The sequence below is a fragment of the Eschrichtius robustus genome, chromosome 6, assembly GCF_028021215.1.
Source record: "Eschrichtius robustus isolate mEscRob2 chromosome 6, mEscRob2.pri, whole genome shotgun sequence".
Taxonomy (NCBI): domain Eukaryota; kingdom Metazoa; phylum Chordata; class Mammalia; order Artiodactyla; family Eschrichtiidae; genus Eschrichtius; species Eschrichtius robustus.
Window position 1 is genome coordinate 23310429 of NC_090829.1, and position 72089 is coordinate 23382517.

Genomic DNA, 72089 nt, shown 5'->3' on the forward strand with positions numbered 1-72089 from the left:
TAAACCTGAGCCAGTGGTTAGAACTCAACCTGCTTTTCCTAGGTTGGCTGCAAGCAAGCTTTCCTCTGAGTGACTATAGCTGCCATATAGCATAGTAGTGAGATGGCAATTCTGGAGCCACTCAGCCTGGCTTGGAATCTCAGCTCCATCTGTGTGATATTGCACAAAGTCCTTAACTTCTCTGTGCCTATTTCCTCAACTAAAATGGAATAATAATATTATCTACCTTATAGAGCTGCCATGAAGATTAAATGAATTCGTGCATGTTAACTGCCTAGAACAATGCCTGAAACAGAGTTAGGCACTCAGTAAATGGTAGCCATCATTATAGATCACTACTGCCACTGCCAATCTCTGGCTTAATTAGAGAATGGCCTTTCGGAAAGGTATATTGCTTGCAATGATGCTTCTTGTAAGAATCCTGATGTTTGTGTGCACCTACAACCTGTAAAGAACTGTCAAGATGGGTTTTTAGGAGAATGGTTTTCAACCTTTCTTTTTTTTTTTTTTTGATCCACCTCAACACATCCGAAAAGGACATTTCCATCAGTAACAATGGGCTCTCCCACAAAGATTCCCAAAAAAGTGTGTGTGTAGCAAACGGGCAGGGAGGAGAGTTAGAAACAACCGCCCAGATGAAAATCTCAGGTAAAAAATGTGGAACTATTTTAGCACAAACAAAATGTTCTATGCCAGTTGCATTTTATCCTAGCCTCTAAGGAGAAGCCTACTAACTATCTAAATTTATTGGAACTTATATAGAATATGTAACTAAATTCTCTCTACCAAAATTTTAGTGTAATAGAATAATCAGAATTCTTGCCAGACCACCAGGGCTGTGACTTTATAAATCCAAATACTACATAGCGTAGAACAAGCTTTGCATGGTTGGTATACAATCATCTAAGAATTGTAGCGATTCTTAGACCCTCCTTGTAAATTAACCCCTGCAGTGCTAACCCCTGCTCTGCTTCTTCTACTTTTATAAACATTATATATGTATGAGATTACATATTGATAATAAAATGTGATTATTTATTGCTTGCCATAACAATAGAAGGAATTTAAATGCAAAGAAGTTTGCTATCTTCAGATAGACAGGGCCTGTTAGGGCATGTTCAATTTACAGTGGAATTGTGGAGTGGAATGTAGTGAGCCTTCGAAGAGACATGCAGTGCTCTGGGAAGTAGAAGGGACAAAACATATTCTCTTGCAACATTTACAGTACAGTCAGCCCTCTGTATCTGCGGCTTCTACATCGAGGATTCAACCATCCAGGTCAAAAGTATTCTCAAAAAAAAAAAAAAAAGGTTACAGAAAGTTCCAAAAAAGCAAAACAAATTTGTCATGCACTGGCAATTATTTATAAAGCATTCACATTGTGTTAGGTAGCATAAGTAATCTAGAGTTGATTTTAAGTATGAGGAGAATGTGTGTAGATTCTATGCAAATACCACACCAGCATCCTCAGATTTTGGTATCAGGCGGGGGTCCTGGAACCAATCCCCAACAGATACTGAGGGATGACTGCGTATGACTATGAGGTTCATTTCTTGTGTGGATCATGAAAACCCATTTCTCTTTTATTTAGCAGTATGTGATATGTATGAGCTCCCTAGCATTTCTGGGGTGAGAACAGGCGGCCCCTTAAAGTAGTTGCTCGTATTGCCTACCAACCTTGCCGTCAGTTCTATCAACACCCCGCACACCCTCATGTTTGCCTGGTGGTACCCTTCTATGTAGGGCAATGGGAGAAAGGGGCCTGCCCACTGACAAAAAGACTCCCTTAAGGAAGAAAATAACATGTAAAATCATTTCTTTCTTGAAGGGTATAGATCTGTGTTATTGAAGAGTGTAGCCACTAGCCAATAAATTTAAATTAATTAAAATAAAATTTAAAATTCAGTCCTTTAGTTATACTAGCCACATTTCAAGTGCCCAGGAGTCACATGTGGATGGTGGCTTCCATATTGGATATCACACACAGAACATTTCCCTCATGGGAGAAAGTTCTGTTGGACAGTGCAGGTGTAGATCATCCATTTGTAAGGTATTTCTATCAGAATTAAGGAATAATGGGAGCCTCAGGCATATCAAACTCTGTTTTAAGTGACCTTCCACCTTCCCTTTAAAAGATTATCTCTGGAAACTAGAATGTTGAACAGGAGCCTTGTTTTACTAACTAAATCTTATCCTTGACAAAGAAAGAATTAAACATTGTTTTTAATTTATTTTATTGAAGTATAGTTGATTTACTGTGTTATGTTAATTTCTACTGTACAGCAAACTGATTCAGTCATATATATAGAAAATATGAAATATTTATATATATACACATTCTTTTTCATATTCTTTTCCATTATAGTTTATCACAGGATATTCAGTATCGTTCCCTGTGCTATACAGTAGGACCTTGTTGTTTATCCATTCTGTATATAATAACTTGCATAACTTGCTAACCCCAAACTTCCACTCCATCCCTCACCCATCCTACCTCCCCCTTGGCAACCACAAGACTGTTCTCTATGTCTGTGAGTCTGTTTCTGTTTCATAGAAAAGTTCGTTTGTGTCATATTTTAGATTCCACACATAAGTGATATCATATGGTATTTATCTTTCTCTTTCTGACTTTGTTCACTTATATGATAATATCTAGGTCCATCCATGTTGCTGTAAATGGCACTATTTCATTATTTTTTGTGGCTGAGTAGTATTCCATTGTATATATGTACCACATCTTTAACCATTCATCTGGTTTTTTTTGTTTTTTTAATAAATTTATTTATTTCATTTATTTTATTTTTGGCTGAGTTGGGTCTTCATTGCCGCATGCAGGCTTTCTCTAGTTGTGGCGAGCGGGGGCTGCTCTTTGTTGCGATGCACGGGTTTCTCATTGTAGTGGCTTCTCTTGTTGCAGAGCATGGACTCTAGGTGCATGGGCTTCAGTAGTTGTGGCTCGCAGGCTCTAGAGCACAGGCTCAGTAGCTGTGGCACATGGGCTTAGCTGCTCCACGGCATGTGGGATCTTCCCGAACCAGGGCTCAAACCCGTGTCCCCTGCATTGGCAGGCGGATTCTTAACCACTGCACCACCAGGGAAGCCCCTAACCATTAATCTGTTGAGGGACATTTAGGTTGTTTCCATGTGTTGACTATTGTGAATAGTGCTGCAGTGAACACTGGGGTGCATGTATCTTTTCAAATTATAGATTTCCCCAGATATATGCCCAGGAGTGAGATTGCAGGATCATATGGCAACTCTATTTTTAGTTTTTTTGAGGAACCTCCATACTGTTCTTCATAGTGGCTGCACCAACTTACATTCCCACCAACAGTGCAGGAGGGTTCCCTTTTCTCCACACCCTCTCCAGCATTTGTTTTTTGTAGACTTTTTTGATGATGGCCAAGAATTAAACATTTTTAAACCTTTAGCTGGTCAATTTATTGTACCTAGGTGGGGAAAAACCCAAATACAGAAATTCAAAATTATTTGAAACACCCCAGTATTAAGTATAAAAAAGATTGTTGACATAGTTTCCGGTTCTTTAAGTTTTGTAAGAATTTCTTATACTTTCAAAATTACAATATTTTAAACTATAAATTCATGTAGCTGCTTTTGTGTCCTTGATAGATTTATAGCAGTGCTTCTCAACCAGGGATGATTTTGCACTGTAAGGGACATTTGGCAATGTCTGGAGACATTTGTGGTTGTCACAACTAGAGACAGGGGTGCTACTGGAATCTAGTGGGTGGAAGCCAGGGATGGTGCTAAACATCCTACGGTGCACAGGACAGTCTCCCACAGCAAAGGATTATGGGGCCCCAAATGTCAATAGCACTGAAGTTGAGAAATCCTGGTTAATGCTAATTTATATACATTTTTATAATATTTTTGAGAAGTTGGAATTCCCTATTAGAAACTTGCTGAAATATGGTCAATAACAATGATAAAACTTGCATAACACTATGCACCACATTCTCTTCTAAGAGCTTTACATGTATTAACTCATTTAATCCTCACAAAAACCCTTTTCCATTATCATTAACTCTTTTTTTTTTTTTTTTAATTTATTTTTGGCTGCATTGGGTCTTCATTGCTGCACGCAAGCTTCCTCTAGTTGCGGTGAGCATGGGCTACTCTTCATTGCAGTGCGTGGGTTTCTCACTGCAGTGGCTTCTCTTTGTTGTGGAGCACGGGCTCTAGAGACTTCAGTAGTTGTGGCACGCGGGCTTCAGTAGTTGTGGATCGAGGGCTCCAGAGCTCAGGCTCAGTAGTTACGGCGCACAGGCTTAGTTGCTCCGCAGCATGTGGGATCTTCCCGGACCAGGGCTTGAACCCGTGTCCCCTGCATTGGCAGGCGGATTCATAACCACTGTACCACCAGGGAAGCCCTATCACTAACTCTTTTTACAGCTAAGGGAACATAAACACAAGAGGCTAAGTAACCTGCTGCTATGGACTAAATGGTGTCCCCCCCCAAAATTAATTTATATGTCCTAGTCATATGGGATTGATGGTCTTATAAGAAAAGAAAGAGATCTCTCTTTCTCTCTCTCTCTCTGTGTCTCCTTCCACCCTGGCACCCCATATGCACAGAGAAAAGACCACGTGCACACACAGCAATGTAGCCATCTGTGAACAAGCAAGAGCCCTCACCAGACAATGACCCTGATGTCACCTTGATCTTAGACTTTCCAGCCTCCAGAACTGTGAGAAAATAAATTTCTGTTGTTTAAGCCACCCAGTCTATGGTATTTGGTTAAGGCAGCTCAAGCTAAAACACCTGCCTAACTTTACAACACTAGTAAATGAAAAGCAGGATGTGAATCCAGGCAGACTAGTTCTAGAATCTGTGTTTCACCACTAGCTTATATTGCCTCAAAAGAATACTTTATTTAAATATATTTTTCTCCAAAATTGCTTTTGTAAATTTTGTTCACATATTTCCGTTTTCAGTTCTGTGAAGACACACGCATATATCTTTATTCATAGCTGTAGTTTAGAGCTGTATATTCTGTGTTTTCAACTACTGGCCAAGCCATTTCATTGTGTTCTGTACCATTTCATCATGTTCTATACCATTTTACTGTGCTCTAGTATACTTCTGTAATATCTGATCTAAATTCAAACATTCAAAAGAGGTACAAACTATTATGTATAAAATAAGCTGCAAAGATATATTGTACAACACAGGGAATATAGCTAATATTTTATAATAACTATAATTGGAGTATAACCTTTAAAAATTGTGAATCACGGACTTCCCTCGTGGTGCAGTGGTTAAGAATCCGCCTGCCAATGAAGGGGACACGGGTTCGAGCCCTGGTCTGGGAAGATCCCACATGCCGTGGAGCAACTAAGCCCGTGTGCCACAACTACTGAGCCTGCGCACTAGAGCTTATGAGCAACAACTACTGAGCCCATGTGCCACAACTACTGAAGCCCACGCTCCTAGAGCCCATGCTCCTCGACAAGAGAAGCCACCGCAATGAGAAGCTCGTGTGCCGCAACTAGAGAAAGCCCGTGCACAGCAACAAAGACCCAATGCAGCCAAAAATAAATAAATGAATAAATAAATAAATAAATAAAAGAGTAGGCACGTATGACAAGATCATTGGTTAAAAACAAATAATGTATTAAAGTGTTTGGTACATTTTTCATGAATGCTCAAACAATACTGAAGCAGGTTATTACTAGATTTATCAATGTTTTAAAATTTGGTTCCCATAGTAAATAACATGGTGAAAAATGTTAAGACCTTCTGTTCATGTAGAAGTATAATTATGTCTCAATACTTGGAGTTCCTTGAAAAATGTATGTCCTTAATAAAGCCAGGTTTGATAAACAGATAATGGTGCAAAATATAAAGAGTTAATTTCATGTTTGGTCTGGTATCTCCTTTTAAACACTAGTGAATCAGCTGGCAATACTTTTGGCAGCAAATAACAGAAAAACTGACCACACCGGCTTAAAAAGATAGAGGACAATTGTCTCACACAATAAGAAGCCTAGGGTAGGAAGTCCAGGGCTAGTACAATGGTCGCAGTGCCATCAGGAACCAGACTCTCTCCTTTCTGCTCTCGACATCTTCATCTTAAAATCTCATTCCCATGCCCTCTCCCTCACAGTCCCAGGATGGCTGCTGTTTTGCATGCCTCGTATTCACATTTTTGGAGAAATGTGAGGGGGAAAAGGATTTTTTTTTTCTTTTTTTTTTTTTTAAAGGATATTTATTTTACTTTTTTTTTTTAAAGGAATTCCTTTATTTTTATTATTTATTTATTTATTTATTTATTTTTGGCTGTGTTGGGTCTTCGTTTCTGTGCGAGGGCTTTCTCTAGTTGCGGCATGCGGGGGCCACTCTTCATCGCGGTGCGTGGGCCTCTCATTATCACGGCCTCTCTTGTTGCGGAGCACAGGCTCCAGACACGCAAGCTCAGTAGTTGTGGCTCACGGGCCTAGTTACTCCACAGCATGTGGGATCTTCCCAGACCAGGGCTCGAACCCGTGTCCCCTGCATTGGCAGGCAGATTCTCAACCGCTGCGCCACCAGGGAAGCCCAGGATATTTTTTCTTTAGCAAGACTTTGACTTCTATTCGGGAAGGGCTGTCCTTCCCAATGTCTTTAGTCTATTACTCATTGGCCAGAATTATGTCACACAGCCCCTTCTAGATGCAAAGGGAAAGAGAGATGAAGTTTGGCTTTCCAGCTGTTACAGTAGAGGAATAAAAGAGGAAAAGTAATTGGGAATAGGTGTTGAATGAATCAACCTATATTATCTGCCACGATTCATGTTAACAAATAACTTAACAATTGTTTATAGATGGGGAGTTGCTGCTACATGTGAAACCATGCCCCATAGGGTTCACGGAAGCTGGTGACTACCAGAAATTCTTGAGCTTGTCTTACAGAACAGCAAATAAGGGGACAGCTTGTTACAAACCCCTCTGCTTGTAACCTGCCTTTACTGGGTAAGCTCGCTTTAGTTTTTTTTTTCCTTAATTGCCTACCCTCCAAGCTTCACACATCCTAGGTAATCTATCACAAGACTCATTAACCACCCCTATAGATAACACCTCTGACCTATGGGTTGCTAGTAACGGGGGCTTAAGTTGTTTTTTAGGAAATTGGAGTCAGGTCTTGTCCAGTTTGAGCCAGATAAGACTGGTTGGGATCACCAATCTCAAAACTGGGCCTGCACAGGTGTCCCATGAATGACCTTTTGGTGTTAGAGGGCCAAAAACTCCACCCTCAGACCATGCTAAGCACCTCCATTTTTGATCATGCATCCCACGAAGAAGCATGTAACCCAGATACACCTGCACAGAACACTGATTACCTCACTGTTTCTCTACCTCCAGTCACCTTTCTCCATGCCTAAGACCACTCTGCTCATTTATCCCATAAATATCTCAAGTCCCTCGCCTTCAGGGAGGCAGATCTGAGACTTGTTCTCATAGACTCTTAGAACTGGAAAGGATCTTAGAGATCATTTTCTCTCTGAAATGACATCTTTGTGTTTATTTTTTGTTGCTGTCGTTGTCTCGTTTATAAATTTATTTATTTTTGGCTGTGTTGGGTCTTCGTTGCTGCGCACAGGCTTTTCTCTAGTTGTGGCGAGTGGGGCCTGCTCTTCATTGCGGTGCACGGGCTTCTCATTGCGGTGGCTTCTCTTGTGGCGGAGCACGGGCTCTAGGCACGCAGGCTTCAGTAGTTGTGGTTTGTGGGCTCAGTAGTTGTGGCTCGCAGGCTCTAGAGTGCAGGCTCAGTAGTTGTGGTGCACGGGCTTAATTGCTCTGCAGCATGTGGGGTCTTCCTGGACCAGGGCTCGAACCCGTGTCCCCTGAATTGGCAGGTGGATTCTTAACCACTGCGCCACCAGGGAAGCCTGTGTGTTTATGTTTTTTACTATGCTGACTTGTAAAGCAAAAGAACTTAATGAGACTTTAGTACATGTCCATTATGACACAAATTTGAATAGTCCTTGAATAAAATTGTATGTCTCAAAAATATAACTCTATAAAAAAATCATGTTATACAGGCTGTAACACCACTTTTATATATTTTCCCTAACTCTAATTGTATGCAAAGATTATAGAGTAATTGGTCTTTGTATTTTGAAACTTCGAACTGAAATAGCACATGGAATCTTTTACAAATAAAAATGGTTACTTCTACAGTCGTCCTGAGAAATTTAAAGCGTTTGGAAAGATATAAATCTAATGCTCTTACCTAGCTATCTTATTTCTGCCTTCACTGCCTTCCTGCAAAACATTCAGCTTCTCTTCTAGAGAACATGATCAGTCAACAGAATACTGCCTGATAAGGCCATATTATCAACAAAAGCTTAATTAAGGAGCTGGATATTGGGCAAAATAATTGAAAAGATACTTCGAAAAAGAAGATATACAAATAGGCAGTCAGCACATGAAAATACGCCTAACATTCCTCATCAGAAATGCAAGTTAAAATTGCTATGAAATACCTCTACGCACCCTGTAGGACAGCTCAAGTTTAAAAGACTGATAACACCACGTCTTGGTGAAGATGTGAAGGCTCTGAAATTCTCCAACATTGCTGGTGGGAATGGAAAATGGAACAGCCATTTTGGAAAACAGAAAGCAGTATCATAAAAAGTTAAGTATGCATCTACCCTATGACTCAGCAATTCTATTCCTAGGTATTTGCCCCAGAAAAATGAAAACATTTGTCCACAAAAAGACATAGATGAATTAAAGGAGCTTTTTTTATACTTATACTAGCCCCAAACTGGAAACAACCCAAATGTCCATCTACAGAAGAATAATGTTCTATTCATAGAATGGAATGAATTGAATAGCAGAAGAAAAAAAAAAAGGAAAAACTGATACATGCTACAATATGTATGAATCTCAAAACATTGTGTTGAGCAAAAGAATCCAGTCATAAAAGGGTACTTAACTACATGATTCTGTTTCTACGAAGTTCAAGAAGAGGCAAAACTAAGCTGCAGTGATAGAAATCAGAAGAATGGTAGCTTCTCAGCAGGGCTATTGACTGGAAAAGGCATAAGAAAATTTTCAGTGGTGATAGAAATGTTCTATAAGTTGACTTGGGTGATGGTTACATGAGTTTATACATTTGTCAAAACTCTTCAAACTGTACACTTAAGATCTATACATTTTGCTCTATGTAAAATAAACCCACATGTAAAAAGAGAAATGGGGACTTCCCTGGTGGCACGGTGGTTAGGAATCCACCTGCCAATACAGGGGACACGGGTTCCAGCCCTGGTCCAGGAAGATCCCACATGCCACGGAGCAACTAAGCCCGTGCACCACAACTACTGAGCCTGCGCTCTAGAGCCCGCGAGCCACAACTACTGAGCCCACGTGCCGCAACTACTGAAGCCTGTGCACCTAGAGCCCATGCTCTGCAAAAAGAGAAGCCACCACAATGAGAAGCCTGAGCACCACAACGAAGAGTAGTCCCTGCTCGCCACAACTAGAGAAAGCCTGCGCGCAGCAACAAAGACCAAAACACAGCCAATAAATAAATAAATAAATAAATAAATAAATAAATAAATAAATAAATAAATAAATAAATTTAGAAAACAGAAAGAGATATTATTATTTAAGATCACAGCCAACACCCTTTTACACTTGCTACTAAGTGGAAAATACAAGAAAATGCATTAATGGTTGTTCCATTTGTCTTATTGTTCAACTCTTCAAGAAAGCACTCAAATCAAAATAATTGTGTTTCTCATCTTGTTCTGGTCCCCTGTGGAGGTAATCTGAGAAAGCTCCTTGGAGTTCATTAGAAGGGCTACATTTTCAAGAAGTTTAGCAAAATGCAGAAGAAATAAGTAAAGCAAGAAGTGATTTTTTAAAAGAGCAAACGTTTTATTCTTTCCAACTCTCTTCTAGAATGTTTCTCAGGGTTTTAAATGTACAAAATCTTAGAGCTGCCCCCTATTATAAGATGGAAATTTGAGGGTAGCCTGAAATTCTTCACTGCACTCTAAACTGAACAACACTAACTCTGAACTTTTCTAACAGGCTTAGATCTTCTTAGGGATAAAGATATGGATGTGCGTCTTTCCCAGACCTTCTGGTTAAAATAGCCCTTGACAGCCCTGAGGCTGTAGTGTTGGGTTTCTGTTGGACAGATGGCCCAGAATTGAGGTTTTATGAGTGCATACAGAAACCTAATAAAGCTTAGGAATGCTGAAGTCCCCCCAACTCCTCCACAGCCCTGCTGTTAGGTCCTTTAGGCAGATGCAAAGTCAAAGGAGTTTACTCTTAAAGTGCTTATGAGGTCTCCACACGCAGCCCTCAAACCCATCGTCTAACCACGTGAATACTCCAGGTCCTCCCAGTTCAGGCCAGACCAACCCTCTGCCAGCTCCTCCTCCACGGGCCAGGTGGGAGGGGCCCAAGTTCTCCACATGAGACCTCTCTCAACTCTGGCCACAGTGGTCCAGTGGGAGCTCCAGCTTTAGCACCCTGCATGCACCCTTCCTTGCCTGGAAAACTGAGAGTCTGACCACCATCATCTGCTTTGAGACGGTCAATCTCACCCTGTTCTTCATCCCTAGACAGCGCAAGAAACCCAGGCTTTCCCAGTCACCTCGCATTCTCTGAAATCTAATCCGAAGTAGTTCTTTCAATTCCCTTTTATTCTTCGTCTCCCACTCCTCCCCAACTTCTGAAACTCTTCTTCTGTGCCCTCTGATATTCACACCAACAAACATCCTCCAACCTCATCCTTCTCCAAAAGTTGCTTTCACTTTCTTATTCTCGTTTAAACCTGCTTCTCCCCCGAGAACACCGCTCCTTCTGCAACCCTCCTGCTCCCTCCTGCCGCTGGACCTGGCAATGCGTGAGATGTCCTCATTTCTCTCTGTTGCTGCTTCCCTCCCTAAAACCACCCAGCTTGGACTCTCATGTCATTAGACGCCACTGCTCACTAATGGCCTCACACGTCACTCCCCTTTGTTGGATGAAGATGCTAGGTCCTGGCTCTCTGTCAGTATCTCCATCACGGCTGTTTGGACAATTCTTGGTGATCTCATCCTTCACATGAATGATGCTTCTAATACCCTGGTTTCTCAATCCCCTGACCTCCTCTCCTCCAGTGATCGTGTGCTCTCCACCCCTACCTTGGCTGCTCACTCCAGTGGTCACGCCAGAGCAAAACTCCTCAAAAGAGAAGCTTACGCTGCCTGCTTCCAATTTATCTCCTTCCATTCCCTATTGAACTGACTAATAAGGGTTTCATCACATCACTCCATTGAAACTGCTCTTGCCAAGCTCCCTAGTGACCTTTAAATGGCAACATTTTTTGTTTCAGTATTTTACTAAAATAGCATATTTAATTGCTATTAATCAGAACTATATTAACTTTGTCTCCCTCGCCACCACCCCCGGCCCCCTCCAGAAGATGTAGCACAGCACAGTAGTGATTTCAAATATCCTTCATCATGATAACTAACAGAAATATTTCAAAGTCAAATTTGCTAGTAAAAACTAGACCTTGGAAAAACTCTGAATTAAAGCTCTTGAACAGAATTCATTTATCTGCCCAAAGAATCAATGCTGGTGTGCCACCCACCTGACAATACTACTAGGTTAGTTGGTCGGTTGGTTGGTTGGTTTTCCTTTATACATAGCATAACTTCTCATTTTTTTTTAATTTTATTTATTTATTTATCTATTTATTTATGGCTGTGTTGGGTCTTCGTTTCTGTGCGAGGGCTTTCCCTAGTTGCGGCAAGTGGGGGCCACTCTTCATCGCGGTGCGTGGGCCTCTCACTATCGCGGCCTCTCTTGTTGCGGAGCACAGGCTCCAGAGGCGCAGGCTCAGTAGTTGTGGCTCACGGGCCCAGTTGCTCCGCGGCATGTGGGATCTTCCCAGACCAGGGCCCGAACCCATGTCCCCTGCATTGGCAGGCAGATTCTCAACCACTGCGCCACCAGGGAAGCCCATAACTTCTCATTTTTAAGTCCCCACTTTTATAAGTAAAATCAGTATCTTTCATCCCGTTTAATATTCCTTTTCAGCTTCACAAAGAAACCAGTAAATAAAACTGTCAACGACAGTCAGTTCTTCAATCCTTATCTTGCTTGGTCTACCAGCAGCATTTGTCACAGCTGATCACGCTCTTCCGGGACACCCTTTCTGCACGTGGTTCCTAGGTTAGTGTCCTGTGCCGGCTTTCCTTCTTCCCCACTGCCCTCTCCCCCTCCCCCCGACCTCTAGGGCTCAGTCTTTAGCCTTCCTCTCTGCTATCACCCCAGGGTGTTGCATCCAGTCCCACGGCTTTACATGCCATTTATATGCAGGGTGACGATGAATATCTGCAGCCCAGGTATCTCCCCTGTGCTCCAGACCCATAGATCCAGCAGATTAAGATCTCCATTCGGATGCCCCGTACGCAGTTCAGATTGAACAGGTACAAGACTGAGTTCCCCATCTTCCCTGACACCTGCCCCTCCAGAGAATTTTCAGCTGAGTTTAGGGGAAATTCATCCTTCCAATTACTCAGGCCCAAAACCCCGGAGTTCACCCTGTCCTCTGTCTTTCTGCCACACCCCACATTCAACTCAGGAACAAACCCTCTTACCACCTCAACTGACCTCTCATCAGAGCTACTGCCATAGACTCCAAATTGATTTTGTTTTTACCCTTGCCCACTTCAGCCTATGGTCCTGTTAAAACGTCCATCCACCATAGCATTCCTCTGCTGAAAACTTCCAGTGGCTTCCAGATCTCCCAGCTGAGCTCGGCCGTCTGCCAACCCGCCAGCTGAATGCAGCCACTGAGTGAGACCAGCAAAGAGCTGCCAGTCAAAGCACAGAATCCTGAGAAGTTATGTCATTATTTTAGGCTATGAAGTTTTTGGGTAGTTTGTCACACCACCATTTAATATATTATATATTTTACTTATTTTGTTTATTGACATTCTCATCCACTAAAATGTAATGTCCATAAAGACAGGGAGTTCTGTCTATTTTGTTTACTGCTGCATACCCAGTGCCTAGAACAATACTTGACATAATATGTCCTATCTATCTATCTATTTACCTATCCTCTCCCTCTCTCTCTCTCTCTCTCTACCTGTGGGATGAATGAATACACAGATATATAGTTGATGTATTATACAATATTATATAAGTTACAGGTGTACAATAGAGTGATTCACAATTTTTAAAGGTTACATTCCATTTATAGTCATTATAAAATCTTGGCTATATTTCCCGTGTTGTACAATATATCCTTTAAGCTAATTTTATACCTGATAGTTTGCACTTCCACAATAGTCTTTTATGTTCTACTAAAAATAACTTTGATTTTACTCCCTTGTTTCACTCTTTATAACCATAAGAACTTTTCCTTGCTGTTTCCCACATTTCCCCCACTTACCAAATATATATTTAGTGGACTTTATTTTGCTTTCTCTTTGTTAACATTATATTGTTTGGTCTTCTCTAATAATCTCTTAGTCTTCTTTAATAAAATCTCTTACTCTCTGGAGAGTTGTTTATAGATGTTTAAAATCTCATTGTGTGAACACATACAGTTCATTTTCTTTTGTACGTCTGCCATGATCCATTTCCAAATTGAACCTCTATCGGGAAGTATTTTCTGTTTCCTTCAAATATACCAATTACTTAATTTTCTCTCTCAGCTATTATGGCTCTTTGTTTAAGAATAATATCCTCTGTTATGGGTGTGTAGTCATTATTAGAACAATGAGATTCTTGTTTTGAGAGGAAGGTATTTATGTTATACCAGATTATGGATCCTAAGGTTCAATATTTATGAACTTAATTTATGATAAAAACAAGAGACCTGGGCTTCCCTGGTGGCACAGTGGTTGAGAATCTGCCTGCCAATGCAGGGGACACGGGTTCGGGCCCTGGTCTGGGAAGATCCCACATGCCGCGGAGCAACTGGGCCCGTGAGCCACAACTACTGAGCCTGCGCCTCTGGAGCCTGTGCTCCGCAACAAGAGAGGCCACGGTAGTGAGAGGCCCCCTGCTTGCCGCAACTAGAGAAAGCCCTAGCACAGAAACAAAGACCCAACATAGCAATCAATCAATAAATAAATCTTAAAAAAAAAAAAAAAACAAAAACAAGAGACCTTAAACAAGGTCTACAGACTCTTTGGGCCTTTGCAACTTCTTCTATCCTAAGTAGCCTCAAAAGCAAGATTTCTTGGTATGGCTTTTAAAGAAGATCAGGATTCCTGTTGATGAAAGGATTTTTTCCTTCAGATGCACAGTGATTGTTTCAATATCAATTGCAGTAGAGCTGAACTAAATGCTTGGTGTTATACCATGACACCATGTAAGCCTGAGAACTAGAAAAGCTGCCATTTTGGCAGGAAACAAAGCACAAGAATCATTTCTGTATAAAATCCTAGTTTCTTCCAGTCCAGAAGATCACTGGATCCCACTGGATCACTTCACACAAATGAAAAATCACGTGGTAAACTTTGCCTTCCTCACTAGACGATAAGTTCCATGGGGGCAGGGACCACATCTGCCTTGGCTCCCCACTGTGGCCACCGCCCCAGCACAATGCCAGGCACATGGGAGACCCCAATAAAGACATGCTGGAGGGAGGAAGAAGGCAGGTGGCAGGGACCTTATTCGTCATTGTACCCCTACAACCTGGCTGTGATTTCTGACACACAGTAGGTGCTTATTCAATGTTCTGAACAAATGAATACAGGCACAAATGTTTTAGAATAGCACTTGACTAGGAGCAAGTAGTAATACATACAAGCTGATAAACAATTTTAGGATAAGCTAAATTGGCCTGGGTAATAAAGAAACCCCCAAATCTCAACACTTAACACATAAAAGTTTATTTCTGGATATGAGATTGTATCAAGGAACTATTGGTAACTGTGTTGGGGGGATAATGGCATAATAGTTATGCTGAACATCGACATGTTTGTTCTCAGATATGTCCTCTGACTTTGCCCTTCTCTGATCTGCATCTCAGGGGGCTCACCTCCCAGCCTCCCTTGTTGTATCAACCTGCTAGGGCTGCTAACAAAATACCACAGAATGAGTGGCTTAAACAGCTGAAATTTATTCTCTCACCGTTCAGGAGACCAGAAGTCCAAAATCAAGGTGTCAGCAGAGTTGGTTCTTCCTGAAGCCTCTGTTCTGTGCTTCTCTCCTAACTTCTGGTGGTTGTCAGCAATGTTCCTTGGCTTGTAGATGCGTTACTCCAACCTCTGCCTCTGTCTTCACATGGCCTCTTCTCTATGTGTCTCCTCTGTGTCTCTGCATCCAAACCTCTTTCTCTCTCCCTTTTTTTTTTAAATAAAGATACCAGTCATCAGATTTAGGGCCCACCCTAATCTAGTATGACCTCATCTTGACTTGATTGCATTTGCAAGCTCCCTATCGCCTAATAAGGTCACATTCACAAGTATTGGGTTCAATCCACTATAGCCCCCCTCAAGGTTCCATGGCCCATTGGGTGTTTGTGGCCCTAGGCTCTGAGAACACACCTCCTCCAGCCCTAGGGGTGGGAGCAGCTTTCTGTTAGAGCTAATCTCTGAGCTGCTTCACCAAACCTTGTTTGTTTATATTATACAAAATACATAATATATATGTATGCATATGTACATATATATGTATATTATATATACCAAAGTATTTACAGATACAGTGACATGGGATTTTCTTTAAAATACTCCAGCAAAAAAAAGGGCTGGGGAGAATCCTAATGTAAGCTGTGGACTTTGGAGGATTATGATGTGTCAATGTAGGTTCATGAATCGTAAGAAGAGTACCACTCTGGCGGGGGATGTTGATAATGGGGGGAGGCTATGCATGTGTGGGGACATGTGGGAACTCTCTGTACCTTCTTCTCAATTTTGCTATGAATCTAAAACTGCTCTAAAAAATTTAAGTTATTTAAAACAAAACAAGGGGGTGTTAGAAGAAAGTGAAAGAATATTGGGAAAATGCTAATAATACTGACGACAAAGTTGAATGATGAGCGTATGGGAGTTTATTTTACTATTCTCACTACTTTTATGCACATTTGAGATTTTCCAAAACAAAAAGATCTCTAAAAATGGTGTGGTAAAATGGTGATTTATCCCTTATAGAATTTTTATACTTAGTTCTATGAAAATACCTTGTGTATCACTCCTTTCTTACTTCACTAAGAAAACCTCAATTGTCTGTTGAAGACAATTCAGCAGGCCTACCACTGGTCTTACTATTCAATATTTCAATCGAAAAGACAAGGTGCTTGAAAACTAAATTTCTGTGTGAAAATTCTGTGACTACATTGAAACAAAGTTTATCTAGCTCCACCTCTTCTCTGTTTAGTATCAGTGAATTTTTTTTTTTTGAAATTCACGTTCTTTTATTTATTTATTTATTTATTTATTTATTTAGGCTGTGTTGAGTCTTCGTTTCTGTGCAAGGGCTTTCTCTAGTTGCGGCAAGTGGGGACCACTCTTCATCGCGGTGCGCGGGCCTCTCACCATCGCGGCCTCTCTTGTTGCGGAGCACAGGCTCCAGACGCGCAGGCTCAGTAATTGTGGCTCACGGGCCCAGTTGCTCCGTGGCATGTGGGATCCTCCCAGACCAGGGCTCGAACCCGTGTCCCCTGCATTGGCAGGCAGATTCTCAACCACTGCACCACCAGGGAAGCCCCTAGTATCAGTGAATTTTAACAATCAAGGGATATCCTTGATTTCTTCAAATTATTAAAATGTGAAGTGTGGTCAGCTGTGGTTGGAAGGATAAGACCCTTTTGCTTTTTCTTCCAGTAGAGGGCTGCTACTGAACGAAAAAAACAAAAATCTTTACTATGGAAGGATTTAAATCAGAAGTTGAAGAACAATCTGGGTTCTTTGGGTGTCCTAATGCTAACATATTCGTCTGCTTCAGAACTTACACTGCTCAAAATACCTTCTGTTCTGAGACCACATAATACCAAGCTCTATTATTTCATAATTCTTGAACCTCAAATATGAGCTATTGGACCATGCAGATAATTGTGCATTGTAAAGGATGGTCATGTTCTTCCTAGAAACCTAGCTTTACATTTTCCTCATCCTAGGGTGTATTTTCAAAATTAAAAATCCTCAGAAAGAGAAGCAAACCAAGCATACCCTATTACTAACCATTAACCTACACTTTTTAAAAAATGTTCTTTGTGTTTCAGATGTTGTATGACATCAGAGCATTTTAAAATTTAAGAACATACATGTCATAAATAATGCTTTAAACCACATGATACAAAATGTAATGGAAGACCTGGGTAAAGAGCATTTTTTCCTTTACTTTAGGTTACAAAATTAGACATAAAAAGGTACTAAAGTATATTCATTGTTTTTCTTCCTAGCATCAAAGTGTTTTTTCTTTCAAACTGAAATATCTCCTCTTTTCACATGACAGAGTTTAGTCTTCCTTTTTATGGCAGAATATAGTAAATCGCTTAGTTGCAATAGTTTGTTGTTCTAAGTCTTGCATGTCACTTAATGAATCTGATCTCCCTGTCTTCCTGCTCCACGGGTCCCCACAGGTTTCCAAGCTCATGTGAGACCCTGAGTTGGCAGCTCTATGCTAGATGAGCATGGAACCCACCTTCTTCCACATTGCTTAGGTATCTCCTGTCTCCGATCTGCATATCAGAAAAGCATAATTCTGGATCAGGTTTTGATGATTGATAGTCATTATTTAAAAGTTAGGGACTTCCCTGGTGGCAAAATGGTTAAGAATCCACCTGCTAATTCAGGGGACACAGGTTCGATCCCTGGTCAGGAAAGATCCCACATGCCGCGGAGCAACTAAGCCCATGCGCCACAACTACTGAGCCTACGCTCTAGAGCCCACGAGCCACAACTACTGAAGCCCACGCGCCTAGAGCCCGTGCTCCACAACAAGAGAAGCCACTGCAATGAGAAGCCCTTGCACCACAACAAAGAGTAGCCCCCGCTCATTGCAACTAGAGAAAGCCCGCGTGCAGCAACGAAGACCTAATGCAGCCAAAAATAAATAAATAAGTAAATAAATTTATTTATTTTAAAAATAAATAAATAAATTTATTTTAAAATAAATAAATAAAATAAAAGTGATACTTTTGTACTTCGATAAAAAGTATTTCATCAAATATTTTTTGATCACTTCTTTGTGCCAGGCACTATTTGGCATTTAATTCTCTCAAGAACTTACTCAAAAATCAACACCGATATAAATGGAGTATAACTTTTAAAAATTGTGAATCACTATATTATACACCTGTAACGTGTAATATTGTACACAAACTATAATTTAAAAAAAAAAAGAATCAACATTAGCTCTGTTTTCACATAATGAGACTGAGACTCAGAGAAGTTAAGCAACTTGCAGAAGGTCACACAGCTAGGACTTGCTAGAGCCAGGACTCAGCTCTCCCAAGCAGTGCTGGAGTTAGTGCTTGTAACCATAGGGCCACATTTCCAATCCAAGATTTCTGATATTTTTCCCCTTTGGCGCAGGGTATCCTGAATGTGCCCAGCACTCGGCTGTGCTTCTAAGCTAAGGATTCAGTGCTGTTCTTTAATTGGACCTAAAATTACTGTTTCATCAAGCTGGGAAAAGCCCTGGACCCTAACTGTTAGTAATCACATAGAGTGTTCCATTTTAAATAGACTTTTTTTTTTTTCAGGTGGGTAAAACTTTGAAAATAATGGTACTCTGTTTAAAATGGCCAGTGGCCAATGTGTAATCATTTTATAACTTCTAAACTTTGTGTCAGATATTATTTAAATTCTGTTCTCATCAGTCAGATCATTTTCAATTACTAAGAGAGTTTTTTTTTTTAACCCAGATGGTCTATGGTATTCTGATTAGAAAAAAAAAAAAAAACCATAAGAAAAACTTTCTCTTATTTATGAATGACAAAGCTACATGCAAAAGGTTTGTCTGTGCCATCCAAAAAGGTAGACACTGGCCACATGTGGCTACTGAGCATTTGAAATGTGTGTGGCTTGAACTGGTAAGTGTAAAATACAAAGCATATTCTGAAAACTCAGGACACAAAAAAGATGTAAAATATTCCATTAGCAATTTATATATCAATTATATATTGAAATGATAATACTTTGCATATACTGGGCCAAGTAAAATATATTTTAAAGCTAACTTCATATGCTTCTTTTTACTTTTTTTAATGTGGTTGCTAGAAAATCTGAAATTCCGTATGTGGTTTTGCATTTATCTATTGGACAGTGCTGGGTTAAGTGATTACTCGGGGATAAGAGAAAGTATCAGTGCGAGTGGGATCAAGCAGCTCATAGCAGATACGGTCATCAGTGAAAAACGTTCTTTTTTCAACGATAAGGTGAAGTAGTCATGTGATGACAATTCTACCATTTTCTCAAAGTTCTGCCCTGTTGCCACTGTATTCATAAGAGCCCCAGGAAAAGGCATTTCCTCCTTAGGAGAGAGTCTCAGACTGATTTTTCACTACTCAGAAATGTGGGCCTGGAATGACATATCAAGAAGTCCCAACATTTCTAGCGTGGGTTGCAAAGCAGATGGCATGGTCCCGAGCGGTGGTCCCTCGTGCAGATCCCCCACCTCTGCCATTGGGCTGAGGGTTTACAGCGCAGCAGTGCAAAGCCAAAGGGCACCCACGAGTTCATTACATAATTCTCGGTAGCATGAGGCCAAGTGTGTATCTGCTCTGGGGGATGGTCGGCAGACTCTGTCAGGCAGACCACGGCCGTCATGATGATATTTTGACAGAGTGTGTGCTACAGGTTGTTCGTTTGGAAAAAGACTCACCAGGTATTTTTCCTCCCCTTTCTCCTTCCTCTCTCTCTCTCTCTTTTATTTTTTTTCCCCTTTTAAACACTCTGGCATAATACTGAATGACTTTGTTTTTAAGCTGCCTTAGCCTTGCTTTGTGAAGAAAAAGCCTGAGTGTTCTTTCCCTGTAGGACACAAGTGTTATTTTTGGAGCAGAGATTCTTAGCCTGATCTTTGTCTAAACCAATTTCTGTTCTTTGTGAGGTCGTGGTCTGGGGCGGCTCTGAGTGATCTCTGTGGAGGGAAGCTTCCTGGCTTCATGAGGGAGCCTGGGCCGAGGTGTCGAAGGGCCACGCCTGGAACGTCACGGCTCGGGGTCTCCACACACAGCTCCTTCGCCTTCAGATTCCCCTTGTTAGGCTTGTCCCCTTGGAATAGTCTGGACCACATGATGTGAAGTGGTGTGATTTTCCTGCTGATGTCATTTCCCGGGATGTTTTGGGTCAAGGTGACCTTGTGCTTTTTAACTGGGTACTGTAGGCCACAGACTACTCAGAACCAAGAAAGCCATGGCTGGAGGATCTCTGTAGGCTGTAGAGGGTGTCGCCGGCTATGGGAGAGCCACAGCCCACTCTGAAGGCCACGACCTGGGTTCCCAAGGGCCTCTGGGAACATGTCTCGTGACTCGCAGCTCAGAGCAGCCCCTTCTGTAACCTGCTCTGGATCAGGCTGCCAGACACGAGGAGGAAAACCTCTGCAGCTTCTCAAAGCTCCTCTTCCTGACCTGTCATTCCTAGGAGTTTACTTAGCTTGCACCTGCTGGGAAACACGTAAAATCAGACACAGTTGAAAACACTGCTGTCAGCAACAAATAACACACCACCTTAACGATGACTCCTTTCCTTTGGAAATTGGTAGCTGGGGATTCAGGGAGCAGGTGTGGATGAGAAAGGCCCCATGATGAACAGGTAGACCCTGCAGGTGTCCCAGACTGCTTTCCCCTCGGGGGGTGACCTGTGAGGCGCCCTTCCCTGGCCGGCTATGCATAGCCAGCAAAGCTTCTTACAAGAGAAACCTCTTTCCTCACCCTCCATCAGTCCCACCTGCAGACCCGAAGCTTCGCTGTAAATCCCGCAGAAGTCACTGCACCTTGGACCGGAGAGCAGCCAGCTGGCCCGGGCCTGACGGCGTCCCCGCCGCAGCCCCCCGTCCTTCCTTTTCTGTGCCGAGGGAGCACGCGATCGGTGCTCAGCCATGGTCGACATGGGGGGCCTGGACAACCTGATCGCCAACACGGCCTACCTGCAGGCGCGGAAGTCCTTGGATGTCGACAGCAAGGAGCTGCAGCGCCGACGCCGGACCCTGATGCTGCCCGGGCCGCAGAGCTGCGAGCAGCTCCTCCAGGCCCCGCCCAACGACTTCCACAGCCTGTGCGAGCAGCAGCCCATCGGCCGCCGCCTCTTCTGCGGCTTCCTAGCCACGGTGCCCGCGTACCAGGAGGCCGTGGGCTTCCTGGAGGAGGTGCAGAGCTGGGAGCTGGCCGAAGAGGGTCCCGCCAAGGGCAGCACGCTGCAGGGGCTGATGGCCACTTGTGCGGCCTCCCCGGGGCGCCCACACCCCTTGCTCAGCCCAGCTCTGGTCACCAAGTGCCAAGCAGCCACCACGGAGGAAGAGCGAGCGTCCCTGGTGGAGCTGGCCAAGGCTGAGGCCATGGCCTTCTTGCAGGACCAGCCCTTCCTAGAGTTCCTGGCCAGCCCCTTCTATGACAAGTTTCTGCAGTGGAAAGTCTTTGAGATGCAACCGGTGTCAGACAAGTACTTCGAAGAGTTCCGGGTGCTGCGGAAAGGTGGTTTTGGGGAGGTAAGTGTTTCAGAACAGCCAGGCTGGAAGACGAAATAGACAGCATAATAGAGTTTTATTTTGCCTCGTTTTTTTGTTTTTTTGTTTTTTTTCTTTTTTATCTCAAGGGAACTTAGAACTAATCTCAGTGCCACATGTGGAGAAAGAATTCCTAGCTTGCTCTCACGTCTTCTTTCCGGTCACCGCGTGAAATAAAATGAGAATGGCATAGAAAAAACTAACAAAATGTGGAACTGGCCAAGAATCTTTATCGTGGGGTCTACAACAGGCAGGCACACACTGAAATGCCCCTTTGGTGAATGATAGCAACAAACAATGGGAGATCCCCCTTTCCCCTTAATTGTGGTCATGGAGGTAATTTGAGAAAAACTTCAGAGAGCTAAGAAAACACTCATCTTGAATTAAAGCCTGGAATCCGTTTTGCACCAATGCTGTGCTCAGCTTTCTTTTTTTTAAGTTGAAAAGAATTCTTTAAGGTAAAAGTCACATTACCCATTAACCATTTTAGAGTGTACAATTTAATAGCATTTGGTACATTACAATGTTGTGTAACTATCATCTCTATCTAGTTCCAAGATACTTTCATCACCCCTGTGCCCATTAACAATTACTACCCATTTCCCCCACTCCCCCGACCCACCCAGCCCCTGGCCACCACTGGGCTGCTTTCTGTCTCTATGGATTTGCCGATTCTGGTGTGTCATATCAATGGAGTCATACAGTATTTGAGCTTTTGTGGCTGGCTTCTTTCACTGCGCGTAAGGTTCGGAGGTTCATTCACATTGTAGCATGTATCAGTACTTCATTCCTTTTTAGGGCTGAATAACATTCCGTTGTATGGGAATACTACATTCAATTCATGTATCCATTCATCTATTGGTGGACAGTTGGGTTGTTTCCACCTTTTGGCTAGCGTGAATAGTGCTGCTGTGAACATTTATGTACAAGAATTTGTCTGAATACCTGCTTTCGTTTCTCTTTCGTATATGTCTAGGGGTGGAATTGCTAGGTCTTAGGGCAATTCTGTGTTTAACGTTTTGAGAAATCACCAAACTCTTCCAAGTTTTAAGTTCCCACCAGCAACACGTGAGGGTTTCAATGTCTCCACATCCTTGCCAGGACTTGTTATTTTTCCTTTTTTTTTTTTTTTTTAATTATGGCTCACATAGTGGAGGTGAAGTGATACCTCACTGTGGTCCCAGCTCTATCTCAAAGAATCCTTCTCACTCACAGCTTCTCTTTTCTCAGAAGCCTGCCGTCTTTCCACCTTGGTGGTTTTCTGCTCCTCCACCCCCTGTATCCCCCCTCCCCTTGCTGTCTCCAGTGCTGTCTACTTCTTCCTCTCCCTTTCTTTCTCTCCTTAAGGTATGTGCTGTCCAGGTGAAAAACACCGGCAAGGTGTATGCCTGTAAGAAACTGGGCAAGAAGCGGCTGAAGAAGAAAAATGGTGAGAAAATGGCTCTCTTGGAAAAGGAAATCTTGGAGAGGGTCAGCAGCCCTTTCATTGTCTCTCTGGCCTATGCCTTTGAGAGCAGGTGCCATCTCTGCCTGGTTATGAGCCTGATGAATGGGGGAGACCTCAAGTTCCACATTTACAGCGTGGGCGAGCAGGGCCCGGACATGAGCAGGGTGGTCTTCTACTCGGCCCAGATGACCTGCGACATGTTGCACCTCCACTCCCTCAGCATCGTCTACCGGGACCTGAAGCCCAAGAATGTGCTTCTGGACGACGTTGGCAACTGCAGACTGTCCGACCTGGGGCTGGCTGTGGAGATCCAGGATGGCAAGCCCATCATCCAGAGGGTGAGTGGCTCTCCATGGGCCCAAAGGTGGGGCACAGAGTCGGAGAGGAGGGGAGAGGGCCGTTCTATTCCCAGGGCAAGCAGAACCTTGGACTTAATGCTTCTAATTTCCTTGTTCTTAAAGCCCTTATGTTGTCATCTTGCCTTAAGTGGAGTGCTATAAGAGAATTAGCTTAACTGGCTATTTGGGGGCTACTTTGCTTTCCTCTCACTAGAAGCAGAGGGGAGCCTTCTTTGTGAGTTGGAGATGATCTGTGCCTTCACCGTGAGATGGTAAGAGCTGAAGCCGTAGCCAGGATCTAGGTATGTCCCACCAATAACCACCTCCCTGGTGCCATGTTCCTGAGTCAATAGAGCCTTGGTTTTCTTTTCCGGAAAATTTTAGGGGCTGGACCTTAAAATTTCAGGATTCTACGAGGTAAAATTTAATAGGATAAGAAATAGAAGAAACCCCAGCACTTAGCACATTAAAGTAAATATCTCCTTTTCTGTTGAGTGTGCACTGGGGGAATGTTTTACATTGAACAAAGGTGAAATTTTAAATGAAAATATATATACAAGACAACAAAGGCAATTGATGTTTATTTTGGTCAATTTGGTTCAAGGTGATGGCAGAGAATTCTTTGATTAAAAAGGGAATTATAATTAAGCAATTATGTTAAGCGAACAATACAAAAATCTCTCGAATTCTGACAATTCTTTACCACTGAGTTTCTGTGCACAAAGGTGGGAGGATTCCCAGGAAGATAAGGACCCAAGTCAGATTCCTAAATATCCACCTAAAACTTGGTTTTTGCACAGTTTCCAGCTTACAACTCAGAGATGACAATCAGGCAAGGAAGTGAGAAAAATCATGGCAAGTTTGGGAAACCGCAGGTGAATTTATGTGGCTATAATGTAAGGAATGTTGACAAGATGTGTAGGGCTCAGATCATGCAAAGGCATTGGAATTCTTTCTTGTGAGGGACAAGAAGCCATTGAAGGGTTTTAAGAAAGGGAATGGTGTGATTAGACTTGCATGTTTTAAACACCAATTTGGATTGTAGATGAGAGGCAGAGGAGCTAGTTAGGAGGCGGATGCGGTGGCTCAGGAAGAGATGATGAGGCCTGTATAAGACAGTGGGATTGAAGAAGTGGGAATAAAGCGGAGCTGTTGGAAAGAGACCTGTTGGGACTTCAGGACCAGCTGGGTATGAGGGTAAGTGATGCAGAAGGTCTCTAGCTCCAGTGACTAGAAAGAGGAGCAGAATTATGGGAAAGCTGGTAAGTTTAATTGTCAGTGTGGTGTATATGAGGCTCCTATGTGACAGGCAGGTAGACATTTAGATAAAGATCTGGTGCTCTGCTGAAAGGTCAGAGCTAGACATTGGGATTTGGAGTCATCATGACTTGGGAAGCAGCAGACACCACTGGGTCATTTGGGAAACAGTGGAGGAAGAGGACCAGGGATGGTAGCTAAGGAACATCAACATGTAGGGGGTGTTGAAGAAAAGGGGCCTTGAAGAGGTTAAAGAAGTAGGACGAGAGTGACAGAGTCATGTGAGCCGTATCAGTTAAGGGTTGATTTCAGCAGCATATCATAGAAAACCCAAATAATAGTGGATTAAACAAGAGAGGGGGTTATTTTTCTTATGTAACAAGTAGTGTGGAGATAAGCGTGGTTGGTATTAGTTCTGCAGCTCCAGGATAATGGAATCGACATCTCTGTCATTTTGGCCTTTTCGACATGTGCAAGATGGCTGCCCTAGCCCCAGCCATCAGGTCCATGTTCCAGGCAGGAGAAAGGAGGAAAGGTCAGGAGTAAATAGGCATGCACGCAGCAACCAAATATGTCTCCGAATATGAACTTCCTTGGAAGGCCCATCTGACAGCTTCCATTTAAATCTCATTGGCTAGAACTATTATCTGGCCACCCCGCCTGTAGGGGAAGCTGATAAATGACTTTTTTTTTTTTTCGGAAGGAGAAACGCAGGATATGGAGCAGGTAACTGGCAGCCTCCTCCACAGGAGCCAAAGGAGAAGAGGATTTAAGGGAGGAGAGTGGTCAGCACTGTCGAGTGCTGCCAAGAGGTCAGGCAGGCTGTGGGATTTGACAGTCAGGAAACCACAGTGTCCTCAGTAAGAGTGATGCTCAAGGTCAGAACTCAGACTGTGGAGGTTGGATTGACCTGGGAGTAGAGAGTGAGACAAAGGAAGGAGGGAGGCTGGTCACTACAGGGGGACACAGGGAGGAGGATGGAGTTTTAAGGAGGGGAGATTTAGATGCTGAGACAAGAATCAGGAGAGAAAGTGCTGGTTCTGTAGGAAGGAGAGGCTGAATGAGGGTGGAGAAACCGAGGAAGAGGTGGGGATGGGATGGAGGACTTCCGTATCACTGTCTCCTAAGTTGGGGTGGAAGAAGCGGGAAGATGGCGGGGAAGCAGAGTGTTTGCCTCCGTGGGACTTTGCTATGAAAACAGGAACGCTGTGGGACTTCCCTGCTGGTGCAGTGGTTGAGAATTCGCCTGCCAGTGCAGGGGACACGGGTTCGAGCCCTGGTCCGGGAAGATCCCACATGCCGCGGAGCAACTAAGCCCGTGTGCCACAACTACTGAGCCTGAGCTCTAGAACCCGTGAGCCACAACTACTGAGCCCGCGAACCACAACTACCGAAGCCCACGCGCCTAGAGCCTGTGCTCCGCAACAAGAGAAGCCACCACAATGAGAAGCCCATGCACCACAACAAAGAGTAGCCCCCGCTCGCTGCAACTAGAGAAAGCCCGCGCGCAACAACGAAGACCCAACACAACCAAAAATAAATAAATAAAAATAAAATTTAAAAAAAAAAAACAAAAAACGGAAACGTCGTGAATCCATGTCTGTCTATGCATGAAAATACCAAAGTGTATTTCTTCAGGATTTTGAATTCACATTGTCACTTGTGCAGAGGAGAAGTGTTCCTTCTGAGTGTCTCATAGGCATGTATCATGCTAATGGGTGGTACATCTCCACCTCGCTGAAGGTCGAGGAGACACATAGCTCTGTCTCTTGTAAATCCTTTCTCAGTCTTCCTCCAGCTCTATTCATGGGCCAAGAGAATATTTAAAGACAGTTCCTTCAGTGGCTCCTGTGTCCAGCTGTCTGACTCTTTTGGAAACTGGAGGACGCTTTCCGTGCCTCCTCAGTATTGTCCTCTATAATGAATGCAGTTGGTGGAGAAGTTTACTCACTAGAGACCTCTCGCCCTTTTGCCTTTCCTGAGTCCCTCTTTGTCCCATGAGACCAAACTTCTGGGTTTAGACCACTTGCCCCAGTCCTCAGACCTGCCTCCAAAGCCCAGGGGACCCTCAGGAAGGGTGCAGGGTGGGGAGGGGAAGAGTCAGAGAGAAAGTATAGAAGCCATAAAAAGAAAGACAGAGACAAGGAAAGCATCCCTCTTTCACTGTTTACCCCTCCACATAGGTAAATAGAGCCCCTCGGTTTCCTGTTTACTGTAGCTCCCACACATGTAACTGGGCCCCCAAGTGGATTTTAAGGTCATTATACTCACAACATTTCACAGAAGAAATGAAAAGGAACATATTTACAGGGCTTCTGTAACCACTAACATTGTTGTGATGTCAAGATACTGTATAAAGAATTACTGTGAACGTTATGAAGAAGGTGTGAGGGAAAAGTCACCCTGATTATGAAGGTTGATACCTGCCTGGACTCTGTGCAATCCTTCCAGAAAAGTTAAGGCATCGTGGCTTTGGAGACATGGCTAGCTGCTTCTCATTCAGCTACTCATTCAGTCTTTTGTAAGCTAGCACTGCTTTCTGCTACGTATGAAAGAATACCAGATTCTCAACAATTTCAGTGCCAAGGTCTCTGTGAAAATCTCCTGGCCTTTTCCTCCTGTCACAAGATGGCTTTTGCAACTCCAAACATCAAGTCCACATTCCAGGATGGAAGAAAGGAGGAGAAAGGAGAATGTTAACAGACTCTGCTTACACCCCATTGGCCAGGACCATGCCACATGTTCACCTCTAGCTGTAAGGGAGCCTGGAAAATAGTTTTCCATTCTCCAGCCTCTATTGCAGGGGATGATAAGGGAGATGGGGAGTGAGATTAAATGTTGAATGAGCTGACAGCATCTGTCACCAGCCCCCAGGAAAAAAATATTGATAAAGATGAGGAAATCTGGTTCAGTTTTTAACTCACACAGGCATTAAAATTAGCAAATAATTGTTACAATGGTGTGGTAGGTAGAATTCTAAGATGACCTCCAATGACCCTTGCCCTTGTATAATTTTTTCCCATTGACTTGTGGGCAAGACCTGTGAATATGGTGAGATATCACTCCCGTGACTGTATTACATTATAAGGCAAAATGGATTTTGAAGATGCATTTATGGTTACTAATCAGTTGATTTTGAGTTACTCAAAAGAGAAATTAACCAAGTGGGGCTGACCTAATCACATGAGTCCTTTAAATATGGGTATAGAGGTCAGAGACAGCAGAACTCAGAAACTGAAAGCATGAGAGGGCTTCAACACACCATTGCTGGCTTTGAAGATGGAGTGAACCACATGGCAAGGAATGTAGGTGGTCTCCAGAGCTGAGAGCTGCCTCTGAATGACATCCAGAAACAGCAGGGACCTCAGTCTTACAAGCACAATGAACTGAAATCGACCATAACCACATGAACTTGGAAGAGGATCCTGAGCTCCAGATGAGAGTGCAGCCCAGCAGAATCTTGACTTTGGCTTTGTGAGATCCTGACCAAAGAACCCCTCCAATGCTGTGCTCAAACCTACAGAACTGTGAGGTAATAAATGGGTGTTGTTTTAAGCTACTAAGTTTGTGGTACTTTGTTACACAGCAATAGAAAACTCATACAAGTCATTAATAAAGGAAGATAGCCAATGGAAAGATGAAAAATAGCATCAACATTAATGGTGACGATAGCAAGGTACTGGACACTGTTAGAGGGACAATGTTTTCCTTTCCAGCAGGGATCAGTACACCTACCATCTACTACAGACGTACCACAGAGATATAGTGGGTTTGATTCCAGACATTTTTTGGTTTCCCAGTGTATATAAAAGTTATGTCTACAAAGTATGCAATAGAATTATGTCTAAAAAACTATATACATACCTTAATTTAAAAATAATGTTATTGACAAAATGGCACAACAGACTTGCAGGGTTGCCATAAACCTTCAATTTGTAAAAAATTCAATATCTGCGAAGTGCAGTAAAGCAAAGCACAATAAAACGAGGTATGTCTGTATAATAGAACTTGAAACTCTTAATTGAATTTGAAACTCTGGAAGTGATTCTTCCCAGTGGGTAACCCTTCCCTAGGTATGAGCTGAGCCTCCCTGGAGGGACACAGGCCCTGTCAGGTTATTTCAGGACACCAGGTGAAATACTTTGGACATTGCTTTATAGGCAGCAGGGAGCCATTGAAGGTTTATCAACAGGAAATGGCATGACCAGAGTGATTCTTTTTTTTTTTTAATTTTATTGAAGTATATCTGATTTACAGTGTTGTGGTAATTTCTGCTATACAGCAAAGGGACTCAGTTTTATATATATATTCTTTTTCATATTCTTTTCCATTATAGTTTGTCACAGGATACTGAGTATAGGTCCCTGTGCTATACAGTAGGACCTTGTGTTTATCTATCCTATATACAATAGTTTGCATCTGGTAATTCCAGACTCCCAATCCTTCCACCCCCTTTCCCCTTGGCAACCACAAGTCTGTTCTCTATGTCTGTGAGTCTGTTTCTGTTTCGTAGATAAGTCCATTTGTGTCATATTTTAGATTCCACATATAAGTGATATCATATGGTATTTGTCTTTACCTTTCTGACTTCACTTAATATGATAATCTCTAAGTCCATCCATGTTACTGCAAATGGCATTATTTCATTCTTTTTTATGGCTGAGTAACATTCCATTGTATATATTTGCCACATCTTCTTTATCCATTCATCTGTCGATGGACATTTAAGTTGTTTCCATGTCTTGGCTATTGTGAATAGTGCTGCTATGAACATAGGGGTGCATGTATCTTTTTGAATTGTAGTTTTGTCTGGGTATGCAGAATGATTTTTTAAGGAGATGACTGACACTATGATGAATTCAAGTAGAGGGAGCCTGGGGTTCAGGAGAAAGGGGGGCCGGTAAAGAGCTACTGTAATAATTCCCACATGAGGTAATGAGGGTTGAAGTAGGGCCCAAGGCTCTGAACAGTCTTACATCCAGAGCTTAGCTGCCTGGCTTCGCCTAGGCTCCATCAAGACCCACGTCTGTACTCACTTCTCTTAAATCACGGCTGTCCCCAGTGGAGGGGGCGGGGTTGTGGAGAGAATGGAGCCATTTCTAGAAGGTGGTGCCTTTTGCCCCATGGGGCCCCCGGCTGCTGGTAATTGGGCGGTGACTCAGGAAGGAAAGGCGAGGGTAGTTCTGCCCGAGTCTGAGAAAGACTGAGGCGGACACACGACAAGAGGCAGGGAGGCTTAAGAGCACTGGCCTGGGAGGCAGAAACCCTGGCTTCCTGTCGAGACTTATCACTGACTCACTGTGTCTGGCATCTCAGGCAGGCCCCAGAACATCCTTAATCTCTAAAATTTCATGAGTCTATGAGAAAGTCTTTGACTTATTTGTAGGAAAATACTCGCAAACGCCAAAGGTGAACACATGGCATACGTTTCACTATGGTTCACTGGGATATCAGTAAGGGTTCTTACCGGACAAAGTGAAGTTACTTAAGAAAATGAAATTAATGGTTTACATAACTAAGAAGGCCAGAGTGATCCAGGGTCTGAGCATTATCACCGGGAAGCCCTCCCTCTGTGCCCCAGCTCTGCTCTCCTCGGTGTTGGCCTCACTCTCACTCTCAGGGGCTCCTGAGTGGAGGCCACCGACAGCTCCACGCATATCCTACCAACCGAGCAATCCCGTGGAAAGAGAACAGTTCTTTACGAACAGTTCCTTCAAATTCCCAGGGAAGACTCTCAATGGACAGCTCAAGTCACATGCCCAACCATAACCAAGTCCATTAGCCAGGCTAGATCTCTGCTGTGCTCAGGAGCCAGGGAGAAGTTCTGTCCTATGTATATATCAGGAACTGAGGACAGAGGAAAGTGTTCTCCAATGGAAAGTAGGGATGGAGGGACTTCCCTGGTGGTCCAGTGGTTAAGGCTCCCCGCTTCCAATGCAGGGGGCGAGGGTTCGATCCCTGGTGGGGGAACTAAGATCCCACGTGCCGCGTGGTGCAGCCAAAGGAAAAAGAAAGAAAATAGGAGTGGAAGAGGATGGTAAAATGGAATTCAGATAAGCAGAAACAGTGGGTACCCCTAATAACTGCTGTTATCTCAATGGTTTGAAAAGTTTGGAAGAGTTCTGAGCTCTTAATCAAGGGATGATGGGATCTAGAGCCTTTATAGAAAGACTTACAAGATAGGGAGTATTACGGAGATGGAGAAACTGAGACTCAGGGAGGTTAAGTTACCCACCCAAAGTCACATGTCTCATATGTGAGATGAACCCAGGTATGCCAGATTCAAGAGCACTTACGGTTTTGACTCTGCCTTGTCAAGTTCACACACAGAGCAGAATGTGGTCTCTGGGTTGTAATGCTATAAAAGGCCCTCCACTGAGTAAAACTCAGAATGAGTGCATGTGATGACATAGCATATCTTCCTCAGTCTGGTCTGATATGGATCCCAACCTCAAGCCTAGTTGAACCTCTAATGGAGTTAAGACTTTGGAAAAAGATTGGCCCAACCTTTACAGGGAACGGTGTGACTAATATCTCAGTCAGCCTTCCCACACCCAGGCACAATATCATTAAACATGGTCCCAGCCATTGTCGATATTAACCTTTAATAAAGGTGATAAGCACTCCTGCCTGTTCTCAGCTGACATCCACGTGCACACAATAAAACTAACTCTTAGCATTTTTAGAGCTGCCAGGTAAACATAACAGGAAAATTGGGCAATGGGACTCGTGCTGGGACTTTTCAAATTCAACCATCTATGTGGAGAACAGTGACCTTCAGATATTGTGGAACATGAGTCAGTCCTTAAAACTTGCTATATTGTCAGGAATTGGAATGAAGTTAGTGCAGTGACCCAAAAGCTTGTGACATGTTTGGTTACCATGTCCTGCCTCTAACCAACTCCTCACATTCATAGGGATAATGTAATAGAGTTTGGGCATAATATTTATTTTGAAGCTTCTGGCGTGTCGACTACAATGCTAGTGACACACTGAATAAGTGATTTTGTCTATTTATTTATTTTTTAAATTTATTTATTTTATTTTCATTTATTTTTGGCTGCATTGGGTCTTCATTGCTGCGTGTGGGCTTTCTCTAGTTGCAGCGAGCGAGGGATACACTTTGTTGCGGTGCGCGGGCTTCTCACTGCGGTGGCTTCTCTTGTTGCGGAGCACGGGCTCTAGGGTGCGCTGGCCTCAGTAGTTGTGGCTTGCGGGCTCTAGAGGGCAGGCTCAGTAGTTGTGACGCACGGGCTTAGTTGCTCCGCGGCATGTGGGATCTTCCCGGACCAGGGCTCAAACCCGTGTCCCCCGCACTGGCGGGTGGATTCTTAACCGCTGTGCCACCAGGGAAGCCCTGAATAAGTGATTTTAAAAAGATCTCTGAGTGTGTTTCATCAGACGGTAATACCTACATACATCACAACCATATTGACTCTGCTCCAAAAATTTTTCTCTTTGAGAATTTACTTCTGAGAATCAGACAGGACAGGCATTCTGGTTACTTCATGGTCACATATTGGTCTCTACCAAAATCCTAACCACCATTATTAACTAAATTTAGTTCTTAGTAACTTTTGACCACTCCAAAAATTTCACATCCATTCTCAAAGCACTTACCACTCTTAAGGGCATTCAGAAATATTCATTACAGTCTTGGAATTATTTTTTAACATTCCTTCATTCAAAAGGCATTCATTAACTCATTCATGCATTCACTCATTCAACCTATATGAATTGAGCATTTCCCACATGCCAGGACAGTGCTAAACATAAGGCACAGGAAGAATTGTGTCAAAACAAAGCCAGAAACCTGCTTATTATCTATCTATGTCTTACTTATTCAGCCCGTGTCCGATGTCTTAGCCTATTGGTCAGATGAGAAGTTTTTTATCATAAGAGTATCCAGACATTACCCACAAATCCTGGCTGAACACAATGCCTAACCAACCCTGTCAATTCTATTTTAAAATATGTGAATATAGCAATTTATAGCCTGACTTTGGTCTCAAAAATTGTTAAAAATAAAGTTTAGATTTACTGAATTGGTAAAATATTTAAGCTACAGTATATTTCAAGATGCAGTAATAAAGTATGCATATTTATTCTATTTAAAAAAAAACTGGAGAGGGGAGGGATAAATTAGGAGTTTGGGGTTAACATATACACACTACTATATATAAAATAGATAACCAACAAGGATCTACTGTATAGCACAGGAAACCCTACTCAATACTCTGTAATAACAACTATACTCCAATATGAAATAAAAATTTCAAACAAATAAACAAACAAACAACAAAAAAAGAAAAAAAAACATGGGGCATAGAACGATGAGCAAAAACAGACATGATTTCCTGCCCTGTGGATTTTACAGTCTAGTGGGGGAGACAGAACTTCATAATCACCCAAATGAATGTAACATTTCAATGATGACAACCGCTGGGAAGATGTGGTACATGGGGCTCTCCAAGGAGGATTTTTCTTAACATGTGAGGCTCCGAGCATCAACCACAGGGGCAATACAACTTACTGATATCGGGAGGACAGACAGGAATTCACTCAGCAAAGCAGTTGGGGTGGTGTCTTGGTTGGGTTCCCTGGAAACTACTTTGAGACAGATTTCCACTCTCATAAGATACGTGCATGAGGAAGGCAGAATTGGGCAGAGGGAGAAGCTGACCCTCAGTGAGGTCACTCCTTCAGCGAGCTCTGGAGTTGGGATGGCCCTTCCAAGTTGTCCCAAACTGAGGTAGGGTCCAGGCTTTAGTATCTCTCCAAGGTCAGTCGGTGATCTTGGGCAGCTGCCAGAAGAAGGAAGAAGCTGGAGTGAAGCAGTTCCCTGCTGCAGAAGGCAGTTCTGGGTGAGGGTGGGCGGGGAGTAGGGGGGTGGTAGGTGGAGGGGGCAGGGGGCAGCTCTGAGCCATCGGCAGTCAATGGTCCCAGCCAGGGCTGGCTACTTGATGTTCAGGGCTCATAGCAAAATGAAAATGAGGGGCCCCTTATCCAAATATCAGGCAAAAGCTTTCTCCTTTCTTCCATGCTCAATCTTTCAACAGATCGTGCTGTTTTTGTTATTTGCTATTTCTTTCTTTTTTCCCCCCCCCAAACATTTAAAACATTTTATTTATTTATATTTGTACTTATTTTTGTATTTTTGCCACACTGCGTGGCATGCAGGATGGTTTTCCAACCAGTGATGGAACGCGGGCCGCCGCAGTGAAAGTGCCGAATCGTAACCACTAGGCCGCCAGGGAACTCCCTGTTATTTGCTATTTCATGTTGCACTCCCTCAGGCTCTGCGATCCACCAGGATTCAGTGGAGACCCTCACAGACACTCAGGGCCTCACTCTACAACTGGACCCAAGGAAGCACATGCCTGACCCCAGCCCTCCTTGCACCAAATGCCGGCTCCCACCGGTGGCAAAAAGTAGCCAACAGTTGCTGAGCAGAGTCAGGGTGGGGGGCAGGGAGACAGCCCTGAACCCATCACTGGGAGGCAAGAAAGTGTCAAGAGATGGCACTGTGTGTGAGCTGAGACTCCAAGACCCAAATTCATGCTCCACTGTCTCATTGGACTTAACTTACAAGATACAAATTCAAAAATTTGTCAAGACAGCCTCCGCACAGCATGAGACCCCAGCACGGGGCTGCTTCTGAGCACAGGGCCCTGTTGGGCTGCACTGGAGACCAGCCCTGGGCCCAGCAGCTGGGGAGCAGAGGCCGAGATCCTGAAGAAGGAACCGGGCAGAAGACCTCAGTATCCACTCCAGATGGGGCAGAGCATGCCAGGCAGTGGCAACAGCCAGTGCAAAGTGCATGCTGCTTGGGAAAGGAAGCCAGGAAATTAAATGCACAAAGCAAGAGGAGGCATGATTCACAGGAAGCTGGAGTGGTGGCGGGGGCCAGACCAAACCTGGCATGACAGGCCATGTTAAGGACTTTGGTTTTTTGCCTAAGAACACTGGAAAGCCTTTGAAAGCCTTTAACCAAAGGGGGCAAGAAGCTTAGAATTCTGTTTTGGAAAAGAATCACTCCATCTGAAGTGAGAGCAGATCAGAGGGGATTCAGGTGGATTGCGGTAATTTGTAATCCAGGTGAGAGATAATGGCAGCTCAGCCAACAGGAGGGGTGGTGGAGCCAGAGCACAGTGTTTGAACTGGGAGGAGATTCCAGAATGACTGGGCCTCAGTGATAGTTTGGACATGGGCTAAGGGAGAGGGGGGTGTCAAGGGTGATTTACTAGGTGAAGTTGTGCCACAGATACAGACTTGGCCCTGAGTACAACAGGATACCAGGCAAACAAATGCCTGCCTTCATGAAGCCCAGGACAGGGAAGAGACTGATAAGTCAAAGGACACTGACAATACAGCAGTCAGACTGTCCAAGTTGAGTGCGTAGGGAGGGCACCAGCCCAACATTGGGTCATGGGGTCAGGAAGGGCTTCCAGGAGGAAATGACAACTGAGTCGAGACTCACGAGGCAAACAGAAGTGAGGCAGGTCATCATCAAAAAATCTACAAACAATAAATGCTGGAGAGGGTGTGGAGAAAACGGAACCCTCTTGCACGGCTGGTAGGAATGTAAATTGATACAGCCACTATGGAGAACAGTATGGAGGGTCCTTGAAAAACTAAAAATAGAACTACCATATGACCCAGCAATCCCACTACTGGGCATATACCCTGAGAAAACCATAATTCAAAAAGACCCATGTACCACAATGTTCATTGCAGCTCTATTTACAATAGCCAGGACATGGAAACAACCTAAGTGTCCATCGACAGATGAACGGATAAAGAAGATGTGGCACATATATACAGTGGAATATTACTCAGCCATAAAAAGAAACAAAATTGAGTTATTTGTAGTGAGGTAGATGGACCTAGAGTCTGTCATACAGAGTGAAGCAAGTCAGAAAGAGAAAAACAAATACCGTATGCTAACACAAATATATGGAATCTAAAAAAATAAAAAAGGTCTGAAGAACCTAGGGGCAGGACAGGAATAAAGACGTAGACGTAGAGAATGGACTTGAGGACATGGGGAGGGAGAAGGGTAAGCTGGGACAAAGTGAGAGAGTGGCATGGACATATATACACTACCAAATGTAAACTAGATAGCTAGTGGGAAGCAGCTGCATAGCACAGGGAGATCAGCTCGGTGCTTTGTGACCACCTGGAGGGGTGGGATAGGGAGGGTGGGAGGGAGAGGCAAGAGGGAGGAGATATGGGGATATATGTGTACATATAGCTGATTCACTTTGTTATACAGCAGAAACTAACACAAAACTGTAAAGCAGTTATACTCCAATAAAGATGTTAAAACAAAAGAAGTGAGGCAGGTGAAAAGAAGGGAGAGCGGGCTTGGCACAGGGATCGGCATAGGGTGGTGGTCCTCAACTGAGGGCGATTTTGGCCCCTAGAGCATTTTGACAATGTCTGGAGACCTTTTTGGTTGTCATGACTGGGGAGTTGCTACCGGCATCTTGTGGGTAAAGGCCAGGGATGCTGCGAACATCTTACAACGCACACCACAGCCTCTCCCCCCAAATAGTGATCCACCATGTCCATAGTGCTGCAGTGAAAACCCTGGCCAGAGGCCTGGGGCTCAGTCAAGGGCAGTGTGACTCTGCAGCTGCCTGGAGTGCGGAGTCACGGGCTGTGAGGGAGACAACAGGTGCCACCGAGAGCGGAGCCTGTGTTCAGGCCCTAGGGGGCTGGAGGAGTCAGACAAGGGCATTCGAACCCAATGCCAAGGGTGCTGGGGAGCCATTGAAGGTTTCCAGGCAGGAAAGTGACAAAATCAGCCTTGGAAGGGCCAACAGGAAGAGGGAGTTGGGATGAGGGTAAAGAGGAGGGGAGTGAAATGTTCACAGCAGCACTATTTACAATAGCCAAGACGTGGAAACACCCATCAACAGACAGTTGGCTTAAGAAGATGGGGTATAATATATATGTACAATGGAATATTACTCCTCCATAAAAAAGAATGAAATCCTGCCATATGCAGCAACATGGATGAGCCTAGAGAATATCATGCTTAATGAAATAAGTCAGAGACAAATACTGTATAATACCACTTATATGGAGAATGTAAAAGATAGTACAAGTGAATGTATATGCAAAACAGAAACAGACTCACAGATGTAGGAAACAAAGGGGAGAGGGAAGAGAATCTGGCACTCTGCATGGCTTGGTGCGTGGAGCATGGGTTGGCCCTCCGTCTTCCCTGGGAAGTGGCCAGGCTGGCACATCGTCTGTTGGGCTGTGGCAGTGAGGAGAAAAAGAGAGTCGTGAGGCTTGCAGGGTCCGGCAGGAGAGGGCTGTCATGCAGGATGATGCGATCCAGGGAACAAACCGTTGCCGCATCACCTAATTTGAGGTAGACACGTTGGAAGCTCAGAGCATCCTTTCAGATCAAGTGCAGCTGATGAAATACGGTCCACAGGATCAAAAAGATGGAAGGAGGGTGAGTCTGCCAATCTGGTTCTGCCACTCACTATGGCTGCTGTGTACAGATGCACAGGCTGACCACAAACCCAGGCAGAGAACCTTCTTCTAACTGGCCCAGACGTGCCACTTAGGCTTGCCATAGCCCTGCATGTGACCCCAGACAAGTCATGCCTCTTCCCTGAGCCTGATTAATACTGCTCCCCTCTTAGGCTTGATGAGAAGATTAAAGTAGATGAATGCCTAGCAGAGGTCAGCCACTTGGTAGGCACTCACAAAATGATTGCTATGATTATTTTACAAGAAGCCCAGCGCTAGACCCTCTGCCACGATCCCCACTGTTGCGTTGTTTCTGCCTCACCTGAAAGGCACTGTAGCTGCTCAGAGGACCTTTGCTGCTGTGCTTTGTTCTCTGAGGGACACTAGGAGCCAGCAGGACCCCAAGGCTGCAGCCGGGTGGGCAGTGGATGAAGGCGCAGCTCGCCTGGAAGCTGAGCCGAGCAGGCACATGCCATTGTCTCACTTCCTCACAGCCACGTGGAGCTTCGTTTGTGATTTTATTCTGAGTGTCTTAGAGGCACCATGGAAAATAGGCGTCAGCCTGCTGCTGGCCAGATTCGCAGAATATGAAACCACCAAAGAACACACTCCAGTGGAAGAATCACAGCTATTGATCTCTGATGAGGTACCAGGCCCGTCTTTCAATCTGATGGAGTCTTAGAGGCTCCTGGGTTTTTCTTTTTGTGTAGCTGCCCTGCCTGAGACAACCAGAACCTGGCTTGGTGACCATCGTGGCTAACACCTATTGAGGGCCTGCTATGTGCCAGGCTTTGGAAAGGCACGCAGTGTGTCTTATGGCTTTAATCTTCATCACAGTCCTATGAGGTAAGAGCTGTGAAGCTCAGAGAGGTTGAGTAACTGGCCTGGGGGTGACCAGCTCTAGTAATTGGTAGAGCTGAGATCTGCACCAGAGCAGACTGATGCCAGACTGTATAGCTGCAGAATTAGTTCTTGCAGGGATCCCTCTTTTGGATCCCCTCTTCCCAGGGGTGTCAGGGAGAGCAGGAAAGCTGAGGCTCCCCCTCCTGCCCAGGAAGTGTGCTGGCAGAAAGCGACGGGGCGGGAGGGCAAGGAACAAAAGTTAGGTCCGCGCTCTGGAGGCTGCAGCCCGGGGCTGAGCACACAGGGCGGAGCCTCGGAGCAAAGTCCCCTGGGGTCCCGGGCCGCATTCCTCTGAGGTCTGCAAAGGCCACCGCTTAAAGGCGCAGAGGAGCAGCTGGGAACGAGAACAAAGCGGCCGGGCCCCCCTCGGAGGAAGGAAGGAGCGAGCCCCAGGAAACAGCCGATAGCGCTAAGCTCAGCTTGTTTTTTTCCTCTGCTCAACAGTTCTCCTGCCACGGCAAACAAAAGATGTACATTCTGATTCCCTCTTCTGTTTGGATTGTGCTGTCGAGTGGATCTGGTTTGTGATGAACTGGGGGGAAGAGGCATCCGCGGGCGGTTTCTTGCTCCGCCGGCCAGTTTGCTGGGCCATCGGGAAACGCAGAAACAGCTTCCTTGACCGCGTCTTTCTCCCCGCGCGGCTCAGTAGATCCAGCCTGGCCTGGCCACACCAAGGGCACCAGGATACAGGCATTTCTTTTAATGATGGAATTTAAGGTTGCCAACTTTTCAGGTTCACTGGGACCTGGAAGTGACCTTGACCTCGAAGGACCTGCACATACACACGCAAGCATGCGCGGGGACACGCACACTTCTTAATGGACGTGTTAACCTAGTCAGATGAGAACTATGCCCTCTCAGTTCCCCACTGAAAGGCCACTCCCTGTTCTCATCACTGCGGATGAGGTCACAGTTCGCTCCTGCCCGGAGCCACACTGGGCTACTCACAGGGCAGACCCCGCCCAGCCTGGCCCTGCCACTTAGCTCCCGTGGGCCCAGGGGTGAGAGTGACAACAACTGCAGGGTCAGCGGAAGCCAGCATCCAACAGCAAGAGCAAGGCAGGGGGTGCCCGCACAGGTCCCCACAAGCTGGCTCTGATCCCGATCCCAGCCTGGGGTGTCCACCTTCCTCAAAATCTGGACACCTGTAGGTGACAGGTGGCCCTGATGGGACTAAGCAACCCACACGTGATGACAGTGGTAGATGGACTTCTTGCTGCCCACCGGGGGGAGGGGTCTGGACCCCATCTGGCTTCCTGATGCTTGATGCCCTGAATGCTGGGCGTACATTGGTTTGCCTGACCAGGTGTTGACAGAGTAGACTCACCAAAGGGCACCACAGAACCAAAGCAAAACAAAATGAAGCAAAAAAAAAAAAAAAAGTTAAACTACACACAAAAACACTGAGTTCTGTCGCTGCTGACACTTGGGTGATCCCTACAGCCCTGGCGATGGCAGTTCTTGGTCTCACGGACTGAAAGAGATTGTTTTGATGCCACAGAGACTGATGTGCGGGGGCCCTGTGTAACTGCAGGAGTTAAACTGAGCCACGAGAGGTCAGCGTGGTTAGACCCTGCCCCCTGCTGCTTGGCCCGTTCTCTCCTCCCACCCCACTCTGAGGAGGCAGTTCACATGCAGAAGACAAATGGCATGAAGGGCAGGCAATTAATTTTTTCAGCTGGAGGCTGCGATGGAATTTGGGTGCTTAGACTCTGGCGTATGCTGCTAATTCCATTCTTCTCCTCTGTGAAATACCTCCACCCTTCAAGGAGGTGGTGCCCTTCAGAATTCCATCACTGACATTTTCTGTCTTTAGGGCCAAGAGGTAGAGTCCTGATAATTATTTGGAGTGAATCTGAGGTTACCCTGCATGCTATTAGCGCTCTTTCCATGATTCCAAGGGGCTATGGTGCTGTAAAGATGGCCGGCGATTCTTCACTTGTTTCCTGGGGGAGGGAGCAAGTTGGTCCCAGCATGGCTCAGGGTCTGGTCCCCACCAACCAGCAACCTCTGTGGTGTGGAGTAGCCCAGCCAGCTTGACTGAGCAGTGATGCAGGCAAAGAACAGAGAACTTGTTGGGAAAAGAAGAGAAGCAGCTTAAGCAAGAACAGACCAAGATGAGGACTTAGTACCTGGCAGATGGGGAGAGGGAAGGGGGATACTCTAGAGGGAGAAAAGAAATCCTGAAGGGAACTTGGAAGGATAAGAAAAAGCTACCTCGCCTCTTTCCACAGAGGCAGTGTAATGTAATGGTTCACTGTGCAAGCCTATGCGTGAATCTTGGGTGGGTGACCTTAGGCAAGATTTAACCTCTCTGTGGCTTAGTTTTCTAATCTGCAAAATGGAGGATAAAATAGTCTCTATCTCATAGGTTTATCATGAAGATTAAACAAGAAGTTCACGTTAAGCACTTGACAAAATATTTAGCATGTAATAAACACTCAATAAGTATTGCCCATTATTATTTCCAATTTTTCTCCTGGTGTGTGTCTCACAATCCTTTGTTCAGGACTGGCATATGCACTCCACTTTTACCCTACACCTTCTACTGAGCGACTGATGTTTATCCAGTGTCCTGATTAGCGATTTTAATCCTCAGAGTCACTCGCCTCTGAAATCTGCTCACTGGAAGCTTGCCACACACAGAGCAAGCTCACAATAAACGTGGCTGAGTAGAACTTACCAATCACCACCATCTGAAATGCAGTTGGATGTTGTTTATAGTCTTTCTTCATGGCCCTCCCACCCCAGCTCAAGAGACTGAGCCAGTGAGAAGCCTGACCCAGGAACATATAGCCCAACTCAGAGTTATAGAGAATGAAATACTACATACAGGGAGACCCTCAGCCCCTTTCCCATCTCAGCTCCCACAGTGAGGGCAAGCAGGCTGACATCTCTCAGGTGGGATATTGGAGGATCTCCCTTTGGGGAAACTGAGCAGCCTAACCCAGAAGGTCTACAGATACAGGTAGGGTCCCCAGTGACATGGCCTGGCATAATCACCCTACGGTGAAGCCCATCAGTTGACAAGCTTCTTGTCAGCTTTTTGGTGTTGCACTCTTAAATACAAAGAGTCAAAGATCACTTGTCATTTGAAAAAAACCCTCCAAAATGAAAGACAATGCCAAAACAAACAGAAGAAAGAAATTGTAGGAAACAGGAACAATGCAGGGAGCAGAAAAGAACAATTTTTTTAAAACCTACAATTAGTATCTTTTGAGATTTAAGGGAAGATACTGCATCCATGAAACAAGAACAGATGCTGTAAAACAAAGAACATTCAGAGAAGAACAAGGACATTTGGAAATTAAAAATATATAAATATGTTTTCAGAACAACGTGGATAAATCTCAAAAACATTATGTTGAAAAGAAGAAGTCAGACACAAAAGAGTATCTACCATACAGTTCCATCTACGTGAAATCCAAGAGCAAAAAAAACTAATATATGGTGACGGAAATCAGAAAGTCGTTGCCTGGGAAGAGGGGAGGAGAATGAACCAGAAGGGGCACAAAGGAAATGAATGGAAATGTTCTTTATCTTGTTTGGGTTGTATTTACATGGGTGTAGTCAATTATCAAAATTTACTGAACCAAAAGTATAAGCACATTATTCTGTGTTAATTATATGTTAATGAAAACATATTTGCAGAAATGAAAAGTTCAGTAGAAGTTTCTAGATCTAGCTATTTCCTGTAAGTTGATTTAGCTATCAACTTACAGGAAATACAGAGAATAGAGTAACATGTTAAATAACACCACAGGAATGCAGTCAGCAAAATCTGACTATGGGAAACTCTGCAGTTTAACCAGTTTTTTTTTCTTCCAACAAAATCTTGCAGGGGGTGAGGAGAGAGAGAGGAAAAACTTATATAGTCACAAAGATTTAAGAGACATATCAATCAATCACACTGTGTAAACCTTATTTGGACCTAAATTTAAACAAACTATTTAGAGGGCAAGTGTATAGGACAAGTGGGAAAGTGTAAACATGTACAGATATTTGATAATATTCAAGAATTATTGTTATGTTTAAAGTGAGATAATGGTGTTTGTAGTGCTTTGTGTTTATTTGCTTGTTTTTTTAAGTGACCTTACCTTTTAGAGATTCATAGTGAAATACTTACAAATGATATCTAAGTTAGTGGCAGGGGTGGGGGGCATTGGGAGTGAGTAGGGACACAGAAAACAAGATTGGTCATGTGTCGATAATTGTTGAAGCTGGGTATAGAGTACACTGGGTTTATTATTCTAGAGTCTTTTCTTTTGTGTATGTGTGAAATTTCCCATTAATAAAGTACTTTAAAAAAATAGAAGAGTTAGAAGAAAAATTGAGGAAGTCTCCCAGAAAAAAAAAAGAAAGACAAAGAGATAGAAAATAGGAGCAAAAATAAGAAACACAAAGGATAAGTTCAGGATTTAAAAAAGGGGGGGAGGGGAGAGAGAAGAAAGAAAATGAAAGGGAGAAAATGATCAAAGAAGTAATTTGAGAAAATTTCCCAATACTGACAGCCATTAGTTTCTGGATTGAGAGGCCAGCCAGTAGCCAGCACCAGGGATGAAAAAAACCCTACAGCAAAGCCTATCACTGAGAAATTTCATGAAGTTGGTATACTGGGCCACAAACCTCACACACCCTCTTACATTCTCTCTACGGCCTCCTTTTCTCTCTCTCTTGGGCAACACCCTGTTGGCACCACTTGTAGGCCAAGTTGCTCCTCCACTTTTAGAGCTGGGTGAAATATTATACTGTAGTATGATGTGGGACCTGATTTTCCAGGCAACTGCTAAGGGTCTGGATGACATATCTGGAAATAGAGACAAGCTAGCTTTGGGGTAATTCTTTTTATTTCATGCTTTAACAATTCTGTTTTTTATTATTTTTAGTGATATATAATCTCAATATATGATTAAACATTTACATGTCAGAGAATTCAAAGTGACATTTCTTTTTTTTAATTGAAATATAGTTGATGCACAATATTATATGTTATAGGCGTACAGTACAGTGATTCACAATTTTTAAAGGTTATACTCCATTTATAGTTATTATAAAATATTGGCTATGTTCCCTGTGTTGTACAATATATCCTTGTAGCTTAGTTTGTACCTCTTAAAGCCCTACCCCTGTATTGCCCCTCCCCCCTTCCCTTGCCCCACTGGTAACCACTACTTTGTTCTCTGTATCTGTGAGTCTGCTTCTTTTTTGTTATATTCACTAGTTTGTTGCATTTTTTAGATTCCACATACAAGTGATATCATATGGGGTTAACTGTTGACTAATGGAAGTAGGAGATGGGAGGGAGCTGGGCAGATAGATGTCCCTCCTCTGCTCTCCCCTGTGGTTCCTCCTTGTGACTCTTGCAGAAGAGTTTCATGTGCCTGATGAACCAGCAGCCAGTGTGGTAATGTCTGGCATCACATCCCCCCACCCCTTACTCCTTTTTTGCCTGTGCATTCTATTATGAAAACTTTCAGACATACAGGGAAGTTGAAGGAATTCACAGCGAGCACCTGTACACCCACGACGTAGAGTTTACCTTTGACATTTTAAACAGCTTTATTGAGATATAATTTAAATACCATAAAATTGACCCATTTAAAGTGTACAGTTCAGTGGTTTCTAGTATATTCACAGAGATATGCAAACATTATCACAATTTTAGAATATTTTCTGCACCCCCAAAAGAAACCCCCTACCCATTAGCAATCACTCCCATTCCCCTTCTCCCAACCCTAAACAACCACTAAAATTGGTTGCATGCAATTTTAGATATTGCATTTCAGTGGACTCCTACAGTAAGTGGTCTTTGGTGACTGGCTTCTTTCACTTAGCATAATGTTTTCAGGGTTCATCCATGTCATAACATGTGTCAATACTTCATTCTTTTTTTATAGCTGAACAATATTCCATTGTGCATTATTAACATTTTATTAGACTTGCTTTATCACATGTCCATCCATCTATCCATCCCTCTGTTGATCCATTAATCCATCTTATATCTTTCATGTATTTCCCCCATTTTGTTGTTGTTGTTGTTGTTGAGCACACAAAATGGTTTATTCTGAGTCATTCAGGGTGAGGTTACGTAAGATAATAAGAGCGGTGATGAAAAATTTGCAGTGTTTTTTGTTAAACGTGTGCTTTGACCTTCACATTTTTAATACCATGCTCTCTGACATAAGAAATTTATAAATATATATCTTATTTTCTGGCCTAGTTAACTTTCTTTTTCCTCTGATAAATATTACTTTTTTCCTTTTCGAAGTACTTAAAATTAGAGAATGAGCTTTTAAAAATGAGATATTTAAAAAATGAGTGTGTATTTCTTACCTGAAAACTAAACATTATGAAGGACTTACTTTAAGTTTTACTCGTGTTCTCACTGGATATTTCCCCCATTTTTTAAGCTTTTTCCCAACCGTCAGTGCCTTCACCTTGCACACCTCTCAAGTAAAGCTCATATCACATTATTCCGTGGCCACCCTCGGTGCAACATGTGAGGCTGGGAGATGGAGTGCTTAGCCTTCTGGCTCTATAGTAAAGGGACAAAGGGAAAAGGGAGCCTGGGAATGGACTTTCGCTACCTTGGCAGACAGTGTTTCTCAGTTTCATCTACATCTCCCCCTCCAGTCTCCCCTCCCACCATTGCATCCCACAGAGCTTATACTCCAGAAATGCCAAATTACTTAAAGTTCCCCGAGCACCCCACATTTTTCCGGACTTCATCTCTTGCACATGTCCATTACCTGGACAGCCTTCTCTTTGCGACGGATTCTTCCCTCATAATTCAGCTCGGCTGTCACTTTTCAGTGAAGTATCCCCAACACACAGACACACACACACACACACACACACACACACACCCTCTGGCCTCCCTATGTTTGTTTTCCACTCCCATTAAGGCATTTACCCTCCTTTACTGAATTAACCTTTTGACCTGTCTCCACCAGCCTATAAATCCTCAAGGTCAGGGGCCAGGCCTAGTATGTCTTGGTATCCCTAGAAATCACTGCAGGGTGTGGCTTAACAAATATTTGTTGGATAGTGAATGGAAAACATCTAGTTACCATCTCCACTATTGTTTACGTAAGAAACATTTTGTTGGGCATGCAGCAAGGGAGGCTCGGGGGGTAAATACCCAGTTTGATACAAAGATGAGTAAGACTGTATCCTGGGCCTCAGAGGAGCCTACAGCGCCCTTTTGTTTGGGCAGATGTAACACTGGACAAGATGCCAGGACAACAGATGTAAACTGGAACTGTCCCAGGCCAACCGGAACATATCGTCACCCAAATTACATATCCACTTCTACGAAAACAGCAGTGCCATGCTGACTCATGCCCAGCCTGTCAGACCCAGGTCACTTCCACAATTTTCTTGCTCAAGCCAATTACTCCTCATTAGTGCTTAGATCATTTATGTTTTTCATTGTTGTTATCCATGTAAAAATCATCCATGAAATTTAGTATTCCTAAGGTATTACATATATTGTATACATTAAAAACATATATTTAAGCAACTAGACAGAAAAAAAATCACCCAGTAAACAACTAAAAACACTTTCCAACCTTTTTTGATGTACTGAATTCACATTTATAATCAGTATAATCAGTATGCGAAACCCATTACATATATGCACTTCTTGGTATTAACACTAGACTCTATTTTTCTTTTTTCTTTTTTTGGTCGCATGGAGGGCACGTGGGCGTGCCCCCTGCAGTGGGAGTACAGAGTCTTAACCACTGGACTGACAGGGAAGTCTCCTGGTCTATTGTCTTTATTGAAAGGCATTGGGTGTTTCCAGCTTGCAACCATTATGAATAATGACGCTATGAACATCGCGATGTAGATTCCTTCCCCTTTCTTCTGAGTCAATTCTTTGAGTTACTTGCTCCAAAGTCAAGTGACCTGGTTGAAGAACAGGAACAGTTGAACAGTACATCTCATTTTCTATGCTCTGTGTCTTACTGCTCTTCTAAAAATCTGAGTCAAATTACAGAGCATATCTGTTTCTCACAACTCTGCCAATAATTTATGTTCTCATTTTTATGTAAATATTAATAGAAGCTTACTGTCATTTTAGGGTGTTCTTTGCATTTTTAAGTGCTGTAAAGGTTATAGATTATACTTTAATCAAAAGCAGCTTAGTTTTTATGAAAACATATTATAATGTAAGTATATACTTTATAATTACAAGGTATGTATTTGTTGAATGAATGAATGTATTGAAATTGTACTCAGTTACAAAGAGACAGATGCTGCATGATTCCACTTATATGAGGTACCTAGAATAGTCAGATTCATAGAGACAGAAAGTAGAATGGCGGTTGCCAGGGCCTGGGGAGTTGGGGTAATGGGGAATTGTTTTTTGGAGTTTTTTTTGGTTTTTTTGTTTTGCTTTGTTTTGTTTGGCTGCGCTGGGTCTTCGTTGCTTCACGCAGGCTTTCTCTAGTTGTGGCAAGCAGGGGCTACTCTTCGTTGCGGTGCGTGGGCGTCTCATTACGGTGGCTTCTCTTGCTGCAGAGCACAGGCTCTAGGTGCGTGGGCTTCAGTTGTTGCAGCACTTGGGCTCAGTAGTTGTGGCTCACGGGCTCTAGAGCACAGGCTCAGTAATTGTGGCGTACGGGCTTAGTTGCTCCACGGCATGTGGGATCTTCCCAGACCAGGGCTCGAACCCGTGTCCCCTACATTGGCAGGCTGATTCTTAACCACTGCACCACCAGGGAAGCCCAATGGGGAATTGTTTAATGGGTATAGAGTTTCAGCTTTTAAAGCTGAAGAGTTCTGGAGATTCATTGCACAACATAAATGTACTTAATACTCTTGAACTAAACACTTAAAATGGTAAGATGGTAAACTGTATGCTATGTGTATTTAAATATATATATATATATATATATATATATATATATATACACATTAACCTAATGGTCATTTGGTATATATTGTCGGTAGAAGTGTGCCTACAATATATAGTCTTGCATGTTAAATGAAGTTTCATGTGTGGAATTTTATGGATTAAAATTTCTGCATTAAATTTTCAGTGCAGAGACAAACAGGCAAAGATGGCCGATATATTAGTATCATTACATAGCAAATAGAGTAAAAAAATCATAGACTAGATAGTATTATGTGAACATCCAATATTAGCAATAAAGAACTCCACTTAAAAAAAAAATCATGCATCTAATTTTCTATTATCTGTGAATAAAAAGCAGAAGCAGAACTTAGGGAATCTTAGAGACAGCCGTGTGAACTTTTTACCTTAAAGATGAGGTGAGGAGACTAAGAGAGTCTAGGTGATTTTCCCACTTCAAGATCAGCCATATCTGTCTCTTTTATAATGCACTCCAGCCAAATCCTCTTTATGTCTCATTGGCCAGAATGGATTGCATGGCCTGTCCTGACTGCACCAGAGGCTGCTGGGAAAGCAGGGAATAGAATAGGTTAGACACATGGCCACTCCAAGTAAATTAGGGTTCCCTCAACAAGGAAAGAAAAGGAGAAAGGGTATTGAGTAGGCTGTCAGCAGTGTCTGTTCAACTCACATTAGTGTTTTTGTTTTGTTTTGTTTTTGTTTGGGGCATTACAGGCTAGAACCAATGATTATATGACTTACAATCCTAAAATCAGGGACTTCCCTGGCGGTCCAGTGGTTAAGACTCCGTACTTCCACTGCAGGGGGCGTGGGTTCAATCCCTGGTCAGGGGAACTAAGATCCCACATGCCACACTGTATGGCCAAAAAATAATTAAAATAATAAAAAAATAAAGAAAAGGAGAATGGGTATTGTGTAGGCTATCAGCAGTGTCTGTTACACTCACATTAGTGTTTTTGTTTTGTTTTGTTTTTGTTTGGGACGTTACAGGCTGGAACCAATGGTTATATGGCTCCTGAAATCCTAATGGAAAAAGCGAGTTATTCCTATCCTGTGGACTGGTTTGCAATGGGATGCAGCATTTATGAAATGGTTGCTGGACGAACACCATTCAAAGATTACAAGGAAAAAGTCAGTAAAGAGGATTTAAAGCAAAGAACACTGAAAGAGGAAGTCAGATTCCAACACGATAACTTCACAGAGGAAGCAAAAGACATTTGCAGACTCTTCTTGGCTAAGACACCAGAGCAACACTTAGGAAGCAGGTAACTATCATATAAAGACATGATTAGTGATGTCAGCATTTCCACAGGGATTTGGAGAATACTTTGGATTAATGACAAAAGCTTGGGATTAAGTAGTAGCAGTATTTTCCTGTTATTAATTGTATATTATGTGGCTAAGTATTTTTAACACTTTCAAACACTATGAACACTTGATATGGAACAATCTCCAAGATGTGTTTTTTTTTAAATAAATACTGCAGTTTTTAAATTTTATTTAATTTATTTATTTATTTATTTATTTATTTATTTATTTATTTATTTATTTATTTATTTATTTATTTTTGGCTGTGTTGGGTCTTCGTTGCTGCACGCAGGTTTTCTCTAGTTGCAACGAGTGGGGGCTACTCTTTGTTGCCGTGCGCTGGCTTCGCATCGCGGTGGCTTCTCCTGTTGCCGAGCATGGGCTCTAGGCACGCGGGCTTCAGTAGTTGTGGCACACGGGCTTAGCTGCTCTGCAGCATGTGGGATCTTCCCAGACCAGGGCTTGAACCCGTGTCGCCTGCATTGGCAGGTGGATTCTTAACCCCTGTGCTACCAGGGAAGTCCTCCAAGATGTATTTTAAAGTGAAAGATTCTGCCCCTTTTAAACATCTCTGTAAAATATCCTTAATCAGTCAACAGATATTTATTAAGTACATAACGATGTTGCCAGCTATGTTAAGTGCAGTTGAAATTAGTTTTGAGGAAAGTCAAGTTTTATTGCGTACAAAGGAATAATAAGATCAAGATATTTTAGAAGAAAGAAATAAAAAAACCTAACCTATGAAAAGACCCTTGGCAGTGAGTAACTGTGTTATGTAAGGAGAAAACCAAGGGTTTTCAAGTCACAGACATAGACTCACATCCCAGCTTGGCTACATACTGATCATTTTACCCCAAGCAACTGAATTACTTTCTTGGAGTCTCAATATCCTCATATATAAAATGGGGTTTTTTGTGGGTGCGCTCGTTAATTTTATGTCTTAACTTGACTAGGCCACAGTACTCAGATATTTGATCAAACACTATTCTAGATGTTTCTGTGCAGGTATTTTTTAGGTAAGATTAACATATAAGTGATGAGGTTTTGAGTAAAGCAGGTTATTCTTCATTGTGTGGATGAGCCTCATGCGATTTGTTGAAGGCCTTAATAGAAAAGGACTGACCTCCCTGGGAGAAGAAGGAATTCTGCCAGCAAACCACCTTTGAACTTGAACTGTGACTCTTGCCTGAGTCTCCAGCCACACAGCCTACCTTGCAGAATTTGAACTTGCCAAACCTCCACAATTGCCTGAGCCAGTTCCTTAAAATAAGCTCTATCTCTCTCTCTCTCTCATACATACACACGTACTGGGGGGAGAGGAAAGAACTTTTCTTCTACCCTCTTAGGTTTAGGAATGGAAGCCTGAAAATTAAACTGCCAAAAGATGATTAGCAAGAGAAAAGACAGATTTTTATTTATGTACATACACAAGAGTTCACAAAAAAGTGTGACTATGTGGCAGTTAGAATTGAGGGCTTACATTCCATTTAATAGGGAAAGGGGATGGGGAGAAGGTCACTTACAGGAAAACAAATGACTTCTTTGAAATAGTGGGGTAAGGGCACTTATGGGAGAACAGTTGACTTTTAGGAAAGATAAATGGCCCTTAGGAGAATAGATGGGAGATATGATAGCTTTATGGCAATGTCTATTTAGGTGTGGTGCTGAGTTCTGTCACTGGTGATAAGAGTCAATCTTTCCTGGTTCCAAAACTCCTGAAATTCCCGGGGAGAAGATTTATAAGTTGAGTTTTTTTTCCAAGGCTCTGCTTATCTTAAAGGCAGACAAGAGGAGTTCAAAACCTGTATCTGTTGACTCTCAAATAACTTCAGCTCAAAATAATTTTTATGTCACTGTTGTTCATTCTGGACCCCTTCAGCGCCCTTTTGGTTCTGTTTCTCTAAAGAACCTTAACTAATTCAGTGGGATATTTTGAGGTTTAGATATAATGCTTGCAAAGTTAGATATAACATAGGTTAGGAATCATTCAGTGTGATAGCAATTATTATTAATTAGTTCTAAGGGTGATATCAGATAATATTTTGACTAAACTACGAGCTTGTGTGTCTTAAATTACTTGGACTGAATTTTCAAAATCTAAAAATACATACAAAAAGAAAGTTACAACCATAAAGTAATATGACTGATTTGTAATATTACACCAAAACTTAGAGAGCCAAATTACTCTAAATCTTCTGAGTAGTTGTCAGTGGAGGCTCTAGAAGAGGGCTGCCTTAGCTCACAATGTTTACGTATGGAGGCAAGCTTTTTATTTTTGATCTGATTTTTTTAAATAGCGAAACAAAATTCATTTGTAATGACTTTCAAAGCATCTCAAAGATAACCAAAGTAACAAATGAGTATTTTGAAATGAGATGGAACTCTTCACTGATGCGAAAGTAAAATGTGGAAGTGACTTTCCTGTGTAGATTCCAACATTGTTGTATTAGTGTGGTCAAAATACACCATGTTGTGATAACAAGCAAATCCCAAAGTCTCAGCAGCTTAAAACTAAAGGATTATTTCTCATTCACATGAAGTCCCTTATGGGTCCAGGGGTTCTCCAGGTATCTCCCTTCTGAATGGTGACTCAGAGCTTCAGGCTGCTTCCATCTTTCAGCCCCCCAGGAACTGGTGGTTTCGGTTGCTATGGCAACAAGAGAGAATGCAGAGAACTTGGGGAGCTTTGTCCTGCCTCAGACCCACTTTACAGGTCATTTCAGATACACTTCTGCCGGACGGAATGAGTCCTCGGGCCCTGCCTAAGGGCAAGGGAGCTGGCTAGTGCCGCTTTCTGTCTGTCCAAGAAGGAGAGGAGAGCTGGATGTGGTGAACACAGACCATCTCTACCATCTTGGCTCTGAAGCCCATGCGGGGGAGTCAGAGGGTGTCCCAACAGTGGCCAAGGCAGTGAAAGAAGCGAACAGTCTCTTTAGATGACTTCCCTGAAGGGAACACAACCCACTTGGTGTCTTTGAATAACAATCTATCTCAGTGCTTTATAAGCACACTTTGAATCTGTAAAATGAAACATTGACTAACTTCTTCAGGAAAACGCCACCTTAAAGCACTGGATCATGGCCTGAAGCTGCTCTGTCAAGCAAAACCTTCTTAAAAAGCATTTGTTGTTGTGACTGTTTTGTATAAAAACTGTTTACAACATTAGAGAGAAAGCATATAAAAACCAGCTGTTCAGTGAAAGAGAAAACCTTCCAATGTTTTCATTTCAACTCTTTGTATTTTTTAAACATTCATTTAAATGAGATAATGTTTGATTACTTTCGTGGGCATCCTCCAAAGCCGAGCAAATACCTAGACAATGTGTTACACAGCGGAGAGGTCAAGTGCCGCCTCCCTGTTGCATTCACGAGCATTTGAAAGAAATAAAAAAAACCCTTCTCCTTCCTTAGACATCACTGAAGGGAATCTCCTCTTTTGCCTTTATGGGTCTGTGAATTAATTTTGCAGAGAAGCCAAAAGCTTTTCTGATCATCTCACAGGGACTCCAGATAGGGTCAACTATGGTGTTTTCCAATAAAATAAAAGGTGAAGACTTAAGTATTTTGCAGGATTTATTCTGATCAGACAGTGCAGCCAAATAAGGGCAAATAACCATGCAAGTCTCTGACTTAAGTGCTTCTCAGGCCAATAGCCACTGTTCTTGGCAGACCAAACCCCGCAGTGTGGTCCTCGTGTATGGGCAGCTGGTATCTTTCCTTCATTGACTGTTATTAGAAAATCCATTGTAATCTCTGTGTGGGGTTTGGTAACACAATAGCCCCTGTCAATGCTCTGAAATATATTCAATAAGCAGGAGAAGTCTCCCTGCAGCTGCTGATTTGGCCCTTACAAAAGGTGCTGCCACCCTCAATAGTCTCCCCTATTTGCCCAAGGGCACTGCATGATGATGGGCCAAAAGAGCCCTGAACAAATCTGCCAGGGAAAGGTTCAAGAGTCAAATAACCTTCACTCTAATTACACAACTGAGGTAAGCATGGCTAGTGCAAAAGAGCCAAGTGATCAGCTTTCCGGTACCTGGACACAGAGGGAAAGGAGCAGAAGTTGGAGAACCTAGTCTTCTGCTGTTAGCATCAGCACCCACAGATATTTATTGGAAAGGGGCATAAAGCATGGGCCCTGCCCTCCAGGGGCATCTAGCTGGGGATGTGGAAGAACATAAAGAAAACCTCAACGTGGCCCGTTTTTCCCCTGTCTTCTGTGACTAGTTGCAAAAAGGCTGCAGTTGGCCATCCCTAATGGACAAGCCAAGGCCATCCAGGCCTGGTTGAGATGTTAGTTAAGAACCGTGCATTTTTTAAAAAGTTTATTCTATTGAGGTAGAGTTGATTTACAACGTTGTGTTAATTTCTGCTGTACAGCAAAGTGATTCAGTGATACATATATATACTCTTTTTTTTCATATTCTTTTCCATTATAGTTTATTACAGGATACTGAATATAGTTCCCTGTGCTATACAGCAGGACCTTGTTGTTTATCCATTCTATATATAATAGTTTGCATCTGCTAATCCCAAACTCCGAGTCCACCCCTGCCCCTTGGCAACTGCAAGTCTGTTCTCTACATCTGTGAGTCTATTTCCTAGATAAGAGAACTGTGCTTCTTGACGTGAGGACTGGTATGGCAAGTTCCCCACGGTCACCGAGCCCATGGGCACTCTCCTTTATCCAAGTTAAATCTGCTCAGAGTGACTTTAAAGGTGCCTTCTTGACCTCTGGTACAGTGTGTTCGTACCTGCCAGCGGCCATCAAGATGGTACAAGCTCCTTCCTCATGGCACCTGGTCCCATTCTAACTCCTCTGTTCTGAGACACGCAGGCCTGAGGTTCATTCCTGATCTACTTGGGTGGAATTTTACCTCTATCCTTGTTCTGACACATTTAAAATCTGGTACCAACCCCCATTCCTCAAATCTTTCTGATACTTTAAAATGTTGCTGTGTAAATTATACCTCAGTAGATCTGACTTTTTAAAAAAATCCATCCTTGAAGTTTCAATTCATCTTACTAACCCTCCCTCAAGGCTCTTACTCTACAGGATGTAAACCACACAGATGTTGGTCAGTAGGTTCTTTTTTTTTTTTTGGCTGCATTGGGTCTTCGTTGCTGTGCGTGGGCTTTCTCTAGTTGCAGCAAGCAGGCGCTACTCTTCATGGCAGTGCGTGGGCTTCTCATTGCGGTGGGCTCTCTTGTTGGGGAGCATGGGCTCTAGGCGCACGGGCTTCAGTAGCTGCAGCATGCGGGCTTAGTAGTTGTGGCCACGGGATTTGTTGCTCCGTGGCATGTGGGATCTTCCTGGACCAAGGATCGAACCCGTGTCCCCTGCTTTGACAGGCCGATTCTTAACCACTGTGCCACCAGGGAAGTCTGGTCAGTAGGTTCTAATAGATGGCAAGCCTGCATTTCCCTTTCTTTCAATTCATGGAGACTCAATGGCTTTGGGGAGAACAGAGTTACCTTATAGTATCTTATGATACAGTTTTCCATACCTTTCTTTTCAGTGGGGTCATAATGGGAAAAGTCCAAGGAGTCCTGGATGGGCCTTTCTGGATGGGGCTAGGCTTGAATCACAAAACAAGAACTGGGGAATTGCTGGACATCAGAAGCCTTCGACTGAGTTTCTCTTTTCCATGATAATATTTGACTACAATTTTTCCTTTGAAAAATTCACCTATATTTGCTGGCTTTCTCAGATACACAGCTATTTATAAATGCAAAAGCAAGTATAAAGAGGTTAAAAGAGGTTTAAAATACAGTTAAAAGACAGATAGGGTTGTTGTGATGGTTAAATGTGACAAAGTAAGTGAAGAGCATAACGTGTTAGCCAAGAGTAGCTCTGAATAAATGTTGGTTATTTCCACTTGTTATTAGTAACGTCATTATTGAGTTTAGACTCTAGTCATCTTACTGGACAGAGTCTGCTGCAGTAATCCTCAAACATGGTAGGGAGTCTCTGAAGGGGATGTATGTGGGAATCCCTCAATCCCTTTCCTAAAAGCTTTCTGATTACTAGAACAAAAATGAAAAAGGGAAGACCATGAATGTAATTAGCTTTATTAAGGTTGATTTATGACAGAAATTGACTTCTTCTAAAAGGAAGACATCTCTTAGTCAGACCAGCGTACCTACTCATATAAAAGAAAAAGAGGGGACTTCCCTGGTGGTCCAGTGGTAAAGAATCTGCCTTACAATGCAGGGGTCATGGGTTCGATCCCTGGTCAGGGAACTAAGATCCTACATGCTGTGGGGCAACTAAGCCCACATGCCACAACTACTGAGCTCGCGCACCTCAACTAGAGAGCCCACGCGCCCTGGAGCCTGCACGCCACCACTAGAGAAGAGAAAACCTGCACACCACAACTAGAGAGAAGCCTGTGCGCCATGATGAAAGATCCCGTATGCCTCAACAAAGATCCTGCATGCCGCAACTAAGACCCGATGCAGCCAAAAATAAATAAAATAAATAAATAAATGATAAATAATAAATCTTTTAAAAAAAAATGAAAAAGAGAAAAAAATCATTTGAACCTGATGCCACAAAACAGCCCTCTTTTTATTTCTTTAAAACTTGGACTCAAGAAGAACCAAGAGAAGTGTATGGTAGATCACCCCTAATATGGTCCCCAAAGATCCCTACCTCCCGCCATCCACACCCTCGAGTAACCCCTTCCCTTAAGGATGGGCTGGACTTACTTGTACGTACTGACTTGCTTCTAACAAGTAGAATATGGCAGAAGTAATGAGATGTCACTTCCAAGATTAGGTAATAAAAATACTGTGTCTTATATCTTGAGCTCTCTCTCTGTCTCTCTCTTGCTATGACCATTTGTCCTGAGGAAAGACAGTTACAATGGCATCAGGCAGCCCTGTGAAGAGGCTCACATGGTGAGGGATGGAGGCTTTCCAATAACCATATGAGTGAGCCTGGAAGCAGATTACCCCAACCCTGACCCCCCCACCCCAGTCGAACCTTCAGATGAGACCACAGCCTTGACCAACAGCTTTACTGTGATGTCTCTAGAGACCTTGAGTCAGAGGCACCCAGTTAAGCCAAGTCTAGATTCTTGCCCCACAGAAACTGTGAGATAATAATAAATGTTTTTGGTTGTTTTTTTTTAAATAAAGCCTGTTTTTTAAAAAAAATATTTATTTATTCATTTATTTGGCTGCTCTGGGTCTTAGTTGCAGCACACGGGATCTTCATTGCTGCATGCAGGATTTTTAGTTGCTGCATGCGGACTCTTATTTGCAGCATGTGGACTCTTTCTTAATTGTAGCATGCGGGATCTAGTTCCCTGACCAGGGGTCGAACCTGGGCCCCCTGCACTGGGAGCACAGAATCTTAACCGCTGGACTGCCAGGAAAGTCCCAAATGTTTGTTGTATTAAGCCACTAAATGTTGGGGCAATCTGTTACACAGCAATAGGTAACTAATATAAAAGGTTACACAACTAACTGGAAACACACATTTTTCCCCCTTATTCTAAGGCAAATACTAGAATAATTTCTAGCATGGGGAAGGAGGCTTTGATAACAAACAACTGTAGTCTTGAGCACCGAATGTATGCTCAGTTATGCTGCTAAAAATTGCTAATGGATTATTTAAAAGTCTTTAAAGATTACTGTGGCAGTTGAGGGAGGTAGGTGGGGCTCCTAGAAATCATGTCATATGAAGAGTGAGGAGATATGACTGCTGTCTTTTAAAATGTAAGTGGTGGTCAGGTAAGAAGAGACATGCTTCACTTGTTCTATGTAACCCTGAAGGACAGAGCAAGAGGCAGTGAGTGGCTTGGAAGCTGCAGGCAAGGAGGTTCTGACCCCACTGAATTTTGCTGGTGTTTCCATGAAACACCAAGAACAAAAGTCATGTCAACTACTTGGCTGTTTAAAAATTACATCTAAATGTGAAGGTGATCTACAAACAATGAAAATGCTACTATCTGCATATAGTTGAAGTGTGGGGTAATTTTTTTTCTTTTTTTTTTTTTTTGGCCATGTGTGGCTCATGGGACCTTAGTTCCCCAACTAGGGATCGAATCCAGGCCCTCGGCAGCGAAAGCGTGGAGTCCTAACCACTGGACTGCCAGGGAATTCCCTGTGGGTGGTTTTGAAAGTTGTAATTTTTCTAAATTGTTCTTTATGGTATATTATCTCTGCAATTAAAATGAAATGTATTCTAGGAAAAGAAGACCACATATTTTGAATTGCTAGAACAGTTCCTGTTTGGGTTTGTTACTGTGTCTCAGGCTGGCCATCTCCTTTCTTCACAGAGAAAAGTCTGATGATCCCAGGAAACACCATTTCTTCAAAACCATCAACTTTCCTCTCCTGGAAGCTGGCCTAGTTGAGCCTCCCTTTGTGCTAGACCCATCAGTGGTTTATGCCAAAGATATCGATGAAATTGAAGATTTCTCTGAGGTTCGAGGAGTCGAATTTGATGATAAAGATACGCAGTTCTTCCAAAGATTTGCAACAGGTGCTGTCCCTGTAGCTTGGCAGGAAGAGATTATAGAAACGGGACTGTTTGCCAAATTGAATGACCCCAACAGGCCCGCAGGTTGCGGGGAGGGTGATTCGTCTAAGTCTGGTATATGTTTGCTATTATAAGTTGTTCTCTCTACCACACGGGCAGCAGGAGTCTCAGCTGACATAATCCTCGAATGTTCCTAATATGTGAAAATCTGTTGAATGAGCACTGATCAGTCAGGAAGGGCATTTCAACCACAAAACAGTTCAAAGGATAGGTGAGCTCACCACTAAGACATATTTTCTCTCTTTCCTTCCTTCCTCCCTTCCTCCCTAACTTACTTCCTTTCTTTATTCTTTCTTTCTTCCTTCATAAAGAAGAGTACAGTCTCAGTTTTCACTGAGACCTGGGAAAAGGAACACTCAGGTTTATTTTGCTAAACTATAAGCATGAGCCTTTGCCATCATGTCCCTGATAATTACACAAAGTCCTAGGAACAGAGAATGGAACTTTGTGGTGTGCTCAGAAAACGAGCATTTGCAATTCTTAGTAAATAATCATTTTAGCTTTTCTTTGTTTATATCTTTTCTTCCTTTCATCTTTCAGTATTTCTCCTGCTTCTGTACTTATAAAAGGGATTTTGAACCTGGAAATAAATATTTCTGATTTTCCCCCTCCCTGCAAAAAAGGAGTGGATTGTACTATTTTGGAAATATTTCAGATTACAGAATAATTTTTAATTTATAGAGTCTCTTTTTCATTTTTCTGAAATATTCTACCATTATAATGTTGAAGCAGGTTAAATATAAATACACATGAGGTCTGGGGATTAAAGTATTCTGTAAGTTGAGTTCTTTAAGTAGTATTCTACAAATTACTTACCTGTATAATTCCATATGCCATTGGTTCCCAAACTTTGCTGAACTTTGGAATCACCCAGAAATCTTTTAAAATACTAACATGTGACTCCCACTCCCAGATTTTAATTGGTCTGGAGTACAACCTGGGCATCTAGATTTTCAAAAGCTCCCCGGGTGATTCCAGTGTGCAGCAAAGTTTGGGAACCACAGTCATGCAGATTTAAATGTTATTACATATGGGTCCTTGTTTTGGTTGCTCAAAACCTCAGTCTTACATTTTGACAACAACTTTTCAAATACCCAAAAAGATGCATAACTTTGGCAATTGCAGTTAAATGAAACTGAAGATAATCTGTATTCATCTTGTAGGTTTCCTTGCCCTTGCACACTTTAGTTCTTCACACATATCTTGGGAAGTAGATCTCTTGACTATTTCAAGACCTGAAGGAGACATATGGGTTTAGAAACTGATTTGAACAAACAGTGGCCCTCATTTCAGGTGGCTGCCCAGCCAGCACTTTATAGGAGAATTAGCACTTCTCAAAAGCACAGACAAAGTGAGAATTATAAGGCCAATATATATATATATATGTATATGACACAAATATACATCTGGGTCGACCATATATATATATTATATATATATATATATATATATATTATATATATATATATATATATTTTTTTTAAAGATGTATGTGTGCCTAAGGAAATCTCTCTTGTCCCAAAGGTGAGAAACCTGACTGAAGTTATTTTAAAAGTTTTGTCCCTTGAGTAAGGGTACCAAGAATTACAAAAACACTGGCCAAAAATTTTTTGATTAACTGGAATCCAGCTAACAGTAATCCTCAACTACAAGACAACATCAACCATATCTGGAACAAGGAGGAAGAAACCCCCATGGAGGAGAGTCCTGGGTTAGAACACCTGCCACTTGCCTGTTCATCCTCCATCCTCAGTGAGCTCCTTGAAGCTCCAAACCCTACCCTAGAGACACTGTGGAGTCCTGAGTCACCAAAGCAGAATACAGGTGTGTCCCGCAGATTCTTCTTCCTAAGGCAAAAAAGTAGATTAAAATTTGATAAAATTTCTAAGTCTGTTTAACAAAAACTAATCAACAGTTAACAGAAATTCAATTAACTAGAGCATTCCAAGAGTAGAGATCTCAGGATTTAGCTTTATAAACATCAGACATTTTAAAAAGTGACTTCTACTTGCATTGGCTCTTTCATGTGAATGCCTACTGCTTTTGATAAACTTTAAATGCAAATCTGTTTCATGTTTTAGAAGTAACTCAGGAAAATAATTGAATAAGCGGCCACACTGCGAGGCATGCTAAATCTTAATTCCCCCACCAGGGATTGAACCTATGCCCCCTGCAGTGAAAGCACAGAGTCCTAACCATTGGACCGCCAGGGAAGCCCCTGATTTTAGGATTGTAAACCACAAAGAGTTAAAAAGTATTCTCAATTGTTTACTTTGAATATCAAATTCAAGATGTTTCTCATTTAGGTGACCAGGCATGAATGTGAAATAATTGAATCATTTAAACTTTGCTTCTTAGGAATTGCTCATTTGAAATCATTGAGGGAATTCCCTGGAAGTCCAGCAGTTAGGACTCTAGCCTCTGTGCACTTTCACTTTCACATTCACCCAGTGCACTTTCACTGGGCACTGCAGTGGCCTGGGCTCAATCCCTGGTCGGGGAACTGTGATCCCACAAGCTGTGCGGTGCAGCCAAAAAAAAAAAAAAAGGAGAGAAAGAAAAAGAAATCAGAGAGAATACTACATCAATTTTTAAAGATCATTATTATTATATTGTGTTTATCATTAGGGCAGTTTAACTGATGTTCATCTTTGGACAGTAAAACATGATGAAAATAGTGAAAATATATAATACTCGCTTCTTAAATGATTGTTCTTGGCAGTTATAAGCCTTAAGAAGAAAAATAAGAGATACAAGATTTTTTTGGTGGTGGGGAGGCCAGCCTGGAAGATTTACCATATTAGCCATTTTGATCATCAAAAAAGTAAAAAGACTGAATTTTCTTGGATCATCTGGGAAAAATAATTGCAGTCGTTTAGGTTTAATTATTCTTTCAATAAATATTGGTGCCAGGCCTCATTTTAGTTTGGGGAGATATGCTGGGTTTTGCCCCTTTAAACTTTTTAGATTGGAAAGCACTTTTGTTCACCCTGTGTATCATTAAACCTTTATATCTCTCTGGGTAGAGATGAGTTTTGTTCTTTCCATTTTTTCCTAAGTTTTCTGCACTGAACATATCTTTCTTTTAAAAATCAAGAAAAGGTATATTTTTTAAAGCAAGGCAGGCCCTGTCATAATTGGAGCTGGGTGTGTGCCCAGGCTGGCTCTGGCAATAACCAGACCCTGAGGACCTCCTTCCTGGTGGAAAGACATGAACTAGCATGGGTACCAGGAGTAAGTCCAGGACTCCCTGAGCCAACAGAGTCTCCCTGGACAGAGCCAGCAGTTGGTGCCTAAGGTTGAGCCAGATTAGTGGTCCCACAATCCAGACCATGAACTGTGGCTAGTTGGTGGCAAAGTTTTTACCAAACCTCAAAGAAAAAAAAGAAAGGACAATGCAGTGAATCAGGCGCTATGCTCTTATTTTATGACGTAGCTGAAATGTCTTCTTTTATGAAGTAATTGATATTTGACAGAAGTAAAAATTGAAGACCAGTGACTATCCCTCAAGTATTTTTTTGAAATTTTACTGATGTATGAGATTTCAAAATCTGGAACCCACTGGACTGGATGACCTTGAAGGGCATTCCAACTGTAGGGAAACTGGGCTTCAGTGGGAAATGATGCATTTTCTAGAGGAAGATCTACAAACTTTTTCTGTAAAAGACCAGATAGTAAATATTTTTGACTTTGCAGATGACAACTACTTAACTCTGCCTTTGTAGTGGGAAAGCAGCCACAGACAAGGGAAAGGACCGACTCTGTCTGTGTGCCAGTAAAGCTTTATTTACAAAAACAGGTGGTGGAGCTGGATTTGACCCACAAGCTGTAGTTTACTGATTGTAGTTGTAAATAAGTCTCATTATTAAACTGGCTGGGTTATCTGATTCTAACAGAGCTATTTTACAACTCTATAAGTTTTAGATAACTAATTGGGACGTAAATTAATTCTTGTCCATAGATGTTCAAATAACCCTTCCCCACTGAATTAGTTTGTTAGGGCTATGATAACAAAGTACTGGGTGGTTTACACAACCGAAGTTTATCTCAGTTCTGGAGGCTAGAAGTCTGAGATCAAGGTGTCATGGGGATTGGTTTCTTATGAGGTCTCTGTCTTGCTTGACTTCTAGATGGCCAGCTTCTGTCTCATGGTTCTCCTTCTGTGTGGGTCTGTGTCCTAATTTCTTCTCCTTATAAGGACAACAGTCATATTGGATTAAGGCCCACCCTAATGACCTCATTTTAACTTGATTACCTCTTTAAAAACCTTATCTGCAAATACAGTCACAGTCTGAGGTACCTGAGGGTTAGGACTTTAACACATGAATTTGGGGAGACACAATTCAGCCTATAACACCCCTTAAGCCAATTTTATGTCCATTTGCTCGTTCGTTTCAACATTCCTTTACCCCATATAAATCTGTGGGTTTTATTGCTTCTCTGAACTGGTTGAAACGCCAGTTTCCTCCTTAAAGAGTTAAATAAAATCTTTAACATGTTTTCATTTTTATTTCTGTATGACAGTCATGATTTTACCCTTTTTTTTTTTTTTTGAGAATTATCCATTAGCACAAGGCAGAATGTCACAATGCCATCATGGAACCTGGGGCACATTTTTACAATTCTGCTTCCATAAGCAAAAGTTCTCAGCAAGAGCCCTCTCTCTTTTTGTTCTCTTATGAAACACACAGCAGAGAGCAGAGCCCCTAAACAGAGGGCTGGTGGGAGCGGTGGTGAGCCCAGAAAGCCGCTAGCATTTCCCAGGGAGTTTGGTTGAGGTGCATGGGGCCAGCTGACTAGTCTATATTTTTAAACCTATTCTCCTCACCCTGCCTCTCCTGCCTGCATGGCCAGCTGTCACACACATTCCTGCCGTGCCCACAGCTCCTGCATACAGCAGGGGAAGCTATCAGGGAAGAAGAGGCAGGGAGGAGAGAGCCAGGAGCCACAAGAACCGAAGACAGCTTCAGAAGTCCACCTGCTATTAGGGCAGGGTGCTGAGCCTGAGGCCATCAGTGCAAACGTGCATTCCAGAGTCACACCCAGCAGCAGGCAACATTTCAGAGTCCCTGGACTAATGACTCCCCTCCGAGGTTTGCCAGTTCAAATGTATGATGTCCTGTTAAATTTGAATTGCAGAAAACAACTAATTAATTTTTTTTCTGATATAAGTATGTCCCAAATGTTGCATGGGATATGCTTATACTAAAAACATATCTCTTGTCCACGAGTATATTTACATAATCAACTAAGAACAACCAGTGGCTGGGATTAAAGAAAATGCAGGAAAACTCCCAGCACAGCACCTGGCACACAGTCAGAGCTCTGCCTGGCTTGCCTAAACATGTCGGCTCTGTCCTCCTACACAGCTGCTGTGAATTTTTTTCGACAAGTGCGTATGTGTGCTCTATTTCACCTAAAGAGTTGGCTAAGTGGCATCGCCAGCATCACCACTAATAGTAACACGGTAAAGACTCCCGTTTATTGAGCACTTACTATGTGCCGGGTGCTGCACTTGGCACTTTTTGTATATTACTCCCAATGCTCACAGTCGTCCTGTGAAGTGGGTATTCTTATCTGCATTTTATGGAGGAAGAAGGAAAGCTCCAGAGGTTAACGGACTTATCCAAGTACACAGTAAGTGCTGAGTAAACCTGGCTCTGCCTGACAGCTCTTGGCTGTGTGGTCACCGGTTTCCTAGGTAAGAACAGCCTCTGTTCCTATTCCCTAAAACATCTCCTGTGTTTCAGAGCAGAGTTAGTGGACCAAGCCCAAAGGGGAAACAATTTTTTAAAATATATTTTGTCGGTTCTAAATGGACTATCAGGGCGGGGGTAGAGTGAGGTGAGTGAGGCAGCAGGGCACAATATTTAGGACATGTAAGATGGCACTCACTCTCAGGATCATGCCAGTAAGTGCAGCCTTGAAACTTGCATAAAACTGGAAGTGAGTGCCTCCTTCAGTTCTGTACCTTAGACCTTTCATTCCACTCACCCTAACTCTGGGCCTGTGGCCTAGACAGCTCAGGTGTAGATACTTAGCAAAATCCTTTCGAAGCTGCATTTCTTTATTTCTCTGCCTCTTCACAATCATCTACATTCATTCATACAACAAATTCTAATTGAGGCCTTACCATATGCTAGGCCTTGCTGTAGGAGACGGGAATACCACCCAAGACAGACCACGCACGTCCAGAACGTGTCCCCTTTTGGCTGGATCTCTGTTAGGCAATATCGATCAATATATTTTTTTAATTTTATTTATTTTTGGCTGCGTTGGGTCTTCGTTGCAGTGCTCAGGCTTCTCATTGTGGTGGCTTCTGTTGCAGAGCACGGGCTCTAGGCGTGCAGGCTTCAGTAGTCGTGGTGTGCAGGCTCAGTAGTTGTGGAGCATGGGCTTAGTTGCTCCGCGGCATGTGGGATCTTCCCGGACAAGGGATGGAACCTGCGTCTCTTGCATTGGCAGGTGGATTCTTAACCACTGTGCCATCAGGAAAGTCCCACGATCAGTCATTTTTCCTCCTTCTCTTATCATCCTTTAGTTGATGCCAAGGACTCGGAAGCACAATGCCCAGGGGGTAGGTAGTTAAGAACTGAAATTCAGTTTCCCTTCTTCCTTTCCTCTTTAAAAAATTTCTCCCAGGGACTTCTCTGGTGGTCCAGTGGTTAGGACTCCGAGCTTCCACTGCAGGGGGCACGGGTTCAATCCGTGGTCGGGGAACTAAGATCCCACATGCTGCGCGGCGTGGCCAAAAAATAAATAAATAATAAAATTTCTCCCAGGTTTATGCTTTAAAATCCTTGTCCTTAAAAAGCTGTGAAATCAAGACTTGTAAACTCCGCGTTACATCTCCCTGAAAGTGGAAAGTTACAGGCAGGCCAAAAGACACATCCAGATCAGATCTTGGTGAATGTTGTTTTAACAAATGCCAGTGGAATGAAGGGGGCAAAGCCTGCCCTGGCACGTGTCATAACTGGTAACGAGGCAAACAATGGTGAAACAGCAGCTCAACCAAACAAACATTCGGATGCCCTCATCTGCGCCTCGCTTCCCAGGGAGTGGGGTGCCCTCCGGCCCTCGCCTCTGCCTCGTTGTATTCTGGGCTAGGCCCGTAAAATAGCACAGCACATACCGCAGGGCAGAGCTTGGCCCAGACCTGTGGAGTTTTCATGATTATGATTACTTTATGACAATGTCGGCATTTCCTGTCACAGTTGAGTGCTTGATCAATTCTAAGTCACTTAAGACTCACATGCAGTTTGTAGACTCTCTGGCCACCTTGCCTCTCCCTCCTACAGTGCATTTTGGGTCACTTTGTCACTCACTGTGCCCTACCCCATTGTGTGCAGGGCTGCAGAAAGGAAGAGAAATAAATCCGTTCCATTTTGGAACAGGAATTTAAGAAGAGGGCCAAAACCATTAACTGGATTCCGGATTCTTAGCACTTAAATGACGTACTCTATCTGCTCACATCTCCCACCCACCCCCCTTTCTTTTATGAAAAGATAACTCAGCTAATTCACCTCAGAGGCTACATTAAGTTGGAATTTTCTTGTGTGTAACACATGAGACACACAGCAGCTGGATCGCCTATATTTAGCTCTTTTCCTCCCTGGCATGGTGACCATCTTGCCAGTAAAAGTGACTGTAAGCCAGCATCCCTTGACACAAGGAAGAAGGAGGGGCAGTGGGAAAGACTAAAAGCAAAGTGCAATTCCACATCAAAGCTTACTTCTAATCATACCCTTGCACCAAAGACTAACTCGGGGAGAATGTGAGAGCGTGGAAGCTTTCCTTTAGAAAAAATTCCAGAGAGAATGTGTTTGACTAGTTCTTCCCTGTTTCGGAAGAGGCGGACTATTGAAATATTGTGTCATGAGGACGTGTCTGCGCTGGCCCCGCGGTGTGTGCATCTCTCCCCAACTCCACAGTCTAGGTGACCTCAGTAGCTTGGATTGGACAGCAGTGGGTGTATCTGCATCACGAAAATTGGCAAATCCTACAAATCAGGTTTGTTTTTTTCTAGAGAGAAGGTTGTTAAGCATTACCAGCTTTTCACTGACTTGTCCCTGGAACGTACTGTGTCTGGTTAAGTTATGACTCTGCCCGGGACCCCACAAGTTCTGCCCCAAGACTTGCTTCTGTTTGCAGGGGGTGGGCAAGGCTGCAGGGGAGAAACCAGCTAAAGAGTCACAAGCCACTGCCCATGGGAGATACTCACCAGCCAGAGAAGCTGAGAAATGCCAGGGAAAGCTGGATGCAAGGCTACCAATATCTGAAAGATGACCGTAAGAGAACGTGAAAGAGGGGCAACCACCAAAACCAGAACAAAAGGAAAGAAAGGCAGGGAGAGGAAAACGGTCCAAGTGGTTTGTAAGTTCACTACAAAACTTTACTTAACGTCCTAAGATGTCCTGTGGAATCATCACTCCACAATAAGGATTCATTAAAAATGTGACAAAGCTAATGTGGGCATGTGATTTGATGGAAGTTGCTTCACGTTAATGGGATCTGCCACCTCTTCCATGTGCACTGACTTAGAGCAAATGTGATTCATTCCTCTGCAAAAATACAAAACACACAGAGTTAAAAATGTCCCCCACAGGTTCCCAAGAAAGACTTCCTTCTGCTAGGAGTTCTGTCCTTCAGGCACAAACATCACCCCAAGCATCTGCCACAAACCTAAGCCATAGACCCCAAGACCACACTTATGAGCTGCTGGGCTGCTGAACGTCACTCAGAAGACATTAGAACTCCCTCCTGCCTAGTAAGTTCCCCCTTCAGAAACTTTTGAGATTGGAGGATCAGGTATCAGGGTGGGTGGTAGGCTGATTAATAGCCCCCAGAGATATTCATGTCCTAATTCCTGGTCAGTGTTAACCTTATATGGCAAAAGGGACTTTGCAGATGTGATTAATTTAAGAATCTCGAGTCTGCCTGTGGCTGTCAGTTCCATTCCAGTGCTACAGGAGTTCCAGCACCACGTGACTGACTGACTGGTGGCTTTCAGTTTTAGGTCTTGGAGACAAAGTGAAAAAAAAAAAAAAGGATTTGAGATACGGAGATTATCCTGCATTAATAATCACGACCCTCCTTCTGAGAGGGATGCAAGAGTTTGTCAGAGAAGGCTGTGGGATATAGGGAAGCAGATGCCATTGATGGAATTACCCACATTGAAGATGGCGGAAGGGGCACTAAGCTACCAGAAACTGAATAAAGCAAGGAAATGGATTCTCCCTGGATTCTCAAGAAGCAACCAGTCCGGCCAACAACTTGACTTTTAGCCCAGTGAAACAGATTTTGGATTTCTGGAATCCAGAGCTATAAGTGAATAAATTTGTGTTAAGTCATCAACTTTGTGGTAATTTGTTACAGCAGACATAGGAAACTAATACAAGGTACAACATATTTTTTCTGGCCTTGGAATTAAAGAACTTCCGGAGGCTTTAGGAGAATTAGGAAAATACAGAGGTCAATTATTCTGCAAAGGAATAACTATAAATTGTGTTAGTTAGCAAACGATGCCCCCTATTGTCCAATCCTGACCTTGACCCTGCCCCAGGGGAGGGCAGGGTTTTTTTTAGGCCTTTTGGGAGGAAGGACATGAGAAGAAGGAGAAAGAGGTTACATGGCAGCCTACCCAACAGCCACCTCTTCTTCTTCATTGCACATGGATGCCAAATATTGCTCAGGGAAGCTGCATGCCCTTGCCTAGGGAATGAATCTTGATTGGTCTAAGCCCATCATCCCTTTTGCCAATAATTGGTCTAGGCATGGTCATGTGACCTCTTCCTGGCCAATGAGAAGTGAACAGATGCCTGTTGAGATGCTTTTTGGATGGATTTTTTTGGTCATTGTTCTAAATAAAAAGAACCACATGAAAAAGAAGTCCTTTTGCCCACTTCTTTTTTAATGTTTAAGTTAGAAGATGACAATGATGCCTTGCCCTGAGGTGGCCATCTTGAGACCATAGGGTATGAGCTTGAAGATAACAGCTAACACATGAGGCAGAGTGGCAAGATGGAAAGGGCCTGGGTTCTTTTTTCTTTTTTTTTTCAGCCTCGCCCCAGACCCTTGACCTTGAGAGCACAGAGTCCTAACCACTGGACCGCCAGGGAATTCTCAGGGCCTGGGTTCTTGATGATACTATTGAGCTGTCAAACCTACCACCCTCAGACTTCTGAAGAAGATAATAGGCCTCTTAAGGCTTAGATTTGCACTGATAGTCAAGATTATGGTTACTTGCTGCCAAACACACTTAAAGAATAAAAGAGAGAAGAAGGAAGATGGAAATCCAGAGGAATGCACATCATGCTTTTACAGAAGTGGGCTGTCAGAAAACAAACGCATAGAAGCAGAGAACAGAGGAGCGGTTACCAGAGGGGAAGGGGCGGGAGGTGGAGAGGAGGGTGAGATGGGTAAAGGGGATCAGCTGTGTGATGACAGATGGAAACTAAATTTTTGGTGGTGAGTACACTGCAGGGTATCCAGAAGTAGAAATATAATGTTGTACATGTGAAACTTGTATAGTGTTATAAACCAATGTCACCTCAGTAAAAAATAAACCTAAAATTGTTGAAACTTCACCATTGTGTTCAATTTGATGAATTTTGTATCAGGTATATAACTGTGTAACCACCCCCCAATAAAGACATTGAACATTTGAATCACCCTTTTTTTGTTTTGCCACGCCACACAGCTTGTGGAATCTTAGTTCCCCAACCAGGGATTGAACCCGGGCCACAGCAGTAAGAGCGCTGAGTCCTAACCAATGGACTGCCAGGGAATTCCCTGAATCACCCTTTAAAAAAAAAAAGTGGACTGTCAGGCCTACAGTTGCTGCCAAAGCTTTCAAAGTGAGTCCCCAAAGTTGACTGGAGGACGCCCTGTGGGGGGCAGGGGACACCCAACACACCTTTGGCTGGTAGAACTACATCTGTGCACTCTTTGCCCACCTGAAATCCCTTTCCAAACCCTGGGGCCGGTTATCCAAGTGACAGACAAAGCGTTATTTACTTAGGGCACCAGCACCAGAAGCATGAGAAAAGCATGCAATAGCAAAAATCATAGTCGTCATAGGAAACATTTTTTAAATTTTTTAAATTTCTTACCCTCCTTCAGAACTTAGTGTGATTTGGATTTGGATTATAAATGGCCAGAGGCACAATACTTTTGGTGCTCAGAATCTCAAGCAATGGAATCACAGAGGGGTTCACTGTACCTAGGGCCAGGCTGCTTGGGTTTGAATCCTGTTCTGTCACTTACTAGTTCTACAACCTTGGATGAGTTGCTTGACTTTTTCTTTTTTTTTTTTTTGCCTTCGTTTTCCCATCTCTAAAATAGGGTAATGATGCTAATACTAGCACCTACATCTTAAGGTTGTTGTGAGGCTTAAATGAGTGTATCTATACATGGTGTTTAGACAGTGCCTGGCACAGAGCAGGTGCTTTATGTTGAGAAGCTGTTGCTGTTAACATTATAGTGAGAACCTCTAACGACCTCAGTGTGGCCCTGGCTCTCTGCCGTCTGGTCATAGGGAAGTGACTTGACCCAAGGCCTACCAGACAGAGGCCACTCGAGGTTGTGTGACTGACAGCAGTGGGACTCCCCTTATCATTTGCTGAGAGCCTGTGAGCTGCTGCTCCTGTGACTTAGGTCAGAGGCATGAGAGGAGCATTAGGGTCCTGGGACACTAACCAATGGGCTGCCAGGGAATTCCCTGAATCCCCAGGGACCCTTTACCTCTGTCTGCCCCCCACTCCCACTTCCATGGGATCACAAGAGCCAGTTGCTTCCCACCTTCACTTGGTAGCCGTGGGTTTCTGTACTTGAACCAGAAGCTACTCTTGACTGGTATGGTTGCCTGGTCAAGACCCGGCCTAGGTCTGTGCAGAATTGCTCTTACTTGCTCCTGATATGATTAAAAATGCCACCGGACCACTATGAATCTTGAGCCAATTTCTTTATTATTTGTCCTGTAGTTGGGGTGAAATGAACAGTAATTCCTCTTATAAGGTGAGAGTCTTGAAAACAAATTTTAAGTAGCATTTTTTTTTTTCCTATTAGAAAGTAATACAAGATGAAGCAAGATTGATCATGGGTTAAAAATTACTGAAATTCAGTGATGGGTAGATAGTGAAGAGGGGGGGCTATCACAATTTTTTCTATTTTTTGTTTATGTTTTAATTTTTCAAAAACTAAAAGTTCAGAAAAAAATATATTCATTGGATAAAATTAGTAAAAAACCAAATACAAAAAAGAAACACTGTCTTAAGCAAACCATTTATATTTTGGTAGATTTTGGTGGATACATTTAGTGGACTGGTTATATATTTGGTGGATTTGGTGAACTGTGGTGGAGAGATACATATTGGTTTTTAACCACTCTGGGGTCACAGTATATATATTGTTTGAGAATGTGTTTTCCATTTAACAATGCATGATAAGCATCTTCTCGTGTCAAAAAATTCCTTGTTAATCATTTTTACAACTGCATTTCATTCCATAGATGCACCATAATCTAACCAATCCTCTGTTTTGATTATCACTATTTTTTCAGTTTTTTCTTATTATAAATAATCCTGTGATGAACATCCTTGTAGCTATCTTGCAACATCTTTAATTATTATTTATCTTTGTCCTAGGATAAACTCCTAGAAATGGAATTTGGGGTATACATAATTTTAAGGCTTTGGATAAATATTGCCAGATTGACCTCCAGAAATGTTATACCAGGTTGCACTCTCATGAACCATGGGCTGTGATCTTCTGATAAGATAATAGAAAACTATTAGAATCAAAGGCTTGGTGGCCAGCTACCTCCTCAGCCTGCTTGTTGCTAGGTTGCCATGTATCAGGAACAGGTACTACTAGGATGTATGATTCAGTATTTCCATTAGGAAAATGCAAAGAATGTAATTTGAGACCTTTAAGGTCAGTTCAGACCTTATCTGATCCAGCTTCCGAATATTACAGATGAGAAAATTCAGCCCCAAGGTCCTACAGTTAATCAAAAACGTTCTGGAATTTCTGTGCTACAGAAGACTTATTACAATGATGTAGCCTAATAATAATAGCTAACATCTGTTGAGCACTTACTCCATGTTTTTCATGATTCATTATTTGGTCCCTCCCCATTTTACATTTGAGAAGTCACTTGTCAGTCACAATGATCTAAAAACTGAATATAGATCAAACTAAAAATTACATACAGGAGGATGGGGGAGGCATGTATTCATGTGGTTTAAAGTAGCAAGTAAGAGGACGAAATCTTCATCCTTCACACAGCGTATTCAATCAGAAAAAAAAATGATTTATTAAAAATAAATTATTTAGCAATATGGATACACTCAAAGAAGCAGCTAAAATAGATGAAATGGGTTATCTTTGGGAAATAGGAATAGAGGGAGAAGGGGACCAGAGAGCTGTGTTTTTCACAATTGACCTTGTAGAACCATTTGACTTTTTAAAATTATGGATGTTTACCACTTCACTAAAAATAAAAGCTAAAGCGACAGAGAAGAAAAAACAAAAAGAAGGCACTAAGAGGTGAAGTAACTAGACAAAGGACACACAGCAAATACTTTGAAGATCCCGGATTCAAATCCAGGCAAATAACGTCCAAAACCCCAATTTAACCATCAGCACATCCCTTATTTTTAATCCTGGAAGGGAAACTGAATCAATAATTCCTTTCAGGGACTTCCCTTGTGGCTCATTGGTTAAGAATCCACCTGCCAATTCAGGGGACACGGGTCCGATCACTGGTCCAGGAAGATCCCACATGCCATGGAGCAATTAAGCCCGTGTGCCACAACTACGGAGCCTGGGCTGTAGAGCCCGCGAGCCACAACTACTGAGCCCACGTGCTGCAACTACTGAAGCCCGTGCGTCTGGAGCCTGTGCTTCGCCACAAGATAAGCCACCGCAATGAGAAGCCCGCGCACCGCAACGAAGAGTAGCCCCCGCTCGCCGCAACTAGAGGAAGCCCGCGCGCAGCAGCGAAGACCCAACGCAGCCAATAAATAAATAAATAAATAAATAAATAAATAAATAAATAAATAAATAAATAAATAAATAAATAAATAAAAAAAATTCCTTTCAGGCTAGGCTGGTCCCCACCCCATTTTCCAGGAGCACACGTGTGACCGGAATCTTGTCGCTGCTATTCTACACCTCCACCTCCCCTCACACCTGTCACTGCTCACTTCCTCCTAATGGAAGGACTTTTATGGAACTTCATGTTTCTTAAACTTCTTTTCTGATCGATAATAGAAACTACTATTCCTTCTTTTTTTTAAGGGTTTTTTGATGTGGACCACTTTTAAAGTCTTTATTGAATTTGTTACAATATTGCTTCTGTTTTATGTTTCGGTTTTTTGGCCGTGAGGCATGTGGGATCTTAGCTCTGCGACCAGGGATCGAACCCGCCCCCTGCATTGGAAGGCGAAGTCCTAACCACTGGACCGCCAGGGAAGTCCCAGAAACTACTATTCTCAAAGCAAACCCTCTCCGGGTAGAACCCGAGGGGACAATGTTTGTGATTTCCCCCTCGTTAATCCAGTTAGAGCTGGATGTCCAAACTTTTAGCTCTTCCACAGCACTGGAAACGATGATAGACACGCAGCAATTGTATGTTGTGAATGGTTACTAATTGACAGCTCTTCCTGGGGTCTTCCTGTCAAAAAGAAAAAGTCCTGGCCACTCCTGGACGATTATTTGCTTAAAACAATGAAAGCCCTCACAATAGCAGGGGAAAATGTTACTGGACCGGAAAAGCAAGTAACCAGCAAATAATCCCCAGGTCTCTTTGGAGCAAACCAAGGCAGAATTTTAAAAGCTCTTTCCTCCTTGCGTCTTCCAAGGTGGAAAAACCTAATGAATTACATCACCTGGGCAGGGTTGCAAGGCTGGCAACAAGGTCATGGCCACAGCGCTCACAGAAAGGGAAGGCACAGGTGAAGGACCCACTTATAACAAAAGTCCTTCCCTTCAACTTTTTTCCCCCTTCCAGACCTAACTTACACTTCAAATTCTGAAGGAGAACTTAGTCATTAAAGAACAAGACAGCCACCAGAAGATTACAATCTTATAATAATAATACTTTTGCCGGAAAGGAGCACCCCACCTTATGAATCATCCAACCACTATTCTTTGTCTGGCCTTTTCTCAGCTCGTTTCCTTAGTTCTGTCAATTGCCAATTTTTTTTTCTGCTGGAGGAAAAACCTCACTTTGAGTTAATCCTCCGTCTCTGGTGCCAAAGCCTGCCTGCAG

At 43.0% G+C, this 72089-nt stretch overlaps 1 protein-coding gene across 1 annotated transcript; it reads left to right on the forward strand.

The window, feature by feature from the left end:
- The first annotated feature begins 21015 nt into the window (after window positions 1-21015).
- Window positions 21016-56889, forward strand: GRK7 (G protein-coupled receptor kinase 7). The gene is made up of 4 exons (XM_068546020.1): window positions 21016-21621; window positions 22987-23424; window positions 47948-48222; window positions 56553-56889. The coding sequence occupies exons 1-4, from the start codon at window positions 21016-21018 to the stop codon at window positions 56887-56889; spliced, it is 1656 nt and encodes a 551-aa protein (XP_068402121.1).
- The last annotated feature ends 15200 nt before the right edge of the window (window positions 56890-72089 follow it).

Coding starts and splice junctions, on each gene's coding strand:
- GRK7 (XM_068546020.1), top strand. CDS start 21,016: ATGGTCGACATGGGGGGCCTGGACAACCTGATCGCCAACACGGCCTAC. Junction 21,622..22,986: donor GGAAAGGTGGTTTTGGGGAG/GTAAGTGTTTCA, acceptor TCTCTCCTTAAG/GTATGTGCTGTCCAGGTGAA. Junction 48,223..56,552: donor GAGCAACACTTAGGAAGCAG/GTAACTATCATA, acceptor CTTTCTTCACAG/AGAAAAGTCTGATGATCCCA.